The sequence below is a fragment of the Astatotilapia calliptera genome, chromosome 2, assembly GCF_964374335.1.
Source record: "Astatotilapia calliptera chromosome 2, fAstCal68.1, whole genome shotgun sequence".
In the NCBI taxonomy this organism is placed as follows: Eukaryota; Metazoa; Chordata; class Actinopteri; order Cichliformes; family Cichlidae; genus Astatotilapia; species Astatotilapia calliptera.
In genome coordinates, this window is record NC_137423.1 from 9,539,857 (window position 1) to 9,611,945 (window position 72,089).

The 72,089-nt window shown below is 40.7% G+C and overlaps 1 protein-coding gene and 1 long non-coding RNA gene across 2 annotated transcripts; one reads left to right on the plus strand and one right to left on the minus strand.

Moving 5' to 3' along the window:
* Positions 1–19,213: 19,213 nt before the first annotated feature.
* Positions 19,214–23,139, plus strand: LOC113029005 (uncharacterized). The gene is made up of 3 exons (XR_013910808.1): positions 19,214–20,429; positions 21,210–21,359; positions 21,677–23,139. It is a non-coding gene; the product is annotated as an uncharacterized LOC113029005 (long non-coding RNA).
* A 28,936-nt stretch (positions 23,140–52,075) lies between these two features.
* Positions 52,076–56,852, minus strand: LOC145420604 (TBC1 domain family member 2A-like). The gene is made up of 5 exons (XM_080289996.1): positions 53,831–56,852; positions 53,623–53,743; positions 53,353–53,538; positions 52,607–52,728; positions 52,076–52,277 (listed from the first exon to the last, which is right to left on the minus strand). Exons 1-5 carry the CDS (start codon positions 54,172–54,174, stop codon positions 52,076–52,078), a joined length of 975 nt encoding a protein of 324 aa, XP_080146122.1. The 5' UTR covers positions 54,175–56,852.
* Positions 56,853–72,089: the final 15,237 nt, after the last annotated feature.

The following is a 72,089-nucleotide window of genomic DNA, read 5'->3' on the forward strand; positions in this document are numbered from 1 at the left end:
TACTAGAATGATCTGCTTTCCCACTCCTATTTCATGTCACATGACAGTTCCCCATGCTTAGTAAACAATGTCTTATTACTCCTAAAATGTAAATAAAGACATCTAAAGGTGAAAACAAAATCATTTTTGTTTCCAAGGACACTACTGTGGTGCATTCAAGTGTTGTCTGCATTTCTGTCATGGTGTGTTCGGGTGTATGGTACCTTGGTACCCTCATACAGGAAGGCGTCCCACAGAGGCATCAGGATGTCGCTGGGCAGACTCTCCACAAAAACCACCAGGAACCAGTTGAAGGTGACCAGAGAGACGTCAATGTTGTGATCCTCAAAGTGAGATGCCAGGCGAGGAAGCTTCTCCGCCATGAAGTCCTTCAGCACGCGCTGGTCCGCCTGAGCACAAAGACTCACAGAGATCAGCCTCACTGATCACTAAAACAGATCACAGCAGGCAAGCAGGTGAGTGTGTCTGCTGACCTGAGAGGCCAACCAGATTCTTGGTGTAGTAGTCCTGAGGCATGATGGCTTCCACCACTGCCACCAGACACCAGAAGGCGTCTTCGTCACTTTGGAGGACCAGCAGAGCGAGGGCCGCTAACCTGTGGACATTCATGGAAGGTGACGTTGTGTCTGGAAGGCGGGTCCACATAAGAACTCAGATATAATATTTATATTTTTGTTCTAACCTGTTGAGTCCCTGGCAGCAGCCAATGGCAAGGTTGTGCCAGCCAGCAGGATGCTGCGGAGCTGCTGAAGGGCGGGGCTGGAGTCTGAAAGTAAGAGCTCGTTTAGACTCTATTCTGTGAACAGGCTTGCTCCCACGAATATGTGAATTCATCTGTAAAAGAGTTTAACTCTAATGCACCTGTTCCTCCTGCTCCCTGCTGCAGGGCGGCCTGTTGGACTACGAATGCCAGTGCGGAGCTAAGAAGATCAAAGAGGAGCTGTTGTTCTTGAACCTGCCAAAGTGAGTAACCTCAAATCGGTCCCCAAAGGCCTCAAACCACCACAGTTCAGTCGGTGTCAGTTTTGTTCATGTCATGTCCTCCTTGCGTCTTCCTTTGAGCCTCTCCTCTTTGTCTCATCTCTTTCAGTGTGCTGATCCTCCAGCTGAAGTGGTTTACGTTCACTCCATCGTTCACCGTGGAGAAGAAGAACAGCCCCATTGTTCTGACACAGCAGCTGGTGATCAGCCAGGACACAGCCTTTACTGAAGAGGTAAGGGAAAAGGCACACCGTTCATTTCAAGTATGGATGGAGCCCATTTCTAAGCTAACGGGTGGTGCCGCTGCCCTCTCCCAGTAAACTGCTCGCTATTTGTTGGTCAGCGTGATCAGTCGTTTGGGCTCCTCAGCTTACAGCGGTGAGTGGGTGCTTTCAGACACATGTGCTGAATGCAGGTCAGCTTTGAAAGTTTATGAGACGTTAATAAGTGCGCCTTCTCCTCTCAGGACATTACGTCTGTGACGGCGTTCACCAGATGAGCGGAAGAGACGACGTCACAGACAGCCGGCTTACGTACGATGACGAGTTGGTCTGCCAGACCACGTGTGAGTCTGTGTGTGAGCAGCGGCAGAGAACAGCTTACCTGCTATTCTATAAAAGACAGGTGACGTCTCCCAGCAAACAGTCAGCATGTCTGTGCAAATATTCAGTGTAACTTGTAGAAAAACCCTCACACTCAGTTTATTTGTGTTTTTCTTTTTCTATTTCTTACTTTCTTTGCCGCACTAGAAAGGCAGCAGAGTCGGGACTCAGATCTGCAGCAACACCTTCATTGTTATTGTTATTATTGTTGTTAGTACTGTTGTTGTTATGATTGATATTGTTACTGTTATGATCAGTTTTATTATTATTATTATCATTATTAATTTTTTAATACATTTGTTTATCTTTATTATTATTAGTAGTAATGTTGTTGTTTATGTTGTTATTGTTATTATTATTACTGGTATTTTTGACATTATTATTATTATTTTGTTGTTATTGTCATTATTAGTAGAAGTAGTATTAGTTATATCATTTTTATATCAGCCTGGAGTGAACAACATGAAAGCATGGATCCATCCTCCCTCACATTCACAATTCAGGCTGCTGGTGTAATCGTGCGGGGGATATTTTCCTGGTACACTTTGGGACCTTTAAATGCTACAGTCTGAGTATTGTTATGACCACAGTGTACCCTCTTCTGATGGCTGAAAGTAAAAGGGGGTCCAGTACCTGTTCCGGTACCAGGCCTACTGACAATTTAACATAATGTAAAATGGTAACATCGTAAACATAATGTTACAATTTAACATAATGTAAATGGTAACATTGTAAACATAATGTTACAATTTAACATAATGTAAAATGGTAACATCGTAAACATAATGTTACAATTTAACATAATGTAAAATGGTAACATCGTAAACATAATGTTACCATTTAACACAATGTAAAATGGTAACATTGTAAACAGAATGTTACCATTTAACACAATGTGAAATGGTAACATTGTAAACAGAATGTTACCATTTAACACAATGTGAAATGGTAACATTGTAAACAGAATGTTACCATTTAACACAATGTGAAATGGTAACATTGTAAACAGAATGTTACCATTTAACATAATGTAAATGGTAACATTGTAAACAGAATGTTACCATTTAACATAATGTAAAATGGTAACATTGTAAACAGAATGTTACCATTTAACACAATGTAAAATGGTAACATTGTAAACAGAATGTTACCATTTAACACAATGTGAAATGGTAACATTGTAAACAGAATGTTACCATTTAACACAATGTGAAATGGTAACATTGTAAACAGAATGTTACCATTTAACATAATGTAAAATGGTAACATTGTAAACAGAATGTTACCATTTAACACAATGTAAAATGGTAACATTGTAAACAGAATGTTACCATTTAACACAATGTAAAATGGTAACATTGTAAACAGAATGTTACCATTTAACACAATGTAAAATGGTAACATTGTAAACAGAATGTTACCATTTAACATAATGTGAAATGGTAACATTGTAAACAGAATGTTACCATTTAACATAATGTGAAATGGTAACATTGTAAACAGAATGTTACCATTTAACATAATGTAAATGGTAACATTGTAAACAGAATGTTACCATTTAACACAATGTAAAATGGTAACATTGTAAACAGAATGTTACCATTTAACACAATGTAAAATGGTAACATTGTAAACAGAATGTTACCATTTAACACAATGTGAAATGGTAACATTGTAAACAGAATGTTACCATTTAACATAATGTAAATGGTAACATTGTAAACAGAATGTTACCATTTAACATAATGTAAAATGGTAACATTGTAAACAGAATGTTACCATTTAACACAATGTAAAATGGTAACATTGTAAACAGAATGTTACCATTTAACATAATGTGAAATGGTAACATTGTAAACAGAATGTTGCCATTTAACATTATGTTAAATATAACTAACGGATTTACTTTACCAAATGGACCATCCCGGCCTTGCCGTATTGGTCTATTTGATTCACCTTTGTTTTTCTTGTTTATTTTATTTTCACTTGCTACACATAGGACAGACATGACTGGGGGAAAGAAAGGGGAGAAAGAAAGAGGGAAAGAAAAACAGCAGGGAAGAGGAATGGTGATAAAGGGCAAAAAACAAAAACCAACAAAACAAACAGACAAAAAATATATATATCAGTCACTTCAACTCAAAGAAGTCCAGACGCTTTTCTTTCCAAGCTCCTTTGACTGACTGTTAGGACAACTTATTTATTGCAAGCATGCAGTACAAGAATAACTCGATGTTTCTGACTTTGCATTACGAATTGTTTACCCACTGACAAACATTTCAAATGAAATTAAATTAAAAAACAATTTGTGGTAACCTGATTTTAATTCAAAAAGAATCATTAACAACACTTCTTGTAATGGTGTCAAAATCAGCCCAACTTTTATTTTCAAATGCAAAAAGTAAAAGAAAATGAGCCAACATACTGGACACATATAATTGTCAATATAATTGTTTATAAACAATTATACTGTCATCATTGTTACAGATATGGAAACTTTATTAACAATTTGTCCAAGTAAAAAAATGCCCTGCTAATTGTTGGGGTTTTCTCTCCTCTAGCCCTTTCCTTTAAGCTCTTCTTTACATCCCCCCACCCCCACCTTTTCTTTTTTCTTAATAATATAACAATAAAAACAATTGGCTGCATTTTAAATGTGTCAGATCAATGTCTTTATTCAAGAATACAAGAAATGGTAATAGCTGCATGTGTGTTTGTGTGTGTGCATAATATGCATACTTTACTTGTTGGATCCAAATCCCACAAGGAATCAAATAAAACAAGAAGACAAACAAAAACAAAACAAAAATATATTTCTCTCCCTTCCCAGGTCAGGTTCACAAAAGCATTGCAGCTCTTTATTCCTCTTGTACAGCTCCAGAGTCTGTCAGCCAAAAAGAAACTACTGAGGTTCCAACACCCAGTGTTTCTGTAAACACAGATGAAAATGAACAGTCATCCACATCTAAAAGATTTGTAGATTCGAGGGACCGGTATAATACATCTAGTACATCTTTGTTTAAACCTCAGAACACAAAAAGGGAACAAACCATTGTATACAGATTTAAAAGTGCGCAAAGCAACGAACAGTCACCCTCTGAAACAGCTGAGGTTATCACAACCATTGTTTCTGTAAATACACAGGAACAGTCACCCACCTCAAAAAGATTAGTATATTCAAGGGACCAGTGTATCTACTCTGGTCAAAAGAATCCATGCTTCGTACTGATGTCCACAATTCTTTTTTATTCCTCTCACAATCATGGAGCACCGTGAAAACTAGAAACGAGTAAAATAATATCAATAGCACATATGACATCCATCTCAGCCACTTATTTCTTTTCACAAGATGCACAAGTGCTTAACAAATAACAGCATAATGTTTTTACCGTGTACGCCTTGTAAAACCAGTAGTAGAAAAGTTGTAGGTTCGTGCTCTTGTGGGGGAGACGTATGTTATCCACCACCTCGATAGCTAGCCGAGAGTTCGAGGGTCACTAGAGCCGCCGAGAACGCATGAACTACTTACGGTAGGACGTTTTGCCAAAGTAAGACGTTTTGTCAGAACACCGAGTCCTCAGGAGGATGCAGCCCATGAATTTGGACACGATCTCAGATGCACTTCTGGTGTTGTCATGGCAACCCACACAAACATTTCAGCGTCAGCTACAATGAGGCGGAGCCCTTACTGAAACACTGAGCTCAGGTAGAGTGAAAGACAACATTTTTCCGCATCCAAAACAGCAGCGCTGTTCCTGTGACCTCTAGTAAAGCCTCTACTTGGGAAAAGGGAGTCTTTCATCAAAGCATCCTGCAGAAGTTGAATAAAAATATGCAAATGTTTAAATGATGCAACTTAATGAAGGCTGACAGCAGTTGTACTATTTTACATTGCAGCGAACAGGGGTGACCATTATTTTCAACGTTTTTACAGAATTTTTCACATTGAAAGTGAAATAATATAAATAATGTCTCGATTAGGAGGTGGTCAACAAGTACAAGTACCTCGGGCTGTGGGTGGACAATAAACTGGACTGGTCATGCAACTCAGAGCACCTGTATAAAAAAGCCCAAAGCCGACTGTACTTCCTCAGGAGGCTGAGGTCTTTTAACATCTGCAGGAAGCTCCTGAGGATGTTTTACCAGTCAGTGGTTGCTGGAGTACTTTTCTATGCTGTGGTGTGCTGGGGGAGCAGCACAGCAAAGAAGGACTCATCCAGGCTGGAGAAACTGATCAGGAGGGCTAGCTCTGTGGTCGGCATGAAGCTGGACACTCTGGTGACAGTGGCAGAGAAAAGGACATTAAAGAAACTGATGGACATTATGGACAATGCCAGGCATCCTCTGCACACGGCCATTAACAACCAGAAGAGTCTGTTCAGTGACAGGTTGCTTCTCCCAAAGACAAGAACTAACAGACTTAAAAACTCCTTTGTCCCACACGCCATCAGACTGTTTAACTCCTCTCTGGAGGGGAGAGGGAGGGGAAACAGGAGGACAAAGGAGGGGGGAACAACTAAGCTGTAGTGCCTCTTCACCTCACTGTGCAATACCTTTTGTGCAGTACTTTTGTAAATAGTCAACGGTGCAATAGACTCAATACTTGAAATGTGCAATTCACTTGTATTTTTATTTTTATTCCTATTTATTATATTTATCCCCTTCGTATATTTTATTTATATTGTCTCTGTATTTATATATATGTGTGTGTGTATAACTCTGTAACTTCTGTCGGTGCTGTGCTTTTTTGGAAATCGAATTTCCCAGAGGAACCCACCCGAGGGATTAATAAAGTTCTATCTAATCTAATCTAATCTAATTAAATTGCGCTAACGGAGTCGTGGCTAACATCGCTAACTCCGGACACGAGCGTGACACTACCGGGATTCCAGCTGCTGCGAGTGGACAGGACCAGAGACAGCGGTAAGAGGAAAGGAGGGGGACTGGCAGTTTTTGTGAACGACAGATGGTGTAACCCTGGGCACATCACTGTAAAAGAGCAACTCTGCAGCAGAGACATTGAGCTGTTAGCCGTTAGCATGCGTCCGTACTACCTGCCCCGGGAGTTCTCGCATGTTATCGCGATAACAGCGTATGTCCCCCCCTCGGCCAACGCGGATGCAGCCTGTGACTCTCTCCACTCTGTGGTCAGCAGACTGCAAACACAATCACCGAGAGCCCTTCTCATAATATCAGGGGACTTCAATCATGCCTCACTGGACTCCACACTGCCCACCTTCACCCAGTATGTGACCTGCCCAACCAGAGTCAATAAAACACTGGACTTACTGTATGCCAATGCAGAAGAGGCATACAGTTCATCACCTCTCCCTCCCCTGGGCAGATCTGATCACAACCTGGTGCACCTTGTCCCTGTGTATGAGCCCTTAGTGCGCAGGGAGCCACCAGCCACCCGCACAGTACAGAGATGGTCAGAGGAGAGCGAGGAGGCTCTTAAGGATTGTTTTGAGTCGACTGTGTGGGAGGTGATTTGTGATGACCACGGTGAGGACATCGACAGCCTTACTACATGCATTACTGACTATATAAACTTCTGTGTGGATAACACTGTACCTACCAGGACTGTACGGTGTTTCTCCAACAACAAACCTTGGATTACCCCAGAAATTAAAGCTGTCCTCAAGCAGAAGAGGAGGGCCTTCAAATCCAGAGACAAAGAGGAGTTGAAAAGGGTGCAGAGAGAGCTGAGGGGACTGATAAGGAATGGGAAGGAGAGCTACAGGCAGAAGATGGAGAACCAGCTTCAACAAAACAACGTTGGTGAAGTCTGGAGAGGCCTCAGAACCATCTCGGGCCACAAACAGCAGAACTCTCTGCCTGGGAGGGATGTGAGATGGGCAAATGAACTGAATCATTTCTTCAACAGATTTGACTCAGCCATGAGGCAGTCTGCAACATCGGCTGCAGACTCACCCACCCCCACTGCTGCTGTTCCACCTCAGACACTTCACACCTCCTCTATTCACCCTGCTCACTCCCCCCCACCCCCAACAACAGCATCCAATACACACTCAACACAAGGCTCCAGCCTGTCTCTCTCAACCACCCAGGTTAGGAGGGAACTGAGGAGGATTAATGGCAAGAAGGCAGCGGGTCCAGATGGCATCAGCTCGAGGGTCGTCAGGTCCTGCGCGGACCAACTGTGTGGGGTGATGGAGCACCTCTTCAACCTGAGCCTGAGGTTGGGAAGAGTTCCACAGCTCTGGAAAACCTCCTGTGTTGTACCAGTGCCAAAGACTTCACGCCCCAAGGACCTCAACAGCTACAGGCCGGTGGCTCTGACATCCCACCTGATGAAGACCCTGGAGCGGTTGGTCCTGGCTCAGCTTCGGCGCCTAATAAGCTCATCACTGGACCCACTTCAGTTTGCCTACCAGCCTGGCATTGGAGCAGATGATGCCGTCATTCACCTCCTACATCGTTCCCTCGCTCACCTGGAGACCGCTGGAAGCACTGTGAGAATCATGTTCTTTGATTTCTCCAGTGCCTTCAACACTATTCTTCCCTCGGTTCTGAAGGACAAGCTGGAGAACTCTGGAGTGGACCATCACCTCACTACCTGGATCCTGGACTACCTCACCGACCGACCACAGTATGTGAGGACTCAGGGCTGTGTGTCGGACAGGGTCGTCTGCAGTACGGGGGCCCCACAGGGAACGGTTCTGGCTCCGTTCCTCTTCACCATCTACACTGCAGACTTCTCCCACAATTCCACCCAGTGCTTCCTGCAGAAGTTCTCTGATGACTCTGCAATAGTCGGCCTCATCACTGATGGGGACGACAAGGAGTACAGAGGTCTGACCCAAGACTTTGTGGACTGGTGCCAGCTGAACTACCTCCAGATCAACGCCAGTAAAACCAAGGAACTGGTGGTAGACTTCCGCAGACACAAGCATTCTCCACTGCAACCACTGAACATCCAAGGTATAGACATTGAGGCTGTGGACAGCTACAGGTACCTTGGTGTTCATCTGAACAATAGACTGGACTGGACTCATAACTCAGACGCCCTCTACAGGAAAGGGCAGAGCAGGCTGTACCTGCTGCGGAGACTCAGGTCGTTTGGAGTGGAGGGCCCACTCCTGAAGAAATTCTATGACTCTGTTGTGGCTTCTGCTATCTTTTATGGTGTGGTCTGCTGGGGCGGCAGCATCTCTGCTGGGGACAGGAAGAGACTGAACAGGGTGATCCGAAGGGCCAGCTCTGTTCTAGGATGCCCTCTGGACCCAGTGGAGGTGGTGAGTGACAGGAGAACGGGGGCTAAGCTGTCATCCCTGATGGACAACATCTCCCACCCCATGCAGCAGACTGTGACAGCACTGAGCAGCTCCTTCAGTGGGAGACTGCGGCACCCACGGTGTGGGACGGAGAGATTTCGCAGGTCTTTCCTCCCCACTGCTGTCAGACTCCATAATAAAGACTTTAACTGATCAAGCACACACATCCATACATATGCAATAATACTAAGTGCAATAATCCTTTCTGTCATCGTTGTATTTTTACTCAGTTGTATATAGTATTTGTATTTGTATTCTATCTTTATCTTATTGTATATTTATTTTATTTTATTCTACTGTATATAGTATTTTATTTTATTCTATTCTGTACAGTTGTGTACTGTATTTATTCTTATTGTATTCTAATTTTTGCCTCATAACTTTTGCACTGTCCACTTCCTGCTGTGACAAAACAAATTTCCCACGTGTGGGACTAATAAAGGTTATCTTATCTTATCTTAATATTTAAAAATACAAAAACTACAGCTTTGTTCATCTGCAAGCTTAATTAATTTGACAGACTGGTGGTTGGAGGTGCGGCAGTTGGTGTACAGGGAGAAGGGCATAGAAGAAAGAACACAGCCCTGAGGGGAGCTCGTGCTGATGGTCCGGGAGTCCAAGACATTCTTCCCCAGCCTCACTGGTTGCTTCCTGTCCGTCAGGAAGTCAGTGATCCACCGGCAGATGGGATCAGGCACATTCATCTGGGAAAGCAATCCTTGAAGAAGGTCTGAAAGGATGGTGTTGAAGGTAGAGCTGAAGTCCACAAACAGGATCCTAGCATAGATTCTGCAGGACAAAGTGTAGGGCCATGTTGATGGCATCGTCTACAGACCTGTTGGCTCTGTATGCAAACTGCAGGGGGTCCAGGAGGGGGGCCGTGAGGGTCTTAAGATAGGAGAGAACCAGGCGCTCAAAAGACTTCCTGACCAGATGTCAGAGCCACAGGTCTGTAGTCTTTTCGTCCAGTGATCTTTGGCTTCTTGAAAGCTATATATGATATAAAAATTATATAAAAACTGTTAATCAGCAAAAGAAATGATATCATAGTTCTTATAAAGAAAGCCTCTATCAATCAAACACCAGCAGTGTAGCAATGTTGTTCACTTACACTGTATATAAAACACTGATTTTGGCTACATCCAGTTTTTACTGTATTATAAACATTTTTTACCATGAAGAGTAAAGTGTTTGGCATTTTTGTCATTGTTATTGAGCTCAGAGATCAGGCCCAGCCCAGTATCTACCTGGTTATGAGCAAGGAGCTGGAGGTGATAACTCAACAATAACCAGGCCATGCATGCATGGATGGATGCATGGATGGATCAGTTTGTAGGCTGTGTGTGGTCAGCAGCAGGCTGCTGGGTGTGGACCAAGAGGGAAAGCCCAGCATGTGAAACCCATCAGCAGAAGGCCAGAACAAAGGTGCACAGACAAACGCAGCCCAGACACTCAGGCAGGACGAGTAAAATAAATGGCAGCAAACACAGTATGATGTGGTAAAATGTGCTTTCTTTCACAAACAGATAGCACAAACAAGAATCACAAGAATCTCCTTTGTGGTTCTTGTTTTTCTTTTGAGTACATTAATAAAAAGTTGAAATAAAGTGGCAATAAAATTCATGCACTGAAGACCACACGAAACCCTAATTCACCCTACTACCTGTTGCCTTCACTTTCCATTTGCATCCCATTTTTATCCATTCATGTACCAGCTACTGGCTTTTTGCTGTTATGTTCTCATATCGCGTGAGAGTTTATTTGCCAGGTGTCAGAAGTCTAATAATAAAGCTCCGGCACAACGTGGTCGAAGTTACCCGCATATCGGATCGCATCATGTCAGTGAAGATCGACGGTGTTAATGGTAACATTGTAAACAGAATGTTACCATTTAACATAATGTAAAATGGTAACATTGTAAACAGAATGTTACCATTTAACATAATGTGAAATGGTAACATTGTAAACAGAATGTTGCCATTTAACATTATGTTAAATATAACTAACGGATTTACTTTACCAAATGGACCATCCCGGCCTTGCCGTATTGGTCTATTTGATTCACCTTTGTTTTTATTGTTTATTTTATTTTCACTTGCTACACATAGGACAGACATGACTGGGGGAAAGAAAGGGGAGAAAGAAAGAGGGAAAGAAAAACAGCAGGGAAGAGGAATGGTGATAAAGGGCAAAAAACAAAAACCAACAAAACAAACAGACAAAAAATATATATATCAGTCACTTCAACTCAAAGAAGTCCAGACGCTTTTCTTTCCAAGCTCCTTTGACTGACTGTTAGGACAACTTATTTATTGCAAGCATGCAGTACAAGAATAACTCGATGTTTCTGACTTTGCATTACGAATTGTTTACCCACTGACAAACATTTCAAATGAAATTAAATTAAAAAACAATTTGTGGTAACCTGATTTTAATTCAAAAAGAATCATTAACAACACTTCTTGTAATGGTGTCAAAATCAGCCCAACTTTTATTTTCAAATGCAAAAAGTAAAAGAAAATGAGCCAACATACTGGACACATATAATTGTCAATATAATTGTTTATAAACAATTATACTGTCATCATTGTTACAGATATGGAAACTTTATTAACAATTTGTCCAAGTAAAAAAATGCCCTGCTAATTGTTGGGGTTTTCTCTCCTCTAGCCCTTTCCTTTAAGCTCTTCTTTACATCCCCCCAACCCCACCTTTTCTTTTTTCTTAATAATATAACAATAAAAACAATTGGCTGCATTTTAAATGTGTCAGATCAATGTCTTTATTCAAGAATACAAGAAATGGTAATAGCTGCATGTGTGTTTGTGTGTGTGCATAATATGCATACTTTACTTGTTGGATCCAAATCCCACAAGGAATCAAATAAAACAAGAAGACAAACAAAAACAAAACAAAAATATATTTCTCTCCCTTCCCAGGTCAGGTTCACAAAAGCATTGCAGCTCTTTATTCCTCTTGTACAGCTCCAGAGTCTGTCAGCCAAAAAGAAACTACTGAGGTTCCAACACCCAGTGTTTCTGTAAACACAGATGAAAATGAACAGTCATCCACATCTAAAAGATTTGTAGATTCGAGGGACCGGTATAATACATCTAGTACATCTTTGTTTAAACCTCAGAACACAAAAAGGGAACAAACCATTGTATACAGATTTAAAAGTGCGCAAAGCAACGAACAGTCACCCTCTGAAACAGCTGAGGTTATCACAACCATTGTTTCTGTAAATACACAGGAACAGTCACCCACCTCAAAAAGATTAGTATATTCAAGGGACCAGTGTATCTACTCTGGTCAAAAGAATCCATGCTTCGTACTGATGTCCACAATTCTTTTTTATTCCTCTCACAATCATGGAGCACCGTGAAAACTAGAAACGAGTAAAATAATATCAATAGCACATATGACATCCATCTCAGCCACTTATTTCTTTTCACAAGGTGCACAAGTGCTTAACAAATAACAGCATAATGTTTTTACCGTGTACGCCTTGTAAAACCAGTAGTAGAAAAGTTGTAGGTTCGTGCTCTTGTGGGGGAGACGTATGTTATCCACCACCTCGATAGCTAGCCGAGAGTTCGAGGGTCACTAGAGCCGCCGAGAACGCATGAACTACTTACGGTAGGACGTTTTGCCAAAGTAAGACGTTTTGTCAGAACACCGAGTCCTCAGGAGGATGCAGCCCATGAATTTGGACACGATCTCAGATGCACTTCTGGTGTTGTCATGGCAACCCACACAAACATTTCAGCGTCAGCTACAATGAGGCGGAGCCCTTACTGAAACACTGAGCTCAGGTAGAGTGAAAGACAACATTTTTCCGCATCCAAAACAGCAGCGCTGTTCCTGTGACCTCTAGTAAAGCCTCTACTTGGGAAAAGGGAGTCTTTCATCAAAGCATCCTGCAGAAGTTGAATAAAAATATGCAAATGTTTAAATGATGCAACTTAATGAAGGCTGACAGCAGTTGTACTATTTTACATTGCAGCGAACAGGGGTGACCATTATTTTCAACGTTTTTCCAGCATTTTTCACATTGAAAGTGAAATAATATAAATAATGTGTCAATTAAATTGCGTTAATATTTAAAAAATACAAAAACTACAGCTTTGTTCACAAGCCAATAAAAATGTACTTGGGCCAGTGGTAAATGAAAATAACACTTATTCAGCACCTGGTTGTTGCGGCTGCATCAGGACACCAGATGTTCAGCCTCCATCCTGTAGGCAGACTTATCCCCGTCTGAGAGGAGTCCAATAATGGTGGTGTCATCTGCAAGCTTAATTAATTTGACAGACTGGTGGTTGGAGGTGCGGCAGTTGGTGTACAGGGAGAAGGGCATAGAAGAAAGAACACAGCCCTGAGGGGAGCTCGTGCTGATGGTCCGGGAGTCCAAGACATTCTTCCCCAGCCTCACTGGTTGCTTCCTGTCCGTCAGGAAGTCAGTGATCCACCGGCAGATGGGATCAGGCACATTCATCTGGGAAAGCAATCCTTGAAGAAGGTCTGAAAGGATGGTGTTGAAGGTAGAGCTGAAGTCCACAAACAGGATCCTAGCATAGATTCTGCAGGACAAAGTGTAGGGCCATGTTGATGGCATCGTCTACAGACCTGTTGGCTCTGTATGCAAACTGCAGGGGGTCCAGGAGGGGGGCCGTGAGGGTCTTAAGATAGGAGAGAACCAGGCGCTCAAAAGACTTCCTGACCAGATGTCAGAGCCACAGGTCTGTAGTCTTTTCGTCCAGTGATCTTTGGCTTCTTGAAAGCTATATATGATATAAAAATTATATAAAAACTGTTAATCAGCAAAAGAAATGATATCATAGTTCTTATAAAGAAAGCCTCTATCAATCAAACACCAGCAGTGTAGCAATGTTGTTCACTTACACTGTATATAAAACACTGATTTTGGCTACATCCAGTTTTTACTGTATTATAAACATTTTTTACCATGAAGAGTAAAGTGTTTGGCATTTTTGTCATTGTTATTGAGCTCAGAGATCAGGCCCAGCCCAGTATCTACCTGGTTATGAGCAAGGAGCTGGAGGTGATAACTCAACAATAACCAGGCCATGCATGCATGGATGGATGCATGGATGGATCAGTTTGTAGGCTGTGTGTGGTCAGCAGCAGGCTGCTGGGTGTGGACCAAGAGGGAAAGCCCAGCATGTGAAACCCATCAGCAGAAGGCCAGAACAAAGGTGCACAGACAAACGCAGCCCAGACACTCAGGCAGGACGAGTAAAATAAATGGCAGCAAACACAGTATGATGTGGTAAAATGTGCTTTCTTTCACAAACAGATAGCACAAACAAGAATCACAAGAATCTCCTTTGTGGTTCTTGTTTTTCTTTTGAGTACATTAATAAAAAGTTGAAATAAAGTGGCAATAAAATTCATGCACTGAAGACCACATGAAACCCTAATTCACCCTACTACCTGTTGCCTTCACTTTCCATTTGCATCCCTTGTCCACAGAATCAAAAATGACCCTTCTTCACTAAAGATCGAACATAAAGCAATTGCATTTTAAATGGAAGCCCATTTTGCATTAAGAAACACTATCAGCAATCAGAAATTGTGTATATCAGAGTTCTCTGTTTTTACTGTCCTGAAAACTGCATTAATTCAGTGGATGCGGTTAGGTTCAAAACAACGTAATATAAGAGGGCAACCAATTCAATCTAAGAGGGATCCAATTTTTATCCATTCATGTACCAGCTACTGGCTTTTTGCTGTTATGTTCTCATATCGCGTGAGAGTTTATTTGCCAGGTGTCAGAAGTCTAATAATGAATAAAGTTCAGGATATGCTTAAAAACTCACCTCAGTATAGCCGTCATCAGAAGGAAGTGCGCTTCACTGACTCATCAACTTGTCTCAGGCTTTCCACAAAGTTTCACAGTTGACCTTAAAGTAAGATGCTGCAAGCTTACCTTGCAGTGTATTACTTTTTAAGGTCTAAAGACCTTAAAGTGCGCTATAGATTGAAGTGATTTGAACTGACAACAGGGCTAATTCAGCACTTCAAGTTAACATCAATAAAAGTTTTTAAATTTATTCTGATTTCCGTTTGTTTTCATTGCCTGTGCTATCTGTTATTTAGTTCAAATTGTGGGTAGATAATGCTGTGCTGTCATGTGACCTGTTCTCTCATGTGTGCCTTTCTCTTGTTTTGTATGTATTTCTCGTTTGTTATTTATTCCTATTTTATTCCTGCAATTGGTATGGAATTCATTTAAAAAAAAAAAAAGATCAGTGTTTTGAAATTAGATGTGATGAAGATGTGACCTTAATTTACAAAATCAACATCATGTTGGATTCAATGAGACATGAAACTAGTGCATGAAACAGGTCTCAGTAAATGTTCTCATAGACTGCAATACACTGCCCCCTGCTGGTCATTATAAAGTCTGCAGATGTCATTTGACATGAATGTCATATTTGTGAAACAAAATAAAGGACTCTGTAAAATAAATGAAAATCAAATATTTATATACAGAATATTTATGTACAAATGCTGAAAAAGACATTTGAACAAGATGCACACCCAGTAAAATTAAAAAAAAAAAAAGAAAAGTCAGTTTTATCATGTGACTATCATGCTGTCATTTCTGCACAATGCACTTTACACCAGATCAAAATAAAACACTGTGAGGTCGTTCTAACCGGAAGCCCAGAGAGCTTCGACAATGCAGCACAATGCCCTGAAGCATCAGCATCAAAATATACTTCAAGTACCAAAAAGTACTCATTGTGCAGAATGCCCTATTTTTGAATAGCTGGACATTTTAATTACTTTATCACCAGCTGTGACTACAGCTGATAATCAACCATGTTTCATAGGGATGTGACTACATTTAGAAATGTCACGCATTTTTAGGTATAAAGCAAAAGATGCAATGAAATAAATAAGCTATCACATATTAATCCAAATGAATTCACTGAAATACATCTGCACATTTCTGCAGCCTGACTTATTACACACGTGAACACAGTACACATTTGTTTACTGCAAGCTTGTTTCAGAGATGTGATGCAGTTAAATCTGTATGCGTCTGTTTCCTTGTAGTGTTAGTAGAGATGGTGAACCTGACACAATCCTGTGTTTGGTGTGAAGGAAACCAGTTAACAGCCGGTTTAGTGAAATTCTCTTGAACTCATGGAAAACTCATCGTCGTCTCGAAGTGAGCAGCTGAAGCGTCCCGTGTGATCAGAGGTCCTCGTCGTCCTCGCTCACCATGACGTCGAGCTCTTTGTCTTTCCGTACGACGCTCTCGGTGATGAACTCCTTGTGCTGCTCCTCCAGCTCATGCAGCTCCGCCTGCAGGCGCTCCAGGTGGAGCACTCGCCGGTTCCTCAGCAGCCGGCTGGGGAATGGGTTCATGTCGTTGAAGGCGATGCTGGTCAGCTTCCTGCATGGACACACGCAGGTGGAAAGGACTCGATCACCAACACAGAGGAACTGGAAACTGATCAGCTTGAGTGTTTCTGTTTTATGCTGCTTGATACTTCAGGTACTGCAGTTTGAGCAGGAAATACTGGACTGACTGGACCACATGTATCCGAGAGCTGCAGATACTTAAAAATCTTTAAATCATTGTTACTGTGATCAGGGAAATTTAAACTTCTCACAAAATTTCAGTAAAAAGGGTTTGAAGCTCAAAGATTCAACAGCTACATCCGCTACACTTCTGAGAGTGTAACAGCTCGTAGATTAAGGCGGGTGGAGGCGAGTGCGTACCTGGCATTGGAGACGGTCTTTGTGAAGAAGCGTAGGTACTGGTAGATCTCCACGCTGTCGTGAATCTTCAGGATGTCGTCCTCTTTGTATTTGAACAGAGCCAGAGTGTATCTGAAGATCACCTGCAGCACAGACACGCATTTCATAACAGGACACTCACGCCACACAATTAATTGGAAACTTTGAGGAGGTGAGTCATAAAATTACTCTTTCAGTTGTGGTGCAGTTGGGCCCTTTACTCATTACAGCTCTGATCGATTTCCAATAAGCCACTTGGTTCCTCAGTTGCCAGATAATATTAACTTACTTGGTAGTTGAGCTTTAAGTTTAAATTAAACTTTTGGGTTGGATCTACGTGGCTGAAGCTGTTGTCAGCATTTATCCCTGTGTGGTATATATTTCTGTGTCTGAACTGTGATTTTATTTCCTGAGACAAACGATGTAAAAGCTGTGCTGCATTTGTCACATTGCAGAAACAAGCCCAAAGCCATTGTCCCGCTCATCGTCTGGATTTACGCTGCTTGTGGTAGACTGTGAGGTCGTTACTAGAATGATCTGCTTTCCCACTCCTATTTCATGTCACATGACAGTTCCCCATGCTTAGTAAACAATGTCTTATTACTCCTAAAATGTAAATAAAGACATCTAAAGGTGAAAACAAAATCATTTTTGTTTCCATGGACACTACTGTGGTGCATTCAAGTGTTGTCTGCATTTCTGTCATGGTGTGTTCGGGTGTATGGTACCTTGGTACCCTCATACAGGAAGGCGTCCCACAGAGGCATCAGGATGTCGCTGGGCAGACTCTCCACAAAAACCACCAGGAACCAGTTGAAGGTGACCAGAGAGACGTCAATGTTGTGATCCTCAAAGTGAGATGCCAGGCGAGGAAGCTTCTCCGCCATGAAGTCCTTCAGCACGCGCTGGTCCGCCTGAGCACAAAGACTCACAGAGATCAGCCTCACTGATCACTAAAACAGATCACAGCAGGCAAGCAGGTGAGTGTGTCTGCTGACCTGAGAGGCCACCAGATTCTTGGTGTAGTAGTCCTGAGGCATGATGGCTTCCACCACTGCCACCAGACACCAGAAGGCGTCTTCGTCACTTTGGAGGACCAGCAGAGCGAGGGCCGCTAACCTGTGGACATTGATGGAAGGTGAGGTTCTGCCTGGAAGGCGGGTCCACATAAGAACTCAGATATAAAATTTATATTTTTGTTCTAACCTGTTGAGTCCCTGGCAGCAGCCAATGGCAAGGTTGTGCCAGCCAGCAGGATGCTGCGGAGCTGCTGAAGGGCGGGGCTGGAGTCTGAAAGTAAGAGCTCGTTTAGACTCTATTCTGTGAACAGGCTTGCTCCCACGAATATGTGAATTCATCTGTAAAAGAGTTTAACTCTAATGCACCTGTTCCTCCTGCTCCCTGCTGCAGGGCGGCCTGTTGGACTACGAATGCCAGTGCGGAGCTAAGAAGATCAAAGAGGAGCTGTTGTTCTTGAACCTGCCAAAGTGAGTAACCTCAAATTGGTCCCCAAAGGCCTCAAACCACCACAGTTCAGTCGGTGTCAGTTTTGTTCATGTCATGTCCTCCTTGCGTCTTCCTTTGAGCCTCTCCTCTTTGTCTCATCTCTTTCAGTGTGCTGATCCTCCAGCTGAAGTGGTTTACGTTCACTCCATCGTTCACCGTGGAGAAGAAGAACAGCCCCATTGTTCTGACACAGCAGCTGGTGATCAGCCAGGACACAGCCTTTACTGAAGAGGTAAGGGAAAAGGCACACCGTTCATTTCAAGTATGGATGGAGCCCATTTCTAAGCTAACGGGTGTTGGTCAGCGTGATCAGTCGTTTGGGCTCCTCAGCTTACAGCGGTGAGTGGGTGCTTTCAGACACATGTGCTGAATGCAGGTCAGCTTTGAAAGTTTATGAGACGTTAATAAGTGCGCCTTCTCCTCTCAGGACATTACGTCTGTGACGGCGTTCACCAGATGAGCGGAAGAGACGACGTCACAGACAGCCGGCTCACGTACGATGACGAGTTGGTCTGCCAGACCACGTGTGAGTCTGTGTGTGAGCAGCGGCAGAGAACAGCTTACCTGCTATTCTATAAAAGACAGGTGATGTCTCCCAGCAAACAGTCAGCATGTCTGTGCAAATATTCAGTGTAACTTGTAGAAAAACCCTCACACTCAGTTTATTTGTGTTTTTCTTTTTCTATTTCTTACTTTCTTTGCCGCACTAGAAAGGCAGCAGAGTCGGGACTCAGATCTGCAGCAACACCTTCATTGTTATTGTTATTATTGTTGTTAGTACTGTTGTTGTTATGATTGATATTGTTACTGTTATGATCAGTTTTATTATTATTATTATCATTATTAATTTTTTAATACATTTGTTTATCTTTATTAGTAGTAGTAGTAATGTTGTTGTTTATGTTGTTATTGTTATTATTATTACTGGTATTTTTGACATTATTATTATTATTTTGTTGTTATTGTCATTATTAGTAGAAGTAGTATTAGTTATATCATTTTTATATCAGCCTGGAGTGAACAACATGAAAGCATGCAAGGCTGGACTGGGACAAAAAATCGGCCCGGGCATTTTGACTAGAGACCGGCCCACCAGGATAAAGATTGAAAATGTGACGTCATTCAGGGGTAAAACCGCAAAGGATTCTGGGAACTTGTGGCAAGACGTACTAGCGCACGCAGGCTTTCAATTGAACTCAGTTACACAGCGATAAAAAGAAACACAAAAAATGGCAAGAAGCTGTTGTATTATTAACTGCAACAGCCGGTCGCATGACAGCCACGGGAAGCCGATCGTTTTTTTTTAATCGGATTACGTCCTTGAAGAGAAATGTTTTAAGCCATGTTTCCGAAGTAAGAGCCGACGATGGTCTGGATATACCAAATATAACGTCCCAGAACACTCCAGTTCACATGTTAGTCTGCTCCAAGCATTCCCACAAAGGTCAGAGTTTTTAGTCGTTAATACGTCATTTTTCTTAACATAATTGGTGATATAGGTTACAAGTCTGGCGCTGAACAGAAATTGTCGCGCTATGCTCCTTTATTTATTGTGCATAAATAGTAAATTGTCCTGACACAATATTGCGTTTCGCTTCTGTTATTATGGTACATTGACAAAAACATATACGTTTATTCACAGGATAAAACAGTTGTTTTGTATCACTAATTGTCCAGTGCGATTACAACATACAATATTATTGTCACTGCTACATTTCTGTAATGCCTACCAGAAATTATTTCCACTACTAATTAATTACCGTTGAGCTCAAAGGTTATATTAATAAACAGTTAACGAATGTGTATCTATGAAGACGATTTGTGAGACTGGTAAACTTACCTTTGTTCGTACGATGGTCTTTCGTTCTACACGGTGCATTTCAAGGTCCTGTACCCATCCGCAGTGCCGTAGCTCCGCAAACGCACATAACGCACACTGCGTAGGGCACCAAATGGCCGGTAGGGCACCAAAAAAATCAGGGTCGTAAAAAAAAAAAGTAAACCATATTAATACTATAAATATCATATGCATTAATATGGTTAAACAATACAAAAGCAACATAAAACAATTTTCCCGAGAAAAGGGGTGAATCTGCTTTGTGCCCTGTCTCCAGTCTCCTCCTGGTGCCCCCCCACTCCCAGTGGTCTGTTCTATAATTGGTAAACACCTGTTTGAACATGGCCTCGAAACGGCAACAGGAGTCGGGAGCGGAGAAAAGAAAGAAGAAGAGGAAGCGTGATGAAACTCAGGCGTCGCTTGCCGGTAAGGCAATGTTTAAATAATAATAATAAAAAAAGTTCATTATTGTAGCCCTTGCTTGCACGCTCATGTCCGTCAACTCTGTGATAGCTCCTGTTAGCAGTGTTCATACTGTGTTAACAAATGTTGCAAATGATTGATGTTGGGTAGTTTGTTTACGTTGTGGATATGAATATAGAATGGACTACTAAAAGCAACTCATCATGGTCACTCAATTGACGGTTTTCAGATAACGTTAGCAATCGTGACTCACGATTGCTAACGTTATCGTGATTCGTGAGACTAGCATTTCCCTCCTCAGGTTGCTAGCTGGCTAACGTCATGCATGCTACTGATTAACCTTAACTTTGGGATAGGTCAGTGATGCAGTCAAGTATTATTATCAGATTAGACAAGATTACTTTGTATGTTGCTGCATTTCAGGATATCTATAAAGACGCATATCTTATTTATGCCATTGACGTCTGAACACATAAATAGTTCTCGTCTTTCTTTAGGTTCATAGATCAAGGGCGACATCTGTTGGTGAAACTGTAATATGAAACCTATATCTTCCAGTAATATAGATTTCCTACTTGCGCATTTATATCAAATTATGTACAGCATGTTTATATTGCCATTTGCCATTATGAAAATCTATACATGTAAAATATAGTTAGTAATTTTTAAATGTACCAGTGACTTACTTAATTTATTAGTCTTATAATGCAATCTTTCGTAGGCCTACTGTAGATTCAAAATTGTATTTCTGTAAAATCCCTGAATATTTTCTCTTGTATGCAGGGTCAATGCTTAAATATGTTCAAGGAGGATCTCAAGGACAGGATGAACCATCCAGTAGTAGTGCCATCCCTGGACATCAACCACCAGCCATTGTAGACCCTGCAACAATCCCTAGCCAAGAAGAACAAGAACCATCAACCACCAGTTCAGGTACAGTTCCATACACAAGTACCACTGAGAGTCCTGTCACTGAGAGACTATCAGAAAGTGACACTGTGGAGACATGTGTGCCCCCTTCAACCGATCCTGCTCTTTGGCCAGCTCACATTGTAGATGCTGATCGTGTTGAAATTGTGCGGAGAGGTCCTTTTAATGTCAGCTCTGATTTTAATTTTCCAAAGGGGCCTGATGGAAGAGCATTTCACACTAGCCTTAAGTTCAAAATTCTTCCCAATGGAGAAAAGGTTCACCGGAGCTGGTTAGTGTACTCACCGCAGAACAATGCTGTGTTCTGCTTTGCATGTAAGCTTTTCAGTGTGAAGGATATAAAGCTGAGTACAGAGGGCTTCAGTGACTGGTCGAACATCAACATCCGCACTGCACTGAAGTATAGAAGACACTGACAGATAAGGGAGTAGCTGACATTGATGGACCTGAGATGATGCAGGAAATCATCAACCTTCCTCAGCTGCCACCACAGACGTCTGCTTTGGAAATGCTGTCATTTTTACATGACAATCAGCTTCAAGAGGTATATCCCAATCTGTGGATTGCTCTGCGTATTGCACTGACCCTGCCTGTCACAGTTGCCTCTGCTGAGCGAAGCTTTTCAAAGCTCAAACTCATTAAAACGTACCTGCGTTCATCAATGGGGCAGGAACGTTTAAGTGGTCTGGCTGTTATCAGCATCAATGGTGACGTGGCTCAGAAGCTATCATATGATGACCTTATAGCTGATTTTGCAACCAGAAAATGCAGGCGTGTGCCTCTCTAGGCCCTAGAGAGGCACACCACGCCTGCATTTTCTGGTTGTCAGAGTATGCCCTAGAGTCTAGGGCATACTCTGACAACGAATTGTAAAAATGTTTAACATAGTTACTTAAGGAATGTGGCTTTTGTGTTCAAATTCTTATTTTTCTTATTTAAGTTTCTTATTTAAATTCTATTGTGAAACTATTTGTAAATATATTAATAATAATACTATTATATTATATATATTATTTTTTTATAAAAAAAATTACACATTATTGCCAGGCTCTTTGTTCTTCTTCCAATCTTCAATTTTTGTTTCAGTATTTATTTGTAACAGTATTTTTAACCTCCTTTAACCTTATTTATTTGTTTAACTGTCATGTTTGTTGTTATTTAATTAAACAAATTCCACTGAGAAATTCAAAAGTATTAATGTTTTTTGTTTTTTTTTTCAGTGGCGGGGGGGGGGGGGGGGCACCATAAAGCATTTGTGCTTAGGGCACCCAAATGGCTAGCAACGGCCCTGCCCATCCGTCAGTAAACTGTTCCTGGGCTTGTTGCAGTGACCTGAAGTTACTAAACTTCATGAGTGTATGCACTCACTCCAAGAACGTGTAATTATAAATATGAGCGTAGTGAAAGTTGGGCAGCACGCTAACGTATTTTGTCCCTCTGTGTGCTCGTAATGGTCTGACCCTTTCACTGGTTTGATTTTTCCTCGTATCTTTTCTTTGTCTTTTCGTCGAGTCTGTCTTTGTACGGACCGGCATTGTTCTCCTTCGTTTTGTACATTCCTTTTTTGTGCGGCAAAGAAAAACAAGAAGGTATTGGAACCGGAGAATGAACGTTTTGCGGTGCTGCAAATGCTTGCATTTGATGCGGTACTTGGATTGTTTTGCCACGAGTTCCCGGCATGCAATGCGCGAAAATCACGTGATTGCTAAACAAGGGGGCGGGTGCATTCGGCCTCCTTGGCTGTAATTGGTCCAGCCCAGAGTCGATCATGACCAATTGGCCAATCCAACACCTTTCATTATATATACCCTTCCTAAAAATAAAATAAAAAATCCATCGGCCCATAAAAACAAAAAATCGCCAGCGGCCCACCGGGCAAATGCCCGGTACGCCCGATGGCCAGTCCAGCTATGAAAGCATGGATCCATCCTCCCTCACATTCACAATTCAGGCTGCTGGTGTAATCGTGCGGGGGATATTTTCCTGGTACACTTTGGGACCTTTAAATGCTACAGTCTGAGTATTGTTATGACCACAGTGTACCCTCTTCTGATGGCTGAAAGTAAAAGGGGGTCCAGTACCGGTTCCGGTACCAGGCCTACTGACAATTTAACATAATGTAAAATGGTAACATCGTAAACATAATGTTACCGTTTAACATAATGTAAATGGTAACATCGTAAACATAATGTTACAATTTAACATAATGTAAATGGTAACATTGTAAACATAATGTTACCGTTTAACATAATGTAAAATGGTAACATTGTAAACAGAATGTTACCATTTAACACAATGTGAAATGGTAACATTGTAAACAGAATGTTACCATTTAACACAATGTAAAATGGTAACATTGTAAACAGAATGTTACCATTTAACACAATGTAAAATGGTAACATTGTAAACAGAATGTTACCATTTAACACAAGGTAAAATGGTAACATTGTAAACAGAATGTTACCATTTAACATAATGTGAAATGGTAACATTGTAAACAGAATGTTGCCATTTAACATTATGTTAAATATAACTAACGGATTTACTTTACCAAATGGACCATCCCGGCCTTGCCGTATTGGTCTATTTGATTCACCTTTGTTTTTATTGTTTATTTTATTTTCACTTGCTACACATAGGACAGACATGACTGGGGGAAAGAAAGGGGAGAAAGAAAGAGGGAAAGAAAAACAGCAGGGAAGAGGAATGGTGATAAAGGGCAAAAAACAAAAACCAACAAAACAAACAGATAAAAAATATATATATCAGTCACTTCAACTCAAAGAAGTCCAGACGCTTTTCTTTCCAAGCTCCTTTGACTGACTGTTAGGACAACTTATTTATTGCAAGCATGCAGTACAAGAATAACTCGATGTTTCTGACTTTGCATTACGAATTGTTTACCCACTGACAAACATTTCAAATGAAATTAAATTAAAAAACAATTTGTGGTAACCTGATTTTAATTCAAAAAGAATCATTAACAACACTTCTTGTAATGGTGTCAAAATCAGCCCAACTTTTATTTTCAAATGCAAAAAGTAAAAGAAAATGAGCCAACATACTGGACACATATAATTGTCAATATAATTGTTTATAAACAATTATACTGTCATCATTGTTACAGATATGGAAACTTTATTAACAATTTGTCCAAGTAAAAAAATGCCCTGCTAATTGTTGGGGTTTTCTCTCCTCTAGCCCTTTCCTTTAAGCTCTTCTTTACATCCCCCCAACCCCACCTTTTCTTTTTTCTTAATAATATAACAATAAAAACAATTGGCTGCATTTTAAATGTGTCAGATCAATGTCTTTATTCAAGAATACAAGAAATGGTAATAGCTGCATGTGTGTTTGTGTGTGTGCATAATATGCATACTTTACTTGTTGGATCCAAATCCCACAAGGAATCAAATAAAACAAGAAGACAAACAAAAACAAAACAAAAATATATTTCTCTCCCTTCCCAGGTCAGGTTCACAAAAGCATTGCAGCTCTTTATTCCTCTTGTACAGCTCCAGAGTCTGTCAGCCAAAAAGAAACTACTGAGGTTCCAACACCCAGTGTTTCTGTAAACACAGATGAAAATGAACAGTCATCCACATCTAAAAGATTTGTAGATTCGAGGGACCGGTATAATACATCTAGTACATCTTTGTTTAAACCTCAGAACACAAAAAGGGAACAAACCATTGTATACAGATTTAAAAGTGCGCAAAGCAACGAACAGTCACCCTCTGAAACAGCTGAGGTTATCACAACCATTGTTTCTGTAAATACACAGGAACAGTCACCCACCTCAAAAAGATTAGTATATTCAAGGGACCAGTGTATCTACTCTGGTCAAAAGAATCCATGCTTCGTACTGATGTCCACAATTCTTTTTTATTCCTCTCACAATCATGGAGCACCGTGAAAACTAGAAACGAGTAAAATAATATCAATAGCACATATGACATCCATCTCAGCCACTTATTTCTTTTCACAAGGTGCACAAGTGCTTAACAAATAACAGCATAATGTTTTTACCGTGTACGCCTTGTAAAACCAGTAGTAGAAAAGTTGTAGGTTCGTGCTCTTGTGGGGGAGACGTATGTTATCCACCACCTCGATAGCTAGCCGAGAGTTCGAGGGTCACTAGAGCCGCCGAGAACGCATGAACTACTTACGGTAGGACGTTTTGCCAAAGTAAGACGTTTTGTCAGAACACCGAGTCCTCAGGAGGATGCAGCCCATGAATTTGGACACGATCTCAGATGCACTTCTGGTGTTGTCATGGCAACCCACACAAACATTTCAGCGTCAGCTACAATGAGGCGGAGCCCTTACTGAAACACTGAGCTCAGGTAGAGTGAAAGACAACATTTTTCCGCATCCAAAACAGCAGCGCTGTTCCTGTGACCTCTAGTAAAGCCTCTACTTGGGAAAAGGGAGTCTTTCATCAAAGCATCCTGCAGAAGTTGAATAAAAATATGCAAATGTTTAAATGATGCAACTTAATGAAGGCTGACAGCAGTTGTACTATTTTACATTGCAGCGAACAGGGGTGACCATTATTTTCAACGTTTTTACAGCATTTTTCACATTGAAAGTGAAATAATATAAATAATGTCTCAATTAAATTGCGTTAATATTTAAAAATACAAAAACTACAGCTTTGTTCACAAGCCAATAAAAATGTACTTGGGCCAGTGGTAAATGAAAATAACACTTATTCAGCACCTGGTTGTTGCGGCTGCATCAGGACACCAGATGTTCAGCCTCCATCCTGTAGGCAGACTTATCCCCGTCTGAGAGGAGTCCAATAATGGTGGTGTCATCTGCAAGCTTAATTAATTTGACAGACTGGTGGTTGGAGGTGCGGCAGTTGGTGTACAGGGAGAAGGGCATAGAAGAAAGAACACAGCCCTGAGGGGAGCTCGTGCTGATGGTCCGGGAGTCCAAGACATTCTTCCCCAGCCTCACTGGTTGCTTCCTGTCCGTCAGGAAGTCAGTGATCCACCGGCAGATGGGATCAGGCACATTCATCTGGGAAAGCAATCCTTGAAGAAGGTCTGAAAGGATGGTGTTGAAGGTAGAGCTGAAGTCCACAAACAGGATCCTAGCATAGATTCTGCAGGACAAAGTGTAGGGCCATGTTAATGGCATCGTCTACAGACCTGTTGGCTCTGTATGCAAACTGCAGGGGGTCCAGGAGGGGGGCCGTGAGGGTCTTAAGATAGGAGAGAACCAGGCGCTCAAAAGACTTCCTGACCAGATGTCAGAGCCACAGGTCTGTAGTCTTTTCGTCCAGTGATCTTTGGCTTCTTGAAAGCTATATATGATATAAAAATTATATAAAAACTGTTAATCAGCAAAAGAAATGATATCATAGTTCTTATAAAGAAAGCCTCTATCAATCAAACACCAGCAGTGTAGCAATGTTGTTCACTTACACTGTATATAAAACACTGATTTTGGCTACATCCAGTTTTTACTGTATTATAAACATTTTTTACCATGAAGAGTAAAGTGTTTGGCATTTTTGTCATTGTTATTGAGCTCAGAGATCAGGCCCAGCCCAGTATCTACCTGGTTATGAGCAAGGAGCTGGAGGTGATAACTCAACAATAACCAGGCCATGCATGCATGGATGGATGCATGGATGGATCAGTTTGTAGGCTGTGTGTGGTCAGCAGCAGGCTGCTGGGTGTGGACCAAGAGGGAAAGCCCAGCATGTGAAACCCATCAGCAGAAGGCCAGAACAAAGGTGCACAGACAAACGCAGCCCAGACACTCAGGCAGGACGAGTAAAATAAATGGCAGCAAACACAGTATGATGTGGTAAAATGTGCTTTCTTTCACAAACAGATAGCACAAACAAGAATCACAAGAATCTCCTTTGTGGTTCTTGTTTTTCTTTTGAGTACATTAATAAAAAGTTGAAATAAAGTGGCAATAAAATTCATGCACTGAAGACCACACGAAACCCTAATTCACCCTACTACCTGTTGCCTTCACATTCCATTTGCATCCCTTGTCCACAGAATCAAAAATGACCCTTCTTCACTAAAGATCGAACATAAAGCAATTGCATTTTAAATGGAAGCCCATTTTGCATTAAGAAACACTATCAGCAATCAGAAATTGTGTATATCAGAGTTCTCTGTTTTTACTGTCCTGAAAACTGCATTAATTCAGTGGATGCGGTTAGGTTCAAAACAACGTAATATAAGAGGGATCCAATTTTTATCCATTCATGTACCAGCTACTGGCTTTTTGCTGTTATGTTCTCATATCGCGTGAGAGTTTATTTGCCAGGTGTCAGAAGTCTAATAATAAAGCTCCGGCACAACGTGGTCGAAGTTACCCGGATATCGGATCGCATCATGTCAGTGAAGATCGACGCCGACCCGACCGTCCTACGGATTATCTCCTGCAGGGACGTGCAGAGAGGTTTAAAGGGGCGGGTGCTCAAAGTTAAAAAGGGGCACATTGAACCATGCTGAATAACAACAACACACATTCATGAAGAATCTAATATGGGAAGGGCAGGGCTGTGTTGATCTGAGACTGTAGACATTAAAAAGTCCACAGGAGAGATGGTAGCTGATTAAACAAGTTTCATGAGATAATAACAAAATGCAAAGATTGGTGACAGCGCTTGGAACCATAAGGCAACGAAAAACTGTGACATAAACTCGGCTCTGCCTGTGAATCACTCTTTGCTTCTCTTCTTCCTTCCTTCCCATCATTTCATATATCACTCTCCACTTGCTGTCTATCTGAGAACAAGGCACAACTTGCTATTGCAATAAACTATAATCTAATTATCCACACCTAACAACTCTTGCACTTAATCTATAATAAAATGATGACAGCAAAATGTTATAGCCCTGCCTTTAGTAGCCTCATACAGCTCCTACTGTTTCCTCCTCATGTCCTTACCAGCCATGTCTGCACAATGTTATATCATGAGTAATATTTTTTTAAATCCAGCTAAATAAAACACACACATGCACACACAGTGACATTTTAGACCTTCTTCAGAATACTGTATATACTATGGGCATCCTTACATTATTATTTATTACTAGAGCTACAATAATAAAGCAATGAGGAGGGGGAAGTAATAAATATGAAATAATGTATTTATGATGATTCCATTTGTTTCACTATCCACTCTGTGCAGGGCAAAGCTTATTACATTTTTAAACTGTAGAGATACAATCATTTTACTGCTGTAAAATCCAACTTTTGTCTTATTTAAAATATAAATCTAATATAATCTGCTTCTTAATGTATGTTCTTTAAAATACAGCGTGTGTTTTTTAATATATTATAATTATAATAATTATTATGTGGACATGCATATTAGATCGTTTTTTAGTGAAATATAATCCCTCCAGAAAGGCAGGAAATGCCCAGAAACTTACTTTAAAACTAAATATGTTCCCTAAAACGGTGACAGAGCTACAGACCCATGACAGCCTTACACAGGTAGCCAGCAGCTATGACCAGCACTACTTGTGCAGTTAATAAAAGGACAGGTAATGTTTGTCACGCTGTTGCACACACAGCACGCTCGTTTGTTTCAGTTCGTCAGTTGCAACAAGACAGCTTACCAACGTGTATGTAATAAGCTAATACTCCTGTGTGCTACACACTACAGTGTGCGCTGTACACCTACTTACTGGGTTTGTCGCATCAGTCTGTGTCTCTGAGTTAACTTGTGTTTCTCCTACAGCTCCGGACCGCAACAAATGCGCATGCTCTTTGTGAGCTCGTTCCCGGCTCGTAACCAGCGCGTTCTGCCGTCGAGGGCGATCATTGGTTAAATGTGATCATGTGACTGATGCAAGCCAGATCCTTTTATTTAGCAAAACTATGATTAATAGTTAAATATTATTGTTGAGGGGCACAGACAGGACTCCGCACGCACACACACATAAAATAAATAAATAAATAAATAAAAAAAATTTAAAAGTTGCCTCAACAAAAGGGCACTTTGGGCACTCATCAGGAAAGGGGCAGGTGCTCAAGCCCCTCTAGCCCCCCCCTCTGCACGTCCCTGGTCTCTATCCATCTAGTATTAAATCTTTCTGGGAAACAAGTATGTATATTATGCACACACACAAACACACATGCAGCTATTACCTATTTCTTGTTTTTATACCTAAGATGAATTATTGTTGAATGAAGACATTTTTCAAACAAATGTAAAATGTGGGCAATTGTGTTTATTGGGTAAAGGAAAAGGCAGAAGGGGGGGAAAGGATAGAAAGAATGAAAGAGAGAGATGAGAGAAAACCCCAACAATCCCCTCTGAGCAAGCAGCAGGCGACAGTGGATAGGAAAAACTCCTTTTAAAGTGAAAGACACCTAAAGGAGAAACCTATGGCAGAACCAGGCTCAGGAGGGGGCAGTCAACTGCCGGGACTGGTCGGGGGGTGAGGGTGAAAAAAGAAAAAGGAGGGAGGGGAAGGGGGGAAATGAAGATGGAATAGAGGTGGAGGAAGACGAGGTTACATCAGGTGAGAAGCAGCAGTGCCCCTCCTCCAGAACCAGTGGAAGCGTTTTTTCTTCTTTTTCAGATACTCTTCCACCAGCACTTTTTTCTCAATGATGAGGGTTTTCAGCTCATCGATTGTTTCTGCGTTTTCTTTCTCAAGTTTGTTGCATCTTTTCACCATGTCTTCTAATTGTTCTTGTTTTTCTTTAAGCTTGTCTTTCAGTTCTTTAACTGTTGCCTCCTCTATTCGCTTTGCCTTGTGCACATCTGTGTGCATGTCTTCCAGCTGCTGGTTTCTCTTCTGGATTTCTTGAAGTCTACACTGCAGGTCTTTATGTGTTTTCTGTTGTTCTTGCTTTTGCGCCTGGATTTCAGTGTTTTTGTACTTCAAGGTCTTAGAAAGTTCCTCAAGTTCGGTATTTTTTCTCAGCATCTCATTGATGCTACTCTGCATCGCTGAGCATTGTTTTTCCAGCTTTTTCTTTTCTTCTTCCAGTACAGTTGATTTGTACTTTGTTTCGTTATACAATTCTTGGAGTGCTTGATTTTTCCTCTGGAGATGAAGTTTTTCTTCTTCCTGTTGTATTTTCTGTTGGTCTTTTTCTTGAAGAAGCTCTTTATTTCCGTGCACTTTTTTATCAAGCCTGATTTGGAGCGATCTGTGTTTTTCCTCCATCTCGTCAAGCTTGGAGTCCATTTCCTTCTGTTTCATTTCCATTTGCTTCTTGTCTTGAAGCAACTGTTGACTTTTGTGCAGAGTTTTGTCATGTTTCACCTGCAGCGCTTTGTATTTTTCCTCCATGGCTTGGAGTTTGCTCTGCAGGTCTCTCTGCTCTACGGGCTCTTGTTTCTTTTCTTGGAGGTTCTCCTTATTTCTCTCCAGAGCTTCATCAAGCATTACTCGCAAGCCTTCATTTTGTTTCTCAATGTTCCTCAGCTTGCAATCCATTTCTTCCTTTTTTATTTTCTGTTGGTCTATCTTGTGAAGAAACTCTTTATTTCTCTCCAGAGCTTCATCAAGCATCACTTGCAAGCCTTCATTCTGTTTCTTGATGTGCCTCAGCTTGCAATCCATTTCTTCCTTTTTTATTTTCTGTTGGTCTTTCTCGTGCAGAAACTCTTTATTTCTCTCCAGAGCTTCATCAAGCATCACTTGCAAGCCTTCATTTTGTTTCTCGATGTTCCTCAGCTTGCAATCCATTTCTTCCTGATGTATTTTCTGTTGGTCTTTTTCTTGAAGCAGCTCTTTATTTTTGAGCAGTGTTTCCTCAAGAGTTAGTTGCAGCATTTTCAGTTTTTCCTCCAAGACTTCAAGCTGGGAGTCTGTTTCTTTCTCCAGCATTTCTTGTTGCTCTCTCTCTTGAATGAACTCTTTATTTCTGTGCACTGTTTTCTCAAGCTTGATTTGGAGCGATCTGTGTTTTTCCTCCATCTCATCAAGCTTGGAGTCAATTTCCTTCTGTTTCATTTCCATTTGCTTCTTGTCTTGAAGCAACTGTTGACTTTTGTGCAGAGTTTTGTCATGTTTCACCTGCAGCGCTTTGTATTTTTCCTCCATGGCTTGGAGTTTGCTCTGCATGTCTCTCTGCTGTGTGGACTGTTGCTTCTCTTCTTGGTGGATTTCCTTCAGTTTTTCCAGAGCTTCGTCAAGCTTCTCTTGGAGCTCCTGATTCTTCTTGACCATGTTTTCCTGTTTTATGCTCTCTTTTTTCTCCTTTTGGAGCAGATCTTTATTTTTTTCCAGAGCTCCATCAAGCTTTTCTTGGAGCTCGTGATTCTTCTTGAGCATTTTATCCCCTTTAATGCTCTCTTTTTTCTCATTTTGGAGCAGATCTTTAATTTTTTCTAGAGCTTCATCAAGCTTTTCTTGGAGCTCGTGATTCTTCTTATCTTGGAGAGCCCATTGTTTCTCCTCAATAATACCTTCCCTTTCCTGAAGCTGGTAGGATAATTTTTCTAATTCAGCGCTCTTTCTCTCATTTTCTTCTGTCAGGATCTTAATCTTTTCTCTGTTCATGAGATTTTCCTTCTCCATTTCTTCCAATCGCTTTTCCTCTAATTCCACCTGTTCATCCCAAGGAAGAGAGCTGATGTAAGGGTCTAGGGACTCATACCATGGAATAGAGCTGGGGTCAGCTTCTTGTCTTTCTTGCTCTTTCTGAGACATGTTGGAGTCTGTATACCGTGAGTACGAAAAGTATCCAGATGTTTGAAAATGCTTTACTGGTGAACGTTTGAATGCTGCTAACATAAGTGCTGCAAATAACGGACTGAAAGTTGTACCTCCTCACCCCTATTTATGGATTCAGAAGCCTGTGACATCACAATTCCATAAGCCAATGAGGTTGTCACATGACATTCTAGAATGAGGTCATGTTTTTGTATGAATTTTTTAAATAACATCAACATTCCGTAAGCCAATGAGGTTCTTACATGACTTTTGAATGAGGATAATTATTTTGTGTTAATCGACATAGCCTGCTGCAGCTCAGAGCTCGTGAGCTCCAACGATCCTCCAACCTCAGCCTCCCGGTAGCTTGGATTACAGGCACGCGCCACCGCACCCGGCGAGAAGCAGCTACGTTAACAGGGCTTTTAACTATGTCTGAGGTGACATCATGACACTAACCTGCTGCCCATCATTAGCAAAGTTGTAATGATGGGCAGCAAAGATGAGGAATGAATGGTGCACAATTGTTATATGCAAGTTTTTAGAAAGCTCGTGGTTAACCCAAGAGTATTTTGTCACAATATCAAGAAGAGTAAAGCTTCAATGTCAAGAATAGATAGGAATATAGGGAATTATATATTTTTATTTAAAGACAGGACTCACATGTTTTCATTTCTAGTCTTTAAAACCTGTCTCTATCAGGGACGTGCAGAGAGGTTTAAAGGGGCGGGTGCTCAAAGTTAAAAAGGGGCACATTGAACCATGCTGAATAACAACAACACACATTCATCAAGAATCTAATATGGGAAGGGCAGGGCTGTGTTGATCTGAGACTGTAGACATTAAAAAGTCCACAGGAGAGATGGTAGCTGATTAAACAAGTTTCATGAGATAATAACAAAATGCAAAGATTGGTGACAGCGCTTGGAACCATAAGGCAACGAAAAACTGTGACATAAACTCGGCTCTGCCTGTGAATCACTCTTTGCTTCTCTTCTTCCTTCCTTCCCATCATTTCATATATCACTCTCCACTTGCTGTCTATCTGAGAACAAGGCACAACTTGCTATTGCAATAAACTATAATCTAATTATCCACACCTAACAACTCTTGCACTTAATCTATAATAAAATGATGACAGCAAAATGTTATAGCCCTGCCTTTAGTAGCCTCATACAGCTCCTACTGTTTCCTCCTCATGTCCTTACCAGCCATGTCTGCACAATGTTATATCATGAGTAATATTTTTTTAAATCCAGCTAAATAAAACACACACATGCACACACAGTGACATTTTAGACCTTCTTCAGAATACTGTATATACTATGGGCATCCTTAAATTATTATTTATTACTAGAGCTACAATAATAAAGCAATGAGGAGGGGGAAGTAATAAATATGAAATAATGTATTTATGATGATTCCATTTGTTTCACTATCCACTCTGTGCAGGGCAAAGCTTATTACATTTTTAAACTGTAGAGATACAATCATTTTACTGCTGTAAAATCCAACTTTTGTCTTATTTAAAATATAAATCTAATATAATCTGCTTCTTAATGTATGTTCTTTAAAATACAGCGTGTGTTTTTTAATATATTATAATTATAATAATTATTATGTGGACATGCATATTAGATCGTTTTTTAGTGAAATATAATCCCTCCAGAAAGGCAGGAAATGCCCAGAAACTTACTTTAAAACTAAATATGTTCCCTAAAACGGTGACAGAGCTACAGACCCATGACAGCCTTACACAGGTAGCCAGCAGCTATGACCAGCACTACTTGTGCAGTTAATAAAAGGACAGGTAATGTTTGTCACGCTGTTGCACACACAGCACGCTCGTTTGTTTCAGTTCGTCAGTTGCAACAAGACAGCTTACCAACGTGTATGTAATAAGCTAATACTCCTGTGTGCTACACACTACAGTGTGCGCTGTACACCTACTTACTGGGTTTGTCGCATCAGTCTGTGTCTCTGAGTTAACTTGTGTTTCTCCTGCAGCTCCGGACCGCAACAAATGCGCGTGCTCTTTGTGAGCTCGTTCCCGGCTCGTAACCAGCGCGTTCTGCCGTCGAGGGCGATCATTGGTTAAATGTGATCATGTGACTGATGCAAGCCAGATCCTTTTATTTAGCAAAACTATGATTAATAGTTAAATATTATTGTTGAGGGGCACAGACAGGACTCCGCACGCACACACACATAAAATAAATAAATAAATAAAAAAAATTTAAAAGTTGCCTCAACAAAAGGGCACTTTGGGCACTCATCAGGAAAGGGGCGGGTGCTCAAGCCCCTCTAGCCCCCCCCTGATCTCCTGCTATGCACCACAGACCAACTGCCCCGACGAGGAGAAGACAGAATTCTGGCGCGCCCTCGACGACCACCTGCAAACGATTAGCCCTGAGGAACACGTGGCGGTAGGCGGCGACCTAAATGGACATGTAGGCAAGGGGAGAGACGGATATCACCGATTCCATGGCGGCCAAGGATTTGGGACCAGAAACGACGACGGTTGCCGGGTACTGGACTACGCAGAGGCCCACGATCTTGCCGTGACCAACACCTTCTTCAAAAAGAAGGCGGCACACCTCATCACGTACTCCAGCGGCAGCAGAGACACCCAAATCGACTACTGGCTAGTCCGAAGACCCCATCTCAGCCTAGTCACGAACGTAAAAGTCATACCATCAACCAATATTGGCCCTCAACATCGGCTACTTGTGATGGATCTCCGACTCAACCTTGGCCAACGACGATGAAGAACACCAACCACGACGGTGGAGAAGATCAAGTGGTGGCGCCTCCCTGAGGGATCCAATTTTTATCCATTCATGTACCAGCTACTGGCTTTTTGCTGTTATGTTCTCATATCGCGTGAGAGTTTATTTGCCAGGTGTCAGAAGTCTAATAATGAATAAAGTTCAGGATATGCTTAAAAACTCACCTCAGTATAGCCGTCATCAGAAGGAAGTGCGCTTCACTGACTCATCAACTTGTCACAGGCTTTCCACAAAGTTTCACAGTTGACCTTAAAGTAAGATGCTGCAAGCTTACCTTGCAGTGTATTACTTTTTAAGGTCTAAAGACCTTAAAGTGCGCTATAGATTGAAGTGATTTGAACTGACAACAGGGCTAATTCAGCACTTCAAGTTAACATCAATAAAAGTTTTTAAATTTATTCTGATTTCCGTTTGTTTTCATTGCCTGTGCTATCTGTTATTTAGTTCAAATTGTGGGTAGATAATGCTGTGCTGTCATGTGACCTGTTCTCTCATGTGTGCCTTTCTCTTGTTTTGTATGTATTTCTCGTTTGTTATTTATTCCTATTTTATTCCTGCAATTGGTATGGAATTCATTTTTTTTTAAAATTGATCAGTGTTTTGAAATTAGATGTGATGAACATGTGACCTTAATTTACAAAATCAACATGTTGGATTCAATGAGACATGAAACTAGTGCATGAAACAGGTCTCAGTAAATGTTCTCATAGACTGCAATACACTGCCCCCTGCTGGTCATTATAAAGTCTGCAGATGTCATTTGACATGAATGTCATATTTGTGAAACAAAATAAAGGACTCTGTAAAATAAATGAAAATCAAATCTTTATATACAGAATATTTATGTACAAATGCTGAAAAAGACATTTGAACAAGATGCACACCCAGTAAAATGTAAAAAAAAAAAAAGATGGTGAGATGGTGAACCTGACACAATCCTGTGTTTAGTGTGAAGGAAACCAGTTAACAGCCGGTTTAGTAAAATTCTCTTGAACTCATGGAAAACTCATCGTCGTCTCGAAGTGAGCAGCTGAAGCGTCCCGTGTGATCAGAGGTCCTCGTCGTCCTCGCTCACCATGACGTCGAGCTCTTTGTCTTTCCGTACGACGCTCTCGGTGATGAACTCCTTGTGCTGCTCCTCCAGCTCACGCAGCTCCGCCTGCAGGCGCTCCAGGTGGAGCACTCGCCGGTTCCTCAGCAGCCGGCTGGGGAATGGGTTCATGTCGTTGAAGGCGATGCTGGTCAGCTTCCTGCATGGACACACGCAGGTGGAAAGGACTCGATCACCAACACAGAGGAACTGGAAACTGATCAGCTTGAGTGTTTCTGTTTTATGCTGCTTGATACTTCAGGTACTGCAGTTTGAGCAGGAAATACTGGACTGACTGGACCACATGTATCCGAGAGCTGCAGATACTTAAAAATCTTTAAATCGTTGTTACTGTGATCAGGGAAATTTAAACTTCTCACAAAATTTCAGTAAAAAGGGTTTGAAGCTCAAAGATTCAACAGCTACATCCGCTACACTTCTGAGAGTGTAACAGCTCGTAGATTAAGGCGGGTGGAGGCGAGTGCGTACCTGGCATTGGAGACGGTCTTTGTGAAGAAGCGTAGGTACTGGTAGATCTCCACGCTGTCGTGAATCTTCAGGATGTCGTCCTCTTTGTATTTGAACAGAGCCAGAGTGTATCTGAAGATCACCTGCAGCACAGACACTCATTTCATAACAGGACACTCACGCCACACAATTAATTGGAAACTTTGAGGAGGTGAGTCATAAAATTACTCTTTCAGTTGTGGTGCAGTTGGGCCCTTTACTCATTACAGCTCTGATCGATTTCCAATAAGCCACTTGGTTCCTCAGTTGCCAGATAATATTAACTTACTTGGTAGTTGAGCTTTAAGTTTAAATTAAACTTTTGGGTTAGATCTACGTGGCTGAAGCTGTTGTCAGCATTTATCCCTGTGTGGTATATATTTCTGTGTCTGAACTGTGATTTTATTTCCTGAGACAAACGATGTAAAAGCTGTGCTGCATTTGTCACATTGCAGAAACAAGCCCAAAGCCATTGTCCCGCTCATCGTCTGGATTTACGCTGCTTGTGGTAGACTGTGAGGTCGTTACTAGAATTATCTGCTTTCCCACTCCTATTTCATGTCACATGACAGTTCCCCATGCTTAGTAAACAATGTCTTATTACTCCTAAAATGTAAATAAAGACATCTAAAGGTGAAAACAAAATCATTTTTGTTTCCATGGACACTACTGTGGTGCATTCAAGTGTTGTCTGCATTTCTGTCATGGTGTGTTCGGGTGTATGGTACCTTGGTACCCTCATACAGGAAGGCGTCCCACAGAGGCATCAGGATGTCGCTGGGCAGACTCTCCACAAAAACCACCAGGAACCAGTTGAAGGTGACCAGAGAGACGTCAATGTTGTGATCCTCAAAGTGAGATGCCAGGCGAGGAAGCTTCTCCGCCATGAAGTCCTTCAGCACGCGCTGGTCCGCCTGAGCACAAAGACTCACAGAGATCAGCCTCACTGATCACTAAAACAGATCACAGCAGGCAAGCAGGTGAGTGTGTCTGCTGACCTGAGAGGCCAACCAGATTCTTGGTGTAGTAGTCCTGAGGCATGATGGCTTCCACCACTGCCACCAGACACCAGAAGGCGTCTTCGTCACTTTGGAGGACCAGCAGAGCGAGGGCCGCTAACCTGTGGACATTGATGGAAGGTGAGGTTCTGCCTGGAAGGCGGGTCCACATAAGAACTCAGATATAATATTTATATTTTTGTTCTAACCTGTTGAGTCCCTGGCAGCAGCCAATGGCAAGGTTGTGCCAGCCAGCAGGATGCTGCGGAGCTGCTGAAGGGCGGGGCTGGAGTCTGAAAGTAAGAGCTCGTTTAGACTCTATTCTGTGAACAGGCTTGCTCCCACGAATATGTGAATTCATCTGTAAAAGAGTTTAACTCTAATGCACCTGTTCCTCCTGCTCCCTGCTGCAGGGCGGCCTGTTGGACTACGAATGCCAGTGCGGAGCTAAGAAGATCAAAGAGGAGCTGTTGTTCTTGAACCTGCCAAAGTGAGTAACCTCAAATCGGTCCCCAAAGGCCTCAAACCACCACAGTTCAGTCGGTGTCAGTTTTGTTCATGTCATGTCCTCCTTGCGTCTTCCTTTGAGCCTCTCCTCTTTGTCTCATCTCTTTCAGTGTGCTGATCCTCCAGCTGAAGTGGTTTACGTTCACTCCATCATTCACCGTGGAGAAGAAGAACAGCCCCATTGTTCTGACACAGCAGCTGGTGATCAGCCAGGACACAGCCTTTACTGAAGAGGTAAGGGAAAAGGCACACCGTTCATTTCAAGTATGGATGGAGCCCATTTCTAAGCTAACGGGTGGTGCCGCTGCCCTCTCCCAGTAAACTGCTCGCTATTTGTTGGTCAGCGTGATCAGTCGTTTGGGCTCCTCAGCTTACAGCGGTGAGTGGGTGCTTTCAGACACATGTGCTGAATGCAGGTCAGCTTTGAAAGTTTATGAGACGTTAATAAGTGCGCCTTCTCCTCTCAGGACATTACGTCTGTGACGGCGTTCACCAGATGAGCGGAAGAGACGACGTCACAGACAGCCGGCTCACGTACGATGACGAGTTGGTCTGCCAGACCACGTGTGAGTCTGTGTGTGAGCAGCGGCAGAGAACAGCTTACCTGCTATTCTATAAAAGACAGGTGACGTCTCCCAGCAAACAGTCAGCATGTCTGTGCAAATATTCAGTGTAACTTGTAGAAAAACCCTCACACTCAGTTTATTTGTGTTTTTCTTTTTCTATTTCTTACTTTCTTTGCCGCACTAGAAAGGCAGCAGAGTCGGGACTCAGATCTGCAGCAACACCTTCATTGTTATTGTTATTATTGTTGTTAGTACTGTTGTTGTTATGATTGATATTGTTACTGTTATGATCAGTTTTATTATTATTATTATCATTATTAATTTTTTAATACATTTGTTTATCTTTATTATTAGTAGTAGTAATGTTGTTGTTTATGTTGTTATTGTTATTATTATTACTGGTATTTTTGACATTATTATTATTATTTTGTTGTTATTGGCATTATTAGTAGAAGTAGTATTAGTTATATCATTTTTATATCAGCCTGGAGTGAACAACATGAAAGCATGGATCCATCCTCCCTCACATTCACAATTCAGGCTGCTGGTGTAATCGTGCGGGGGATATTTTCCTGGTACACTTTGGGACCTTTAAATGCTACAGTCTGAGTATTGTTATGACCACAGTGTACCCTCTTCTGATGGCTGAAAGTAAAAGGGGGTCCAGTACCGGTTCCGGTACCAGGCCTACTGACAATTTAACATAATGTAAAATGGTAACATTGTAAACAGAATGTTACCATTTAACATAATGTAAATGGTAACCTCGTAAACATAATGTTACCATTTAACATAATGTAAATGGTAACATCGTAAACAGAATGTTACCATTTAACACAATGTAAAATGGTAACATTGTAAACAGAATGTTGCCATTTAACATAATGTGAAATTGTAACATTGTAAACAGAATGTTACCATTTAACATAATGTAAAATGGTAACATTGTAAACAGAATGTTACCATTTAACATAATGTTAAATGGTAACATTGTAAACAGAATGTTACCATTTAACATAATGTGAAATGGTAACATTGTAAACAGAATGTTACCATTTAACACAATGTGAAATGGTAACATTGTAAACAGAATGTTACCATTTAACATAATGTGAAATTGTAACATTGTAAACAGAATGTTACCATTTAACATAATGTAAAATGGTAACATTGTAAACAGAATGTTACCATTTAACATAATGTTAAATGGTAACATTGTAAACAGAATGTTACCATTTAACATAATGTGAAATGGTAACATTGTAAACAGAATGTTACCATTTAACACAATGTGAAATGGTAACATTGTAAACAGAATGTTACCATTTAACATTATGTTAAATATAACTAACGGATTTACTTTACCAAATGGACCATCCCGGCCTTGCTGTATTGGTCTATTTGATTCACCTTTGTTTTTCTTGTTTATTTTATTTTCACTTGCTACACATAGGACAGACATGACTGGGGGAAAGAAAGGGGAGAAAGAAAGAGGGAAAGAAAAACAGCAGGGAAGAGGAATGGTGATAAAGGGCAAAAAACAAAAACCAACAAAACAAACAGACAAAAAATATATATATCAGTCACTTCAACTCAAAGAAGTCCAGACGCTTTTCTTTCCAAGCTCCTTTGACTGACTGTTAGGACAACTTATTTATTGCAAGCATGCAGTACAAGAATAACTCGATGTTTCTGACTTTGCATTACGAATTGTTTACCCACTGACAAACATTTCAAATTAAATTAAATTAAAAAACAATTTGTGGTAACCTGATTTTAATTCAAAAAGAATCATTAACAACACTTCTTGTAATGGTGTCAAAATCAGCCCAACTTTTATTTTCAAATGCAAAAAGTAAAAGAAAATGAGCCAACATACTGGACACATATAATTGTCAATATAATTGTTTATAAACAATTATACTGTCATCATTGTTACAGATATGGAAACTTTATTAACAATTTGTCCAAGTAAAAAAATGCCCTGCTAATTGTTGGGGTTTTCTCTCCTCTAGCCCTTTCCTTTAAGCTCTTCTTTACATCCCCCCACCCCCACCTTTTCTTTTTTCTTAATAATATAACAATAAAAACAATTGGCTGCATTTTAAATGTGTCAGATCAATGTCTTTATTCAAGAATACAAGAAATGGTAATAGCTGCATGTGTGTTTGTGTGTGTGCATAATATGCATACTTTACTTGTTGGATCCAAATCCCACAAGGAATAAAATAAAACAAGAAGACAAATTATCCTTTCAAAAAAACAGAGATTGTGGATGCGTCTGGCTTTCATAACTGGATGCAGGATAATACTTAGGCACTGGAAGTCATCCAGCCCCTGTTCTCTCAGGGAATGGACTGAACAAATGTCTAAGATGGCATCATATGAACGGGTTATGTACAGAATTAAGGGGAGAGAAGACATTTTTGAGCAGGTCTGGGGTCCTTTTTTGGTGTACATCGACAATGTCTCCTAGATATTATGATAAATGTTCTTTTGGGGGGGGTTCATGTGTCATTGGTATTTTTGTTGTTGTCTTTTTTTTTCTTTTTTTTTTTTTTTACTTTGAAAGTCAGTAGAGGGAAGAAATTGTCTTAATGTCATCAGTGGTCAAGGTTATGTTTTGTTTTTAGGCACCTGGGTGTTTTGCCCCCATTACTTTTGTTTTTGCTGATGTTTCCCAGGAGGCGGTATATCATTTTGTTTCTCCTGGGATTTTTTTTTTGTTTTGTTTTGTTTTTTTGTTTGTCTGTTTGTCTTAGTTACTGTTAGTCCTTATTTGTTGGTTGTTGTTAAGAAACGGACAGAGAACTGACAGTATGATTATTCCAGTTGTATATTTGTTAACGTTTCTGTCCATTCAAAATATGAATAAAAAAAAAACAAAAAAAAAAAAACAAGAAGACAAACAAAAACAAAACAAAAATATATTTCTCTCCCTTCCCAGGTCAGGTTCACGAAAGCATTGCAGCTCTTTATTCCTCTTGTACAGCTCCAGAGTCTGTCAGCCAAAAAGAAACTACTGAGGTTCCAACACCCAGTGTTTCTGTAAACACAGATGAAAATGAACAGTCATCCACATCTAAAAGATTTGTAGATTCGAGGGACCGGTATAATACATCTAGTACACCTCAGAACACAAAAAGGGAACAAACCATTGTATACAGATTTAAAAGTGCGCAAAGCAACGAACAGTCACCCTCTGAAACAGCTGAGGTTATCACAACCATTGTTTCTGTAAATACACAGGAACAGTCACCCACCTCAAAAAGATTAGTATATTCAAGGGACCAGTGTATCTACTCTGGTCAAAAGAATCCATGCTTCGTACTGATGTCCACAATTCTTTTTTATTCCTCTCACAATCATGGAGCACCGTGAAAACTAGAAACGAGTAAAATAATATCAATAGCACATATGACATCCATCTCAGCCACTTATTTCTTTTCACAAGGTGCACAAGTGCTTAACAAATAACAGCATAATGTTTTTACCGTGTACGCCTTGTAAAACCAGTAGTAGAAAAGTTGTAGATTCGTGCTCTTGTGGGGGAGACGTATGTTATCCACCACCTCGATAGCTAGCCGAGAGTTCGAGGGTCACTAGAGCCGCCGAGAACGCATGAACTACTTACGGTAGGACGTTTTGCCAAAGTAAGACGTTTTGTCAGAACACCGAGTCCTCAGGAGGATGCAGCCCATGAATTTGGACACGATCTCAGATGCACTTCTGGTGTTGTCATGGCAACCCACACAAACATTTCAGCGTCAGCTACAATGAGGCGGAGCCCTTACTGGGACACTGAGCTCAGGTAGAGTGAAAGACAACATTTTTCCGCATCCAAAACAGCAGCGCTGTTCCTGTGACCTCTAGTAAAGCCTCTACTTGGGAAAAGGGAGTCTTTCATCAAAGCATCCTGCAGAAGTTGAATAAAAATATGCAAATGTTTAAATGATGCAACTTAATGAAGGCTGACAGCAGTTGTACTATTTTACATTGCAGCGAACAGGGGTGACCATTATTTTCAACGTTTTTACAGCATTTTTCACATTGAAAGTGAAATAATATAAATAATGTCTCAATTAAATTGCGTTAATATTTAAAAATACAAAAACTACAGCTTTGTTCACAAGCCAATAAAAATGTACTTGGGCCAGTGGTAAATGAAAATAACACTTATTCAGCACCTGGTTGTTGCGGCTGCATCAGGACACCAGATGTTCAGCCTCCATCCTGTAGGCAGACTTATCCCCGTCTGAGAGGAGTCCAATAATGGTGGTGTCATCTGCAAGCTTAATTAATTTGACAGACTGGTGGTTGGAGGTGCGGCAGTTGGTGTACAGGGAGAAGGGCATAGAAGAAAGAACACAGGCCTGAGGGGAGCTCGTGCTGATGGTCCGGGAGTCCAAGACATTCTTCCCCAGCCTCACTGGTTGCTTCCTGTCCGTCAGGAAGTCAGTGATCCACCGGCAGATGGGATCAGGCACATTCATCTGGGAAAGCAATCCTTGAAGAAGGTCTGAAAGGGGGTGTCATGTTTAAAATCACTGGTCAAAACCTAATTTCTCTGGTTTACCTAGCTCAGACTTCCGGAAGGAGAAACCAAGATGGATGTGTAGTTGGGAGTCTGGCAGCAAACTTTTCTAATTAACCCCCCAAATTCAAGAAGATACACAATTATTCGTGATTCTTGACTGGGATGAGTGGGGGTAAGAAGACGAGAAGTCACAAAAAGCGAGCAGCATACCAAGAATATAAAGAAATGGATAACTCTGATCAACGGCGGGACTCCGAGAGTGTTAGCGAAATGTTAAAAGACATCAAGATGGAGCTGCAAACATTTCGCGCTGAAAGTAAACAAGATATGCTAAAAATTAGAGAAGAGTTGAAACAAGACATGAGAGTTGAGTTGGCATTATTGAAAACAGAAGTCTATCAAAGCATCTCTGCAAATACTGAAAAAGCCAACACACTTGAGCGTAAATTGACAGAAGCAGAGACACGAATAGCGGAAGCGGAGAAATTAAACGCAGCCATGAAAGATGCTATAATCAAAGTTATGGAAAACTACAAATCTATACAAAGAAAGATGACGGATTTGGAAGGACGATCCAGGAGGAATAATATTCGACTTTACGGAGTCCCGGAAGGAGTAGAAGGTGAATCGATGCCACAGTTCGTGGAAGATTTATTGAAAAAAGCTCTTTCATTGCCACAGGATATGAGACTACGGATACAACGAGCCCATAGAGCGTTGACGGGAAAACCGGGTCAGAATGCGCCGCCCAGGTCAATAATAATAAATTTTCAGGAATATATATGTAAGGAGGACATCTTGAAAAGAGCCTGGGCTGGCAAAGTGGAGTATGAAGGTCAGCATATATTATTTGACCATGATTATGCCACAGAGGTGGCCCAGAAACGTCGGGAATATGGGAACATCAAAAGGGCATTGAAAGAAAAAGGCGTCAGATTCCAAACACCGCTGGACAAAATTCGTATCCATTGGGATACGGGTGTACGAACCTACGGCAGCGCAAGGGAGGCTGCGCTAGAGCTGAGAAAGAGAGGATACACTGTGCAGCTGCCAGGAGCAGATTCAACGGATTTGGGACCGGAGATGGAGCATCTTTTACGAGCAACAGTGTGGCAGTGAATCGGCGCAGTAAGAGGATAATACAAGCTGCTCTCAAGACATGAAGATCTCATCTATGTCACTCAAGGTATTGATTATTTTTCCCACGGGATTACTTAACTTTAGAACTGTGAGTCCTCAATTATTCTCTACCCGGGGTTTCCCCCTTTCCCCCTTTCCCCCCTTTTTTTTTTTTTTTTTCTTCTCCTTCCTCTTCCGAGAGTGACAATCTATTCCTAAGTGTGAGAACAACGATCAAAAAAGAGCACCTACTGAATAGTTTAATACAAAGTAGACTTCGCTGTGACTTTAAATATCGCTGCCAGAGATCGTTGGACTTTTGGATGTGTGAAACATTATGTATCACCGCCAAGGAGGGGCCCTCTGTGAAGAGACTTTCTCCTCAGCCTGCCAACGGGGATTCGGGGTGGGAAGCGTTCACCCCAACGTGGAAGCCGGGTGTTATAGGGTTTGTTTGTTTTTTTGTTTGTTTTTTTGTTTTTTATTTTATTTTGCACTGTTGTAATGGTATATGGTGGTTGGCCAAATGTCAAGGCCACAATTTTTTGTTGTCTGGAGAATTACGATCTACAATCGCGTGGATTATATGCCTTTTAATAATATAAAACTGGTGTCACTGAATGTGAATGGTCTGAATAACCCAATCAAAAGAAGTAAAGTGGTAACAAAACTCAAAAAAGAAAAGGCACAGGTAATATTCTTGCAGGAGACTCACCTGCCCCAACAGGAACATGAAAAATTGAAAAGATTTGGTTATAAAAACACCTATTACAATTCCTACAGACAAAGTCAGAAAAGAGGAGTAGCTATTTTAATAGCAAACTCTGTACAATTTGAATGCCACAAAGAAGTGTCTGATAAAGAGGGTAGATACTTACTAATTAAAGGGAAATTGGAAAATAAACTAGTTACCCTGGTTAATATCTACGCCCCACCAGGAAGTAAGAAAAGTGATTACAAAGATTTATTCAATTTAGTGACACAAGAATCTGAAGGTCTGGTGATATGTGCAGGGGATTACAATGTTGTGCTAAATCGGGATATTGACACTACCAGCGCTGCAACATGTAAACATCGTTTGTCTAATTTTATGAATACAATAGTACAAGAGGTGGGACTGATTGATGTATGGAGAACACGTAATCCTCAAACCAGGGACTACACCCACTACTCTGCACCTCATGCCACATATTCGAGAATTGATTATTTTCTAATTAATATTGAAGAACTTCATAATGTTATAGATTGTAAAATAGGTGTGGCAGATGTCTCAGACCATAGTTTGATTAGTCTAGAAATCAGTCTCGATAATAGGAAAATACATACAGCATGGAGACTTAATTTGGGTATTTTAAATAGGGATGAACATGTTAAGAAAATTAAAGAAGATATAAAAATGTATATAGAAGACAATGATACCGGAGATGTGAGCCCAACTATACTTTGGGATGCATTAAAGGCAGTCTTAAGGGGAAAACTCATAGCCCTAACAGCAGCACAAAAAAAAGCGCGACTGGCCCTATATAAAAATTTGATAGAAAAACTTAAACATCTGGAGAGGGAACATAAACTACTTAAGAATCCTGAAATTCTAGAAGAAATATCAGACATCAGAAACCAAATTGATGAATTACTAAAAGAAGAAGTAGAAAAAAAGGCTAGGTATATGCAACAAACCTATTACGAATCAGGGCCCAAAGCAACTAAAATACTTGCCAGTAGACTGCGTAAAAAGCAGAGATCAAGGATTATTGATAAAGTAAGAAATTTGGATAGTAACAAATTATACTATATGCCTAATGAGATAGAAAATGAATTTAAAAAATATTACACGAGACTGTATTCACAACCGGCAGCCGCAGACCTTGAGACAATAAAAAATTTTCTTGACCCGCTGGATCTGCCCTCCATAGGAGATACCCAAAACAAGTTACTGATTTCACAGATTACAGATAAGGAACTAGATACAGTTATTGCCGAACAGAAAACAAATAAAGCCCCAGGAAGCGATGGCTTTCAGGCTGAATTTTACAAAGTTTTCAAAGAAGAACTCAAGCCACTTCTTCTATCTTGCTTCAACTGGACTCTGAATCAGGGAATAGCTCCACCATCATGGGGAGAAGCTATTATAACAATCTTACCCAAAGAAGGAAAAAACAAAGAATACTGCAAGAATTATAGACCCATTTCCCTCCTAAATAACGACTATAAATTGTACGCTTCGATCATTAGCAAAAGACTCCAAAAATTTGTACCAGATCTGATAGAAGTGGATCAAACTGGATTCATCAAGGGACGTCAGGCACAGGACAATATAAGGAGAGTCCTTCACATTATTGACAATGCAGAAAAAACGAATATCGGTACTGTGTTAATTAGCTTAGATCAAGAAAAGGCATTTGATAGCGTAAGCTGGCTCTTCCTATTTGGAGTATTGGAAAAATTCGGGTTTAAGGACAGCTCAATACAATGTATAAGGACAATCTATAATCAACCTACAGCTAGAATCAAGGTGAATGGCAGTCTGACAGATAGAATTCGGCTATATAGAGGTACAAAACAGGGCTGTGTCTTGTCACCAATTCTTTTTGCTTTATATGTTGAGCCACTAGCACAAGCAGTGCGACAACATTCAAAGTTGGAGGGGGTATCCCTTGCTGGACAAAAACACCTTATTGGATTGTTTGCTGATGACGTTATTATTTTTCTACGAAACCCTGACAAGTGCTTCCCAATTTTGATGCAACTATTCCATACCTTTGAATACTTATCAGGCTATAAAATTAATGTATCCAAAACACAAATTCTATCATTCAATTATATACCCTCCCAAAAGATCAGAGACGAATACAAATTAAATTGGCACTCGAACAACATGAAATATTTGGGCGTAACCTTGACAAAATCATTATCAGATATGGCGGACATAAACTATAATCAGGTGGAGGGCAACATTAGAAAAGATCTAGAACGGTGGTCGGCAACACCTACAAACTTCTACTCAAGAATCCAAATAATAAAGATGAATGTTCTCCCAAGACTGTTATACATGTTTCAGTCACTCCCACTTCCTATATCTCAAAAAAAATTCAAAATATGGGACAAGATGATATCAAGGTTTATTTGGGGTGGGAAGAAGCCCAGAATAAGACTAACAACACTGCAACTCCCGAAGTGCAAGGGAGGGATGGCCTTGCCGAACCTAAGGGAATACTTCTATGCAGCCCAACTCAGACCACTTGCTGGTTGGTGTAGACCAGAATATGAGGCAAGATGGAAGGAAATTGAGAAAGAAATCGAGGGAAACAACATTCAGATTTTTATCTCTGACAAACATTTAATGACAAAGAATAAAAGTGGAATGAATCAAATTGTGAAATTTACATTAGACATATGGCACACAGTAATAGAAAAATGTCAGTTAAAAGAACAATTATTTATACTCAGATGGTTTAGACATGATAAAAATTTCAAGGCAGGACAACTGGACCAAACATTCAAACAGTGGGAACTAAAAGGGATTACAGCAGTTTGTACCCTTATGAAAAACGGAGGACTAATGAGTTTCCAACAACTAAAAAACAAATACAAATTGGAAAATAGAGATTTCTTTAGATATTTGCAAGTTAGGGACTACTACGCAAAACAAATAAAATCTGACTGGCTTGGGAAACCACTGGGGGTTGTCGGAAAAGTAAAAGATTGCTATGAACATAAACAATTTAAAACTATTTCCACCTTCTATAGGTCATTAGAAGAAAATAGACAAGATTCAACACTCTATATTAAAAAGAAATGGGAAGTTGAACTGACCATAAAAATAACAGAGAAAGAATGGCTCAATATGTGTGAATTGCAACACAGTACAACTAATTCGCCGTTGTGGAGGGAATTTTGTTGGAAAAATTTGACACGTTTTTTCATTACACCCAAAATAAAAAGCAAACTGACCTCAAGTTTACAAAATTGTTGGAGATTGTGTGGAGAAATGGAAGCGGATCATTCTCATGTATTCTGGAAATGCATTAAAATTAAAAAGTATTGGGAAGACTTAAAAATGAATATGGATAATATTTTGAGTTATACATTCCCAAATACTTGCCAAGTGATGTATCTAGGAAACATAAAAGAATACATACAAAAAGAGGACGTGTATTTAGTCAAAATAATTCTGGCCGCAACAAAAAAAAGCAATTACAAAGAAGTGGTTACATCCAGATCCTCCCACCCAGCGGGATTGGATCAGTATTGTAGAGGATATCTCAGAGATGGAAAAAATAACACTCAACATTAGACTGATGGGAGGTAAATACGACAGACTATGGAGGAAGTGGAAAACATTCAGAAGTGACACAAATGAAATAACATAATAGGTTTTCTTTTTTTTTCTGCAATGTGATAAATGGAGAAAGATATGTAAACTCCAGACTCTATGTTTGTTTATATGTATGTCTGTTTGTTATTTTCTTTACTGTATGTCCACAATGATAAAATAACCTAATAAAAATCAAAGTAAAAAAAAAAAAAAAAAAAAAAAAAAAGGAGGTCTGAAAGGATGGTGTTGAAGGTAGAGCTGAAGTCCACAAACAGGATCCTAGCATAGATTCTGCAGGACAAAGTGTAGGGCCATGTTGATGGCATCGTCTACAGACCTGTTGGCTCTGTATGCAAACTGCAGGGGGTCCAGGAGGGGGGCCGTGAGGGTCTTAAGATAGGAGAGAACCAGGCGCTCAAAAGACTTCCTGACCAGATGTCAGAGCCACAGGTCTGTAGTCTTTTCGTCCAGTGATCTTTGGCTTCTTGAAAGCTATATATGATATAAAAATTATATAAAAACTGTTAATCAGCAAAAGAAATGATATCATAGTTCTTATAAAGAAAGCCTCTATCAATCAAACACCAGCAGTGTAGCAATGTTGTTCACTTACACTGTATATAAAACACAGATTTTGGCTACATCCAGTTTTTACTGTATTATAAACATTTTTTACCATGAAGAGTAAAGTGTTTGGCATTTTTGTCATTGTTATTGAGCTCAGAGATCAGGCCCAGCCCAGTATCTACCTGGTTATGAGCAAGGAGCTGGAGGTGATAACTCAACAATAACCAGGCCATGCATGCATGGATGGATGCATGGATGGATCAGTTTGTAGGCTGTGTGTGGTCAGCAGCAGGCTGCTGGGTGTGGACCAAGAGGGAAAGCCCAGCATGTGAAACCCATCAGCAGAAGGCCAGAACAAAGGTGCACAGACAAACGCAGCCCAGACACTCAGGCAGGACGAGTAAAATAAATGGCAGCAAACACAGTATGATGTGGTAAAATGTGCTTTCTTTCACAAACAGATAGCACAAACAAGAATCACAAGAATCTCCTTTGTGGTTCTTGTTTTTCTTTTGAGTACATTAATAAAAAGTTGAAATAAAGTGGCAATAAAATTCATGCACTGAAGACCACACGAAACCCTAATTCACCCTACTACCTGTTGCCTTCACATTCCATTTGCATCCCTTGTCCACAGAATCAAAAATGACCCTTCTTCACTAAAGATCGAACATAAAGCAATTGCATTTTAAATGGAAGCCCATTTTGCATTAAGAAACACTATCAGCAATCAGAAATTGTGTATATCAGAGTTCTCTGTTTTTACTGTCCTGAAAACTGCATTAATTCAGTGGATGCGGTTAGGTTCAAAACAACGTAATATAAGAGGGCAACCAATTCAATCTAAGAGGGATCCAATTTTTATCCATTCATGTACCAGCTACTGGCTTTTTGCTGTTATGTTCTCATATCGCATGAGAGTTTATTTGCCAGGTGTCAGAAGTCTAATAATAAAGCTCCGGCACAACGTGGTCGAAGTTACCCGCATATCGGATCGCATCATGTCAGTGAAGATCGACGCCGACCCGACCGTCCTACGGATTATCTCCTGCTATGCACCACAGACCAACTGCCCCGACGAGGAGAAGACAGAATTCTGGCGTGCCCTCGACGACCACCTGCAAACGATTAGCCCTGAGGAACACGTGGCGGTAGGCGGCGACCTAAATGGACATGTAGGAAAGGGGAGAAACGGATATCACCGATTCCATGGCGGCCAAGGATTTGGGACCAGAAACGACGAGGGTTGCCGGGTACTGGACTACGCAGAGGCCCACGATCTTGCCGTGACCAACACCTTCTTCAAAAAGAAGCCGGCACACCTCATCACGTACTCCAGCCGCGGCAGAGACACCCAAATCGACTACTGGCTAGTCCGAAGACCCCATCTCAGCCTAGTCACGAACGTAAAAGTCATACCATCAACCAATATTGGCCCTCAACATCGGCTACTTGTGATGGATCTCCGACTCAACCTTGGCCAACGACGACGAAGAACACCAACCACGACGGTGGAGAAGATCAAGTGGTGGCGCCTCCCTGAGGGATCCAATTTTTATCCATTCATGTACCAGCTACTGGCTTTTTGCTGTTATGTTCTCATATCGCGTGAGAGTTTATTTGCCAGGTGTCAGAAGTCTAATAATGAATAAAGTTCAGGATATGCTTAAAAACTCACCTCAGTATAGCCGTCATCAGAAGGAAGTGCGCTTCACTGACTCATCAACTTGTCTCAGGCTTTCCACAAAGTTTCACAGTTGACCTTAAAGTAAGATGCTGCAAGCTTACCTTGCTGTGTATTACTTTTTAAGGTCTAAAGACCTTAAAGTGCGCTATAGATTGAAGTGATTTGAACTGACAACAGGGCTAATTCAGCACTTCAAGTTAACATCAATAAAAGTTTTTAAATTTATTCTGATTTCCGTTTGTTTTCATTGCCTGTGCTATCTGTTATTTAGTTCAAATTGTGGGTAGATAATGCTGTGCTGTCACGTGACCTGTTCTCTCATGTGTGCCTTTCTCTTGTTTTGTATGTATTTCTCGTTTGTTATTTATTCCTATTTTATTCCTGCAATTGGTATGGAATTCATTTAAAAAAAAAAAAGATCAGTGTTTTGAAATTAGATGTGATGAACATGTGACCTTAATTTACAAAATCAACATCATGTTGGATTCAATGAGACATGAAACTAGTGCATGAAACAGGTCTCAGTAAATGTTCTCATAGACTGCAATACACTGCCCCCTGCTGGTCATTATAAAGTCTGCAGATGTCATTTGACATGAATGTCATATTTGTGAAACAAAATAAAGGACTCTGTAAAATAAATGAAAATCAAATATTTATATACAGAATATTTATGTACAAATGCTGAAAAAGACATTTGAACAAGATGCACACCCAGTAAAATTTAAAAAAAAAAAGAAAAGTCAGTTTTATCATGTGACTATCATGCTGTCATTTCTGCACAATGCACTTTACACCAGATCAAAATAAAACACTGTGAGGTCGTTCTAACCGGAAGCCCAGAGAGCTTCGACAATGCAGCACAATGCCCTGAAGCATCAGCATCAAAATATACTTCAAGTACCAAAAAGTACTCATTGTGCAGAATGCCCTATTTTTGAATAGCTGGACATTTTAATTACTTTATCACCAGCTGTGACTACAGCTGATAATCAACCATGTTTCATAGGGATGTGACTACATTTAGAAATGTCACGCATTTTTAGGTATAAAGCAAAAGATGCAATGAAATAAATAAGCTATCACATATTAATCCAAATGAATTCACTGAAATACATCTGCACATTTCTGCAGCCTGACTTATTACACACGTGAACACAGTACACATTTGTTTACTGCAAGCTTGTTTCAGAGATGTGATGCAGTTAAATCTGTATGCGTCTGTTTCCTTGTAGTGTTAGTAGAGATGGTGAACCTGACACAATCCTGTGTTTAGTGTGAAGGAAACCAGTTAACAGCCGGTTTAGTAAAATTCTCTTGAACTCATGGAAAACTCATCGTCGTCTCGAAGTGAGCAGCTGAAGCGTCCCGTGTGATCAGAGGTCCTCGTCGTCCTCGCTCACCATGACGTCGAGCTCTTTGTCTTTCCGTACGACGCTCTCGGTGATGACCTCCTTGTGCTGCTCCTCCAGCTCACGCAGCTCCGCCTGCAGGCGCTCCAGGTGGAGCACTCGCCGGTTCCTCAGCAGCCGGCTGGGGAATGGGTTCATGTCGTTGAAGGCGATGCTGGTCAGCTTCCTGCATGGACACACGCAGGTGGAAAGGACTCGATCACCAACACAGAGGAACTGGAAACTGATCAGCTTGAGTGTTTCTGTTTTATGCTGCTTGATACTTCAGGTACTGCAGTTTGAGCAGGAAATACTGGACTGACTGGACCACATGTATCCGAGAGCTGCAGATACTTAAAAATCTTTAAATCGTTGTTACTGTGATCAGGGAAATTTAAACTTCTCACAAAATTTCAGTAAAAAGGGTTTGAAGCTCAAAGATTCAACAGCTACATCCGCTACACTTCTGAGAGTGTAACAGCTCGTAGATTAAGGCGGGTGGAGGCGAGTGCGTACCTGGCATTGGAGACGGTCTTTGTGAAGAAGCGTAGGTACTGGTAGATCTCCACGCTGTCGTGAATCTTCAGGATGTCGTCCTCTTTGTATTTGAACAGAGCCAGAGTGTATCTGAAGATCACCTGCAGCACAGACACGCATTTCATAACAGGACACTCACGCCACACAATTAATTGGAAACTTTGAGGAGGTGAGTCATAAAATTACTCTTTCAGTTGTGGTGCAGTTGGGCCCTTTACTCATTACAGCTCTGATCGATTTCCAATAAGCCACTTGGTTCCTCAGTTGCCAGATAATATTAACTTACTTGGTAGTTGAGCTTTAAGTTTAAATTAAACTTTTGGGTTGGATCTACGTGGCTGAAGCTGTTGTCAGCATTTATCCCTGTGTGGTATATATTTCTGTGTCTGAACTGTGATTTTATTTCCTGAGACAAACGATGTAAAAGCTGTGCTGCATTTGTCACATTGCAGAAACAAGCCCAAAGCCATTGTCCCGCTCATCGTCTGGATTTACGCTGCTTGTGGTAGACTGTGAGGTCGTTACTAGAATGATCTGCTTTCCCACTCCTATTTCATGTCACATGACAGTTCCCCATGCTTAGTAAACAATGTCTTATTACTCCTAAAATGTAAATAAAGACATCTAAAGGTGAAAACAAAATCATTTTTGTTTCCATGGACACTACTGTGGTGCATTCAAGTGTTGTCTGCATTTCTGTCATGGTGTGTTCGGGTGTATGGTACCTTGGTACCCTCATACAGGAAGGCGTCCCACAGAGGCATCAGGATGTCGCTGGGCAGACTCTCCACAAAAACCACCAGGAACCAGTTGAAGGTGACCAGAGAGACGTCAATGTTGTGATCCTCAAAGTGAGATGCCAGGCGAGGAAGCTTCTCCGCCATGAAGTCCTTCAGCACGCGCTGGTCCGCCTGAGCACAAAGACTCACAGAGATCAGCCTCACTGATCACTAAAACAGATCACAGCAGGCAAGCAGGTGAGTGTGTCTGCTGACCTGAGAGGCCACCAGATTCTTGGTGTAGTAGTCCTGAGGCATGATGGCTTCCACCACTGCCACCAGACACCAGAAGGCGTCTTCGTCACTTTGGAGGACCAGCAGAGCGAGGGCCGCTAACCTGTGGACATTGATGGAAGGTGAGGTTCTGCCTGGAAGGCGGGTCCACATAAGAACTCAGATATAAAATTTATACTTTTGTTCTGACCTGTTGAGTACCTGGCAGTAGCCAATGGCAGGGTTATGCCCGGAGAAGGCCAGAAGGATGCGGCGGAGCTGCTGGAGGGCGGGGCTGGACGGCGAGGAGAAGTGCTGATTGGTCGTCAGGGTTCGGTGAAGGTCCAGCTGGACCTGCCTGGAGGCAGGATTAGGAGCTGTCCGACTCTTCTCACACAGCTGGAAACAGAACAGGATTACTGAGTGCTCGCCAGCATTCCCAACAGGAAGGAGGAGGAGCCACCTGTGCTCAGGTGCGGATAAAGCACTCTGTTGGCAGAGGTATGAAAATGCGCAGTAAAATCTAACGTGCATAGCTAACTTCATCAACGACATTTTGGGAGGAATAATCACACATCAGCCTTCGGCCATTTTTTGATGAACGCATACGCCCCCTAGAGCGCGCTAACTTTATTAACAGCCACACAAATGTAAAGCACACATCAAACATAAATAAACCATTTGACTGTCTCCATAATTGAGAGCATTTTCTCTTCTTATTTCAACACCCCCACTTGCTCTCATATTATGATGCTCTTAAGTAAACAAAAAAAACAACAAACAAAAGGTTTCTTCCTCAGTACTGTATACATGTTCGTATACCATGTTAATGCCCAAACATAAACTTCTCAAACTTGAACAGCTTAACTTTTGTTGCAGGCTTTGTCATTACATCTGCAACCATCTCTTCTGTTGAACAATAATCCAGAGTTATTTTTCCTGCACTCACAGTTGATCTCACAAAGTTGTACTTTATGTCAACATGTTTACATCTCTGTCTCGTCACAGGATTCTTCGCCAACGCAATTGCACCCTGATTATCTTCATGAACTTTTGGTGGTGCATATTTTTGTCCATCAATACCTTGTAACAGTTGCATTAGGTACAAAACTTCTTGTAGGGTCGCAGCTAAAGCCATGTACTCCGCTTCACAGGTAGATAATGCAACAGTAGGTTGTCTTTTGGTTTTCCATGAGATTAAAGGACCATCTACAGACAAGCTTATGCAATAACCAGTTGTACTCCGTCTGTCTGTTACATCAGCTGCCCAATCAGCATCGCTGTATGCCCACAACCTCAGTTCTTTGTTGTCACATTTCCTGTAACACAGTTCTTTCTCGGTTGTCCCTTTCAGATACCTCAGTACTAGAGCAGGGCGATATGGCCAAAAATATTTATCACGATATATATTTGAAAATTTGCGATAACGATATAACTGACGATATAATTGATGCGAGACAAAATACAACTCCACAACATTACTAGCGCAAAAAGAAAACCTTCCATTTATTTTCACTTAAATAAGAAGCTGGTTTTTATGTACATTAAAGCTTTATAAAAATGTAACAGTCCAAATACAAATTCCTTGCTGAAAGTTTAATCAAAAGGCATTTCCAGTAGAAATGGGCTGACATATCCTGAGCATAACCATATATAATATCCACTGAAGTTAAAAAGAGGTGCTTTGCAAAATTAAACTGCAGTATGCAATACGTATTTTTCGGACCATAAGGTGCACGGGATTATAAGGCACATCAAGCGAAACAAAGCAGTCAGATAAATCAAACTTTATTAAACTCATTCTTCTTGCTTCCTCCACTTCTGTACCATTGATTCATTAATGTTGAATTCTCTGGCAGCTGCTCTATTCCCATGTTGTTGCAGTATATTAATGACTAACCTCGTATTGTGGATGGATTATCTCAGTTGTTCTCCTGACTGAAGTTTGGTCTGTTTACAGCACCCTGCCATGCGATTGCATTTGTCTCTAACCATGAGGAACCTTAACGTTAACTTTTATAAGTGGAAAAGTGTTAGTGTTCGTCCTCCAGCTTCCCTGTTTATGTTATGCTAACATAGCTGTGTCGCTAGCGATTACGTAGCACATCATTATATACCAGCTAGCCCAACTTCAGTAACCCTACAAACGTCACTGCTGTTTAGTTTCCTGTCTTCATTTATGTTGGAAGTGATAGCAGAGCTGTACGTTTGATTTTTTTCAGAAATCTCTCAGTCAGAACATGCTATATCATGCTTAGGTAACTAGCGAGCTAACTTCCGCTAGCTTCCCGCTAACTTCTAACTCTGTTAAATGTAATAAATTTTGTTTTAATGGATGCCTGGAAGTTAAACTTCATAGTTACACCTGGTAAAGCAGCAATGCTGATCGTTTTATTAAAGATGAAAGAATTTAGACAGTTTTTAACGCTCAGTGATGCTGCAGTGTTCGTTTGAACTGAAGTATAAGGAGTTTAGGACCCAGATTACTCCCAGATTTAAGAGCATCTTAGTCCGACAAATACGACAATAACGACGGCCGCTTGCATGTTCTGCAAAAAAATGTGCTTTGTCGTGTATCTGACGGACAAACACCAAACCAGTTCCACATCACTGAAGTTGCACCATTTTTACAAACCAATTCTGGTTCATCTGTTTCACTCAACAATCGGCCATGTGCGTATGAAAACAAAGGCACTGCGCATGCGCGTTTTACTCATATTCTATCGCGATATTTCATTTTCCTATTGTTGCCTAACATTATACCGGTATTACCGTGAACGGTATAATATGGCCCAGCCCTACTCAGTACATGTTTTACTGTAGTCCATTTGTCTTCAGTTGGCTCAGTAAAGTACTGTGAAAGTTTACTGACTATAAAACTCAAGTCCGGTCTTGTGCATGTAGCCAAATAGATCAGACTACCAACTGCCTCTCTGTACCTTTTGACATCACTCATCTTTTCTGCATCATCAGCATAGTTCAGTTTTTGCTCACAAGGTGTCTGTCTTTCTTTACAATCCTGCATGTTGAATCTTTCAAGTATTTTTTCCACATATTGTTTTTGTGACATTTTTACACAGTTATCACTCTGGTCAAAATCTATACCAATGAAATGTCTCAGTTTACCCAAATCCTTCATTTTGAATTTTGCTGCAAGCATTTTCTTCACAACAGTTAGTTCACTTTCATCACTAGCAGCAATGATCGGGTCATCTACCCATACAATCAGAATCACCTTCTTATTTTCTGTCATTTTTGTGTAAACACAATGGTCAGCGGGGTTTTGCACAAAGTCGTTCTCATTCAGATATTCATGCAACAACTTGTTCCAATTCCGGCCTGATTGTTTTAGCCCATATAGCGACTTTTTCAACTTGCACACCAGTTTTTCATTTGTGTCGGATTTTACCTCATAACCCTCAGGTTGTTCCATGAATACCTCACAATCTATTGGTGCATGAAGATAGGCAGCTTTAACATCCATCTGGTGTAAAAGCATGTTTTCTTGTGCTGCCTTTTGCATCAACACTCTGATACTAGTCAGGTTAGCAGCAGGGGAAAATGTTTCTTCATAATCCACACCTATCCTCTGACTATATCCTTTAGCAACATAACGTGCCTTGTACTTCTCAGATCCATCAACATTGTTTTTGACTGCGTACACCCATCTACCCCCCACTGTCTTCTTACCCTCAGGCAAAGTGGTTAAGGTAAATGTGTCATTTTCTCTTAGTGATTGCATCTCTTCATCCATTGCACTGACCCATTTCTCTGAGTTAGATGAAGTTATTGCTTCCTTGAATGTTTGGGGAATGTTACACATTGCTCTGTAACAATAATCCATGTTTGTAAGTACTTGATCACAATCCTCCTTATCAGTAACATATTCACTTAAATACCCAGGCCTCTTTCTCACTCTGGAAGGATACCTTGCAGCCTCGCAGTCGAGTTCATTCTCCTGTGACTGGCTGCTCATCTCAGACATGCTTACTGGGATCTGTTCCTGAGTATCTGTGTGTTCTGTACTCACATCAGTCTGTTCTCTGGTCTTGGTGAACCTGTTTGGTGTCTCAAAGTCACCCTCATCATCTGGCACCTTGTCAGTCTGTGTTTGTCTCTCTACTCTTGTTTTAGTCTCAAACTTCACCAGTCTATGCTTCTGTACTTTCCCACTGCCCGGGTAGTAGACCATATAAGCTGGACTGTTCTTGTCATATCCAACAAAAATTCCTTTCTCACACCTTGAGTCTAGTTTTCTCTTGTTCTGCCTGTAGGCATAACACACTGACCCAAATGTCTGCATCCTGGAAAGGTTTGGCCTTCTTCCTGTCAGCATTAAATATGGTGTCTGTTCTGTGCGTCTGTTAAAACATCTATTCCTCACTACAGCTGCTGTTTGCACTGCGTAAGTCCACAACTCTTTAGGTAACTGTTTCTCTATTAACATACACCTGGCCATATCAAAAAGAGTACGCCAATTGCGTTCTGCAGTACCATTTTGGTGTGGTGAGTATGGTGCTGAGGTCTCATGCCTGATTCCATTTTTGCTAAGGAGTGCCTGATACTCATTTCCCATAAACTCTGTTCCATTGTCAGACCTGATACATTTAACTTGCCCATACGGGGCTGTATCAGCCAAAAACTTCTGTGTTGCTTTTGCTGTGTCACTCTTATTTTTCAGAAAATACACAAACACTGCACTGGAATAGTCATCAGTGAATGATAGTGCAAATCTATATCCATCTCTGGACTCTGAGTCTACTGGACCAGCTAGATCTGTGTGTACCAGCTCTAAGGCGGTTTTGGCTCGTGCATCAGGGTCCCTGTTTCTAGTTTGAACAAACTTTCCCTGTGTGCACACTTCACAATGCAAGACAGATTTGTCTGTTTTTCCTTTGATTGCCATACCATCAACAACCCCCTGTAATTTCTGAATGTCATCATAATTACAGTGACCAAGAATTTCATGCCATGTTTGCATGTCATAGCAACCCTTACACTGGTCTTTACCTTCAGTGTTTACTGTTTGTAGGTAGTACAGTCTGTTGTACTCATATATTGGGAACCTTGTACCGTCTTTGTGTCGCAGGGTGTCTTTTCCTTGCTTGAAGATCATAGTTGCTCCATTTGAGGTAGCTGCTTTCACAGAGAAGATGTCTTGTGGATACGATGGGATGTACAGTGCCTGTTTCAAGGTTGTTTTGTGGCACTGCCCCCTGCTGTCCATCAAGCAAAACTCTGCCTCCCCTCTTTGCTCTGCAACTCCAGTGCACTTGGTGCCGTCAGCCAACTCTACGTAGTGTGACTTGGGCTGGAAACTGTCGTCGAATCTCCTGAACTTCGTTATATCTGTAACAATATGCGAAGTTGCCCCTGTGTCCACCATCAGACCCTTTTTGTTGATGCCATGCTCTGACTGGAACGCTGCACCCTCGCTGCTTACCCGGAATGCGTAGTCTTTGCTACCCCACTCCTCGGAAACTTTCCGTGCATTGTCTTGCCGCCGTTTCCGTCTGCATGTTGAGTCCCGATGGGTGGTGCTCGCTACACCACTGCTTGCGCTGACACGTCCTGGCTTTGTGTCCCTTTAGTCCGCATCTGAAACACACTATGTCTGCGTTGCCGGCCCCACGGTCATTCGATTTTTCAAACGTGGGATTGTCGCTCGGTCGTGCACGTGCTTTCATGATGTTGTCATCTGACGCTGCGGCGCGCATTTTCTCTGTGTCTTCAAAGCTTCGCAGTTTAGTTTTAAATTCAGCAAAAGTCACTTCAACTTCACTTTGTGTGACATGGATAGCAAACGGTTTGAACGATTCTGGCAGTCCCTTCAAAACCATTGCTACCAATAGCCCATCACTCAAAGTTTCACCAGCATTCCTCAGGGCTGTGATTATTGTCTCTGCTCGTATCACATACTCAGTCACACTCTCACTTTTGGAGCGAAGTGAGTTCTGTGTACAGGCTAATTATACGAGGCTTTCCTTTACCTGCATAATAGTTTCTTAGAATCCCCAGCGCCTTCCGTCCATCATCCGCTGCTTCTCGCATAACAAGAGACAAACTTTTGTCATCCAGAAACTGGATCAGCTCCGCGTAGGCCTCTGCATTCTTTGCTCTCTCTTCTTCTCCCTCCGCGTCGGTAGGCTGCTTCAAAATAATGTCTCTTAAACCTTGCAGACGAAGGTGGCCCAAAAATTTCGTCTCCCATAGTTCGTAATTCTTTTCATCCCCATCAAAAACTAGCCGAGCCCAACGGCTATTTGACTCAGCGGCTCGTCGGCTCATGGCGCTAGCATGGTATGCTAATCCTCACCGAGTGCGCAGTACGTCGCGGCGTTTCTCTCGGTGGCAAAACGACATGGACTCTTTTGGAAAACTTCTTAGCTTCCTGGGCCCATAACCTGTTGGCAGAGGTATGAAAATGCGCAGTAAAATCTAACGTACATAGCTAACTTCATCAACGACATTTTGGGAGGAATAATCACACATCAGCCTTCGGCCATTTTTTGATGAACGCATACGCCCCCTAGAGCGCGCTAACTTTATTAACAGCCACACAAATGTAAAGCATACATCAAACATAAATAAACCATTTGACTGTCTCCATAATTGAGAGAATTTTCTCTTCTTATTTCAACACACTCTCTCTCTCTACAGCTGTACCTGCTGATAGCGTTGCGTGTGGCACTCTTGGCTTGTCAAAGTTCTGGCTCGGACCAAACAGCGCCACACTCTGCCGATACTCCCGAGGGACGCCTTCACGCACCAGAATTTTGAGCTCAGGTGAGATGATGAAGTCATCGTCGGACCTGCCTGCAAGGTACTGAGCCCAGCGGCTCAGCAGGGGGTGCTCCAGACCCTCCTACAGAGACAATGATGTATGATATAAAAAGAGGATAGCCATTATCTGTTAAGCATTATGTTACAGTTTAACATAAAGTAAAATTGTAACATTATGTTTACAATGTTACAATTTCACATTATGTTAAATTGCAACATAATGTAAAATCGTAACATTAAGTTTACAATGTTACAATTGTAAATATAATTTACCCAATTAATTCTGTCATAACAGAAGTATGACTTCTCTGTGTTATTAATCCGTATTAATATCATAGGGAGATTAATATCCCTACAATATTAAGCATCAGACTTTATCAAATTTTCTAAAAACTTTTTTTGTTGGATAGTGTAGCGCAGCTGGATAGTGTAGTGGTAATACTACATATCTTTGGAGTCGCACGTTCGATTCCCACCAAGTATCCAGTAAGGGTCCTGGCTAGACCCCTCATGCTAACCAAAAATCCCTGGAATGGTGCGGCTATGTCTGCAGTCTCTCCGCTTAAATTTAGAGCTTGCTTGTTTGTTAAATGTATTATTTACTGTTTTTAGTTTACTCCATGACGGGGCTGGATATCGGGCGTCCTGCACCACCCATCCGGTCTGGAGCATAGCGAAACCATTTTTGCACTGTTTGAACGAAGGTAAACTCAGAAACTGCCCCCACCTGCTGAGTCAGGCCATCTAAGACAACAAAAAACCCCAAAAACAAACAAACAAAAAAACAGTAAAAAAGAGGGGTTCAATTAGAGTTCAAATATGAATAACCTCTCGCCAAAAGTCTTTAACAGCTAGAAAGCTGGCAAACTACTAAGCTGATCAACATGAAAGGCACAAGGTGGAAATCAGCAAACTGCTGCCTCACTTTGTTCACCTGTGCTCTATATTTCATGGTCCGGTTGGCTGCAGGACCAAACATTTGGCCTTACACCTTATTTCTTTATGTTTTGCTTCCAAGGTGCCAGACTTGTAGGTAACTTTTTACACTGACATGACCTCAGCAATAGTTTCCAGTCTTTCAACTTCCTTGGGCTTTGGCTGCTTTTTTACTCATTTTCAGTCCAGTCCTTCTACCTGACCATTTTCAGAGAACTCTAAGGAGCTTGGGGGAAAAAAGCAACCGGACTTCTTTAACTTTTTTGAAGACGTTTCGCTTCTCATCCCAGAAGCTTTTTCAGTTCACTGAAGCCTCATAAGAAAGTGACACAATGACATTTAGATAATAAAACTCGCCAAAAATGCACCTTAAGGCATGTCTCTTTAAATACCCTCTTTTGCTTGGTCTGCTCCTTATTTTTTCTCATTTTTTCTTACTTTGGAGGACCAGCAGAGCGAGGGCCGCTAACCTGTGGACATTCATGGAAGGTGACGTTGTGTCTGGAAGGCGGGTCCACATAAGAACTCAGATATAATATTTATATTTTTGTTCTAACCTGTTGAGTCCCTGGCAGCAGCCAATGGCAAGGTTGTGCCAGCCAGCAGGATGCTGCGGAGCTGCTGAAGGGCGGGGCTGGAGTCTGAAAGTAAGAGCTCGTTTAGACTCTATTCTGTGAACAGGCTTGCTCCCACGAATATGTGAATTCATCTGTAAAAGAGTTTAACTCTAATGCACCTGTTCCTCCTGCTCCCTGCTGCAGGGCGGCCTGTTGGACTACGAATGCCAGTGCGGAGCTAAGAAGATCAAAGAGGAGCTGTTGTTCTTGAACCTGCCAAAGTGAGTAACCTCAAATCGGTCCCCAAAGGCCTCAAACCACCACAGTTCAGTCGGTGTCAGTTTTGTTCATGTCATGTCCTCCTTGCGTCTTCCTTTGAGCCTCTCCTCTTTGTCTCATCTCTTTCAGTGTGCTGATCCTCCAGCTGAAGTGGTTTACGTTCACTCCATCATTCACCGTGGAGAAGAAGAACAGCCCCATTGTTCTGACACAGCAGCTGGTGATCAGCCAGGACACAGCCTTTACTGAAGAGGTAAGGGAAAAGGCACACCGTTCATTTCAAGTATGGATGGAGCCCATTTCTAAGCTAACGGGTGGTGCCGCTGCCCTCTCCCAGTAAACTGCTCGCTATTTGTTGGTCAGCGTGATCAGTCGTTTGGGCTCCTCAGCTTACAGCGGTGAGTGGGTGCTTTCAGACACATGTGCTGAATGCAGGTCAGCTTTGAAAGTTTATGAGACGTTAATAAGTGCGCCTTCTCCTCTCAGGACATTACGTCTGTGACGGCGTTCACCAGATGAGCGGAAGAGACGACGTCACAGACAGCCGGCTCACGTACGATGACGAGTTGGTCTGCCAGACCACGTGTGAGTCTGTGTGTGAGCAGCGGCAGAGAACAGCTTACCTGCTATTCTATAAAAGACAGGTGACGTCTCCCAGCAAACAGTCAGCATGTCTGTGCAAATATTCAGTGTAACTTGTAGAAAAACCCTCACACTCAGTTTATTTGTGTTTTTCTTTTTCTATTTCTTACTTTCTTTGCCGCACTAGAAAGGCAGCAGAGTCGGGACTCAGATCTGCAGCAACACCTTCATTGTTATTGTTATTATTGTTGTTAGTACTGTTGTTGTTGTGATTGATATTGTTACTGTTATGATCAGTTTTATTATTATTCTTATCATTATTAATTTTTTAATACATTTGTTTATCTTTATTATTAGTAGTAGTAATGTTGTTGTTTATGTTGTTATTGTTATTATTATTACTGGTATTTTTGACATTATTATTATTATTTTGTTGTTATTGTCATTATTAGTAGAAGTAGTATTAGTTATATCATTTTTATATCAGCCTGGAGTGAACAACATGAAAGCATGGATCCATCCTCCCTCACATTCACAATTCAGGCTGCTGGTGTAATCGTGCGGGGGATATTTTCCTGGTACACTTTGGGACCTTTAAATGCTACAGTCTGAGTATTGTTATGACCACAGTGTACCCTCTTCTGATGGCTGAAAGTAAAAGGGGGTCCAGTACCGGTTCCGGTACCAGGCCTACTGACAATTTAACATAATGTAAAATGGTAACATCGTAAACATAATGTTACAATTTAACATAATGTAAATGGTAACATTGTAAACATAATGTTACCATTTAACACAATGTGAAATGGTAACATTGTAAACAGAATGTTACCATTTAACACAATGTGAAATGGTAACATTGTAAACAGAATGTTACCATTTAACATAATGTTAAATGGTAACATTGTAAACAGAATGTTACCATTTAACATAATGTGAAATGGTAACATTGTAAACAGAATGTTACCATTTAACATAATGTAAAATGGTAACATTGTAAACAGAATGTTACCATTTAACATAATGTAAAATGGTAACATTGTAAACAGAATGTTACCATTTAACACAATGTGAAATGGTAACATTGTAAACAGAATGTTACCATTTAACATAATGTGAAATGGTAACATTGTAAACAGAATGTTACCATTTAACACAATGTAAAATGGTAACATTGTAAACAGAATGTTACCATTTAACACAATGTGAAATGGTAACATTGTAAACAGAATGTTACCATTTAACACAATGTAAAATGGTAACATTGTAAACAGAATGTTACCATTTAACATAATGTAAAATGGTAACATTGTAAACAGAATGTTACCATTTAACACAATGTAAAATGGTAACATTGTAAACAGAATATTACCATTTAACATAATGTAAAATGGTAACATTGTAAACAGAATGTTACCATTTAACACAATGTAAAATGGTAACATTGTAAACAGAATGTTACCATTTAACATAATGTAAAATGGTAACATTGTAAACAGAATGTTACCATTTAACACAATGTGAAATGGTAACATTGTAAACAGAATGTTACCATTTAACATAATGTGAAATGGTAACATTGTAAACAGAATGTTACCATTTAACACAATGTGAAATGGTAACATTGTAAACAGAATGTTACCATTTAACACAATGTGAAATGGTAACATTGTAAACAGAATGTTACCATTTAACATAATGTTAAATGGTAACATTGTAAACAGAATGTTACCATTTAACATAATGTGAAATGGTAACATTGTAAACAGAATGTTACCATTTAACATAATGTAAAATGGTAACATTGTAAACAGAATGTTACCATTTAACATAATGTAAAATGGTAACATTGTAAACAGAATGTTACCATTTAACACAATGTGAAATGGTAACATTGTAAACAGAATGTTACCATTTAACATAATGTGAAATGGTAACATTGTAAACAGAATGTTACCATTTAACACAATGTAAAATGGTAACATTGTAAACAGAATGTTACCATTTAACATTATGTTAAATATAACTAACGGATTTACTTTACCAAATGGACCATCCCGGCCTTGCCGTATTGGTCTATTTGATTCACCTTTGTTTTTATTGTTTATTTTATTTTCACTTGCTACACATAGGACAGACATGACTGGGGGAAAGAAAGGGGAGAAAGAAAGAGGGAAAGAAAAACAGCAGGGAAGAGGAATGGTGATAAAGGGCAAAAAACAAAAACCAACAAAACAAACAGACAAAAAATATATATATCAGTCACTTCAACTCAAAGAAGTCCAGACGCTTTTCTTTCCAAGCTCCTTTGACTGACTGTTAGGACAACTTATTTATTGCAAGCATGCAGTACAAGAATAACTCGATGTTTCTGACTTTGCATTACGAATTGTTTACCCACTGACAAACATTTCAAATTAAATTAAATTAAAAAACAATTTGTGGTAACCTGATTTTAATTCAAAAAGAATCATTAACAACACTTCTTGTAATGGTGTCAAAATCAGCCCAACTTTTATTTTCAAATGCAAAAAGTAAAAGAAAATGAGCCAACATACTGGACACATATAATTGTCAATATAATTGTTTATAAACAATTATACTGTCATCATTGTTACAGATATGGAAACTTTATTAACAATTTGTCCAAGTAAAAAAATGCCCTGCTAATTGTTGGGGTTTTCTCTCCTCTAGCCCTTTCCTTTAAGCTCTTCTTTACATCCCCCCACCCCCACCTTTTCTTTTTTCTTAATAATATAACAATAAAAACAATTGGCTGCATTTTAAATGTGTCAGATCAATGTCTTTATTCAAGAATACAAGAAATGGTAATAGCTGCATGTGTGTTTGTGTGTGTGCATAATATTGCATAATATCCCAATTTAACATAATGTAAAATTGTAACATTGTAAACATAATGTTACAATTTTAATCCGTATTAATATCATAGGGAGATTAATATCCCTACAATATTAAGCATCAGACTTTATCAAATTTTCTAAAAACTTTTTTTGTTGGATAGTGTAGCGCAGCTGGATAGTGTAGTGGTAATACTACACATCTTTGGAGTCGCACATTCGATTCCCACCCAGTATCCAGTAAGGGTCCTGGCTAGACCCCTCATGCTAACCAAAAATCCCTGGAATGGTGCGGCTATGTCTGCAGTCTCTCCGCTTAAATTTAGAGCTTGCTTGTTTGTTAAATGTATTATTTACTGTTTTTAGTTTACTCCATGATGGGGCTGGATATCGGGCGTCCTGCACCACCCATCCGGTCTGGAGCATAGCGAAACCATTTCTGCACTGTTTGAACGAAGGTAAACTCAGAAACTGCCCCCACCTGCTGAGTCAGGCCATCTAAGACAACAAAAACCCCAAAAACAAACAAACAAAAAAACAGTAAAAAAGAGGGGTTCAATTAGAGTTCAAATATGAATAACCTCTCGCCAAAAGTCTTTAACAGCTAGAAAGCTGGCAAACTACTAAGCTGATCAACATGAAAGGCACAAGGTGGAAATCAGCAAACTGCTGCCTCACTTTGTTCACCTGTGCTCTATATTTCATGGTCCGGTTGGCTGCAGGACCAAACATTTGGCCTTACACCTTATTTCTTTATGTTTTGCTTCCAAGGTGCCAGACTTGTAGGTAACTTTTTACACTGACATGACCTCAGCAATAGTTTCCAGTCTTTCAACTTCCTTGGGCTTTGGCTGCTTTTTTACTCATTTTCAGTCCAGTCCTTCTACCTGACCATTTTCAGAGAACTCTAAGGAGCTTGGGGGAAAAAAGCAACCGGACTTCTTTAACTTTTTTGAAGACGTTTCGCTTCTCATCCCAGAAGCTTTTTCAGTTCACTGAAGCCTCATAAGAAAGTGACACAATGACATTTAGATAATAAAACTCGCCAAAAATGCACCTTAAGAGCACTGTCTCTTTAAATACCCTCTTTTGCTTGGTCTGCTCCTTATTTTTTCTCATTTTTTCTTACTTTGGAGGACCAGCAGAGCGAGGGCCGCTAACCTGTGGACATTCATGGAAGGTGACGTTGTGTCTGGAAGGCGGGTCCACATAAGAACTCAGATATAATATTTATACTTTTGTTCTAACCTGTTGAGTCCCTGGCAGCAGCCAATGGCAAGGTTGTGCCAGCCAGCAGGATGCTGCGGAGCTGCTGAAGGGCGGGGCTGGAGTCTGAAAGTAAGAGCTCGTTTAGACTCTATTCTGTGAACAGGCTTGCTCCCACGAATATGTGAATTCATCTGTAAAAGAGTTTAACTCTAATGCACCTGTTCCTCCTGCTCCCTGCTGCAGGGCGGCCTGTTGGACTACGAATGCCAGTGCGGAGCTAAGAAGATCAAAGAGGAGCTGTTGTTCTTGAACCTGCCAAAGTGAGTAACCTCAAATCGGTCCCCAAAGGCCTCAAACCACCACAGTTCAGTCGGTGTCAGTTTTGTTCATGTCATGTCCTCCTTGCGTCTTCCTTTGAGCCTCTCCTCTTTGTCTCATCTCTTTCAGTGTGCTGATCCTCCAGCTGAAGTGGTTTACGTTCACTCCATCATTCACCGTGGAGAAGAAGAACAGCCCCATTGTTCTGACACAGCAGCTGGTGATCAGTCAGGACACAGCCTTTACTGAAGAGGTAAGGGAAAAGGCACACCGTTCATTTCAAGTATGGATGGAGCCCATTTCTAAGCTAACGGGTGGTGCCGCTGCCCTCTCCCAGTAAACTGCTCGCTATTTGTTGGTCAGCGTGATCAGTCGTTTGGGCTCCTCAGCTTACAGCGGTGAGTGGGTGCTTTCAGACACATGTGCTGAATGCAGGTCAGCTTTGAAAGTTTATGAGACGTTAATAAGTGCGCCTTCTCCTCTCAGGACATTACGTCTGTGACGGCGTTCACCAGATGAGCGGAAGAGACGACGTCACAGACAGCCGGCTCACGTACGATGACGAGTTGGTCTGCCAGACCACGTGTGAGTCTGTGTGTGAGCAGCGGCAGAGAACAGCTTACCTGCTATTCTATAAAAGACAGGTGACGTCTCCCAGCAAACAGTCAGCATGTCTGTGCAAATATTCAGTGTAACTTGTAGAAAAACCCTCACACTCAGTTTATTTGTGTTTTTCTTTTTCTATTTCTTACTTTCTTTGCCGCACTAGAAAGGCAGCAGAGTCGGGACTCAGATCTGCAGCAACACCTTCATTGTTATTGTTATTATTGTTGTTAGTACTGTTGTTGTTATGATTGATATTGTTACTGTTATGATCAGTTTTATTATTATTATTATCATTATTAATTTTTTAATACATTTGTTTATCTTTATTATTATTAGTAGTAATGTTGTTGTTTATGTTGTTATTGTTATTATAATTACTGGTATTTTTGACATTATTATTATTATTTTGTTGTTATTGTCATTATTAGTAGAAGTAGTATTAGTTATATCATTTTTATATCAGCCTGGAGTGAACAACATGAAAGCATGGATCCATCCTCCCTCACATTCACAATTCAGGCTGCTGGTGTAATCGTGCGGGGGATATTTTCCTGGTACACTTTGGGACCTTTAAATGCTACAGTCTGAGTATTGTTATGACCACAGTGTACCCTCTTCTGATGGCTGAAAGTAAAAGGGGGTCCAGTACCGGTTCCGGTACCAGGCCTACTGACAATTTAACATAATGTAAAATGGTAACATCGTAAACATAATGTTACCATTTAACATAATGTAAAATGGTAACATTGTAAACAGAATGTTACCATTTAACATAATGTAAAATGGTAACATTGTAAACAGAATGTTACCATTTAACATAATGTAAAATGGTAACATTGTAAACAGAATGTTACCATTTAACATAATGTAAAATGGTAACATTGTAAACAGAATGTTACCATTTAACACAATGTAAATGGTAACATTGTAAACAGAATGTTACCATTTAACATAATGTGAAATGGTAACATTGTAAACAGAATGTTACCATTTAACATAATGTGAAATGGTAACATTGTAAACAGAATGTTACCATTTAACACAATGTGAAATGGTAACATTGTAAACAGAATGTTACCATTTAACACAATGTGAAATGGTAACATTGTAAACAGAATGTTACCATTTAACATAATGTTAAATGGTAACATTGTAAACAGAATGTTACCATTTAACATAATGTGAAATGGTAACATTGTAAACAGAATGTTACCATTTAACATAATGTAAAATGGTAACATTGTAAACAGAATGTTACCATTTAACATAATGTAAAATGGTAACATTGTAAACAGAATGTTACCATTTAACACAATGTGAAATGGTAACATTGTAAACAGAATGTTACCATTTAACATAATGTGAAATGGTAACATTGTAAACAGAATGTTACCATTTAACACAATGTAAAATGGTAACATTGTAAACAGAATGTTACCATTTAACATTATGTTAAATATAACTAACGGATTTACTTTACCAAATGGACCATCCCGGCCTTGCCGTATTGGTCTATTTGATTCACCTTTGTTTTTATTGTTTATTTTATTTTCACTTGCTACACATAGGACAGACATGACTGGGGGAAAGAAAGGGGAGAAAGAAAGAGGGAAAGAAAAACAGCAGGGAAGAGGAATGGTGATAAAGGGCAAAAAACAAAAACCAACAAAACAAACAGACAAAAAATATATATATCAGTCACTTCAACTCAAAGAAGTCCAGACGCTTTTCTTTCCAAGCTCCTTTGACTGACTGTTAGGACAACTTATTTATTGCAAGCATGCAGTACAAGAATAACTCGATGTTTCTGACTTTGCATTACGAATTGTTTACCCACTGACAAACATTTCAAATTAAATTAAATTAAAAAACAATTTGTGGTAACCTGATTTTAATTCAAAAAGAATCATTAACAACACTTCTTGTAATGGTGTCAAAATCAGCCCAACTTTTATTTTCAAATGCAAAAAGTAAAAGAAAATGAGCCAACATACTGGACACATATAATTGTCAATATAATTGTTTATAAACAATTATACTGTCATCATTGTTACAGATATGGAAACTTTATTAACAATTTGTCCAAGTAAAAAAAATGCCCTGCTAATTGTTGGGGTTTTCTCTCCTCTAGCCCTTTCCTTTAAGCTCTTCTTTACATCCCCCCACCCCCACCTTTTCTTTTTTCTTAATAATATAACAATAAAAACAATTGGCTGCATTTTAAATGTGTCAGATCAATGTCTTTATTCAAGAATACAAGAAATGGTAATAGCTGCATGTGTGTTTGTGTGTGTGCATAATATGCATACTTTACTTGTTGGATCCAAATCCCACAAGGAATCAAATAAAACAAGAAGACAAACAAAAACAAAACAAAAATATATTTCTCTCCCTTCCCAGGTCAGGTTCACAAAAGCATTGCAGCTCTTTATTCCTCTTGTACAGCTCCAGAGTCTGTCAGCCAAAAAGAAACTACTGAGGTTCCAACACCCAGTGTTTCTGTAAACACAGATGAAAATGAACAGTCATCCACATCTAAAAGATTTGTAGATTCGAGGGACCGGTATAATACATCTAGTACACCTCAGAACACAAAAAGGGAACAAACCATTGTATACAGATTTAAAAGTGCGCAAAGCAACGAACAGTCACCCTCTGAAACAGCTGAGGTTATCACAACCATTGTTTCTGTAAATACACAGGAACAGTCACCCACCTCAAAAAGATTAGTATATTCAAGGGACCAGTGTATCTACTCTGGTCAAAAGAATCCATGCTTCGTACTGATGTCCACAATTCTTTTTTATTCCTCTCACAATCATGGAGCACCGTGAAAACTAGAAACGAGTAAAATAATATCAATAGCACATATGACATCCATCTCAGCCACTTATTTCTTTTCACAAGATGCACAAGTGCTTAACAAATAACAGCATAATGTTTTTACCGTGTACGCCTTGTAAAACCAGTAGTAGAAAAGTTGTAGATTCGTGCTCTTGTGGGGGAGACGTATGTTATCCACCACCTCGATAGCTAGCCGAGAGTTCGAGGGTCACTAGAGCCGCCGAGAACGCATGAACTACTTACGGTAGGACGCTTTGCCAAAGTAAGACGTTTTGTCAGAACACCGAGTCCTCAGGAGGATGCAGCCCATGAATTTGGACACGATCTCAGATGCACTTCTGGTGTTGTCATGGCAACCCACACAAACATTTCAGCGTCAGCTACAATGAGGCGGAGCCCTTACTGAAACACTGAGCTCAGGTAGAGTGAAAGACAACATTTTTCCGCATCCAAAACAGCAGCGCTGTTCCTGTGACCTCTAGTAAAGCCTCTACTTGGGAAAAGGGAGTCTTTCATCAAAGCATCCTGCAGAAGTTGAATAAAAATATGCAAATGTTTAAATGATGCAACTTAATGAAGGCTGACAGCAGTTGTACTATTTTACATTGCAGCGAACAGGGGTGACCATTAGTTTCAACGTTTTTACAGCATTTTTCACATTGAAAGTGAAATAATATAAATAATGTGTCAATTAAATTGCGTTAATATTTAAAAATACAAAAACTACAGCTTTGTTCACAAGCCAATAAAAATGTACTTGGGCCAGTGGTAAATGAAAATAACACTTATTCAGCACCTGGTTGTTGCGGCTGCATCAGGACACCAGATGTTCAGCCTCCATCCTGTAGGCAGACTTATCCCCGTCTGAGAGGAGTCCAATAATGGTGGTGTCATCTGCAAGCTTAATTAATTTGACAGACTGGTGGTTGGAGGTGCAGCAGTTGGTGTACAGGGAGAAGGGCATAGAAGAAAGAACACAGCCCTGAGGGGAGCTCGTGCTGATGGTCCGGGAGTCCAAGACATTCTTCCCCAGCCTCACTGGTTGCTTCCTGTCCGTCAGGAAGTCAGTGATCCACCGGCAGATGGGATCAGGCACATTCATCTGGGAAAGCAATCCTTGAAGAAGATCTGAAAGGATGGTGTTGAAGGTAGAGCTGAAGTCCACAAACAGGATCCTAGCATAGATTCTGCAGGACAAAGTGTAGGGCCATGTTGATGGCATCGTCTACAGACCTGTTGGCTCTGTATGCAAACTGCAGGGGGTCCAGGAGGGGGGCCGTGAGGGTCTTAAGATAGGAGAGAACCAGGCGCTCAAAAGACTTCCTGACCAGATGTCAGAGCCACAGGTCTGTAGTCTTTTCGTCCAGTGATCTTTGGCTTCTTGAAAGCTATATATGATATAAAAATTATATAAAAACTGTTAATCAGCAAAAGAAATGATATCATAGTTCTTATAAAGAAAGCCTCTATCAATCAAACACTAGCAGTGTAGCAATGT

What these genes read in the sequence shown, in the direction of transcription:
- LOC145420604 (XM_080289996.1), bottom strand. Translation starts at nt 54,174, where the DNA reads ATGTCGTTGATGAAGTTAGCTATGCACGTTAGATTTTACTGCGCATTT. An exon ending in TCCTGTATGAGGGTACCAAG is followed by an intron (nt 52,729 to 53,352) that starts GTACCATACACC and finishes TCTGTGCTGCAG; the next exon opens with GTGATCTTCAGATACACTCT. An exon ending in AAGACCGTCTCCAATGCCAG is followed by an intron (nt 52,278 to 52,606) that starts GTACGCACTCGC and finishes GTGTCCATGCAG; the next exon opens with GAAGCTGACCAGCATCGCCT.